The sequence below is a fragment of the Pleuronectes platessa genome, chromosome 16, assembly GCF_947347685.1.
Source record: "Pleuronectes platessa chromosome 16, fPlePla1.1, whole genome shotgun sequence".
NCBI lineage: Eukaryota > Metazoa > Chordata > Actinopteri > Pleuronectiformes > Pleuronectidae > Pleuronectes > Pleuronectes platessa.
This window is the reverse complement of record NC_070641.1, coordinates 2,874,819-2,946,907: the sequence shown is the minus strand read 5'-3', so window position 1 is coordinate 2,946,907 and position 72,089 is coordinate 2,874,819. Positions and strand designations below refer to the sequence as shown.

The 72,089-nt window shown below is 43.6% G+C and overlaps 2 protein-coding genes and 3 pseudogenes across 3 annotated transcripts in view; 4 read left to right on the top strand and 1 right to left on the bottom strand.

Moving 5' to 3' along the window:
• gps1 (G protein pathway suppressor 1) overlaps positions 1-11,879 on the top strand; it is an 18,777-nt gene extending 6,898 nt beyond the window's left edge. For both annotated transcript variants that reach the window (XM_053442680.1, XM_053442681.1), the window contains exons 9-14: positions 995-1,089; positions 1,174-1,279; positions 1,441-1,521; positions 1,921-2,058; positions 2,143-2,277; positions 11,456-11,879. In XM_053442680.1, the coding sequence (XP_053298655.1) occupies positions 995-1,089; positions 1,174-1,279; positions 1,441-1,521; positions 1,921-2,058; positions 2,143-2,277; positions 11,456-11,530 (630 nt within the window). In that variant the 3' untranslated portion in view covers positions 11,531-11,879. The remainder of the gene's footprint in view (positions 1-994; positions 1,090-1,173; positions 1,280-1,440; positions 1,522-1,920; positions 2,059-2,142; positions 2,278-11,455) is intronic.
• Positions 11,880-16,624: 4,745 nt separating this feature from the next.
• Positions 16,625-19,520, bottom strand: LOC128458345 (fructose-bisphosphate aldolase A-like; annotated as a pseudogene).
• Positions 19,521-47,596: 28,076 nt separating this feature from the next.
• LOC128458064 (uncharacterized) lies at positions 47,597-50,474 on the top strand (annotated as a pseudogene).
• Positions 50,475-61,658: 11,184 nt separating this feature from the next.
• On the top strand, positions 61,659-62,712 carry LOC128458344 (odorant receptor 131-2-like). Its single transcript, XM_053443133.1, has 2 exons — positions 61,659-61,808; positions 61,945-62,712. The coding sequence occupies exons 1-2, from the start codon at positions 61,659-61,661 to the stop codon at positions 62,710-62,712; spliced, it is 918 nt and encodes a 305-aa protein (XP_053299108.1).
• Positions 62,713-66,339: 3,627 nt separating this feature from the next.
• LOC128458343 (uncharacterized) lies at positions 66,340-68,120 on the top strand (annotated as a pseudogene).
• The last annotated feature ends 3,969 nt before the right edge of the window (positions 68,121-72,089 follow it).

Genomic DNA, 72,089 nt, shown 5'->3' with positions numbered 1-72,089 from the left:
CCAGATTTATCAGCTGGTCGAATGGAAATGAGCCAATATGAACATTATTTTACAGAATAAACAGTGTAGGTTTACATTTTATGTAAAAATCACTTTTTGTGTCTGTTTTTTATTTATCTATAGCCATCTGTTTTTAAATGTATGGTCAGACTGTAAAATATCAAACTTTAAATATATTTCTTTGTAGTAAGGTTTTGATAATGACATCCTAGGCATAGTTAACACATTCTTACTTAGATATCAGTATATGAAAAGGTTCACTCCCTATTAGTATCTTTATCGTACCCCAAAAACTCACATTTGCCTTGTTAAGATTTAGCTTTAGTTCAGTTGGGGTAGTTAATGTTAAGATGACTACACTGGTGTTGCAGTACAGGCGGGTGACATAAGCATTGTACAGTATGTGAGTGCATAGTGTACTGTAAATAGTTTTAAGATGCTTAGTGTAATGTGGATGTTCCACTTTGTTTGGAATTGCTTTTCCTGTGGATAATGTAATGTAATGTTTAAAGCAAGAGGATAGTTGGTCATGCACTGGAGATGTATCTGTGACTAGTCAGTGGAAAAGGCTTATTTAACTGAGGAAACGGCACAATTATTGTTCCTTTACATCTCACACTGTTTACACATAGTTGTTTCTATGTTTTTTATTTTATATTGTATTTATTTTATTTAACTCAGTTCATTTTGTATTATTGTGCACAACATGTTGTGTACCTTCATACGACCAATTTTCATCCTGAAATGCTACTGCTGTCAAACCAAGATAATATTCACTTACTAAAGTTCTTCAACACACTGTTAAAAACACTTTTGTGTGTGTGTGTGTGTGTGTGTGTGTGTGTGTGTGTGTGTGTGTGTGTGTGTGTGTGTGTGTGTGTGTGTGTGTGTGTGTGTGTGTGTGTGTGTGTGTGTGTGTGTGTGTGTGTGTGTGTGTGTGTGTGTGTGTGTGTGTGTGTGTGTGTGTGTGTGTGTGTGCGCGCCTGCCTTGCAGCTCCTCTCACCCAGTAATGTTGCCGTGTATGGGGGTTTGTGTGCTTTGGCCACGTTTGACAGACAGGAGCTCCAGCGCAACGTCATCTCCAGCAGGTAGGATCTGGCAGTTTAGTAGATGGCAACTTAAACATATTTCTGTGTATGTAATGAAAACAATGTTTTTCTTTCTTTCCTCAGCTCCTTTAAGTTATTTCTAGAGTTGGAACCTCAGATCCGTGACATCATCTTCAAGTTCTATGAGTCGAAGTACGCGTCTTGCCTGAAGCTGCTGGATGAAATGAAGGTTGGAGCAGAAAACTCTGTGTTGAGACTACACACGGTGTAGTTATGACACAACAAAGTGTCAATCGGTTTAGTCTGTACAGAGGTTTTGGGAGCACATCACATGGCAGTATATTTTGTGATAAAGCATATATTCAGTTGAGTGACTGATGTTTCCTCCAGGATAACCTCCTGCTGGACATGTACCTGGCCCCGCATGTCAAGACACTGTACAGCCAGATCAGGAACAGAGCCCTCATTCAGGTGAGACAGACTCTGACTTCCTACCTATAAAGCAGAGAGGAGATAACTTTAGTACATGAGAGGGGTAATCACATCCACATGGCTATATATCAGTATTATTATCATCTTTTAAAAAAGGATGATGCTTTTCATTCTTCTTTGATTTATGGTTTGTCTGATATCAAATATTCTACTACTGTTTACTAACATGTCAGGTGTGTGTGTACATAGTTTTTCTTACATTTTGCGTGGTCTTCACAACGTAAAAGGGCTTTCTGAGGGTTAAGACTTGGCTGTAGGGTTTAGAGTTAGACATTTATGTCTGATTGGTTATATTAGGGTAAAGGGCTAAGAAGGAATTCAATATGTCAGTGGATGTCATAACCACACAAAGACAAACATGCATGTGGATATTTTCAGTATTTCAGCCCCTACGTGTCAGCTGACATGACTAAGATGGCTCAGGCCTTCAACACCACAGTAGCAGCTCTGGAGGACGAGCTCACCCAGCTCATACTGGAGGGGCTAATCAATGCACGGATTGACTCCCACAGCAAGGTAAAGGACCCACAAATGAACAATTTTGAACTTAATCACTTCTCATATAAGACCCTATAAACCGGTGCTCTTTCATTTGGATAGATTCTGTACGCAAGGGACGTGGACCAGAGGAGCACCACGTTTGAGAAGTCACTGCACATGGGCAAAGAGTTCCAGAGACGAGCCAAAGCCATGATCCTCCGAGCTGCTGTGCTGCGCAACCAGATCCACGTCAAGGTATAAAAAAAAAAACAGGGCCACCAGTTTCCAAACTTCTCAGTTTTAGCGGCTCTAAAACTCTGGAGTAGTGTGGATGCCAAGTGTATCTGTAGAAGAGTTTATGTATTTTCCCCATAAAGACATAGTAGTGTGGATGTAATGTTAATGTAGTCTTATTTATAGATAGCTGATAAAGCTTTAAATAACTTTATTATATGAACTAATATTCCAGTTGACTTTTTAATGAAACCAAAAGACTATAAAGTGTGCAAGGTCAGACAATGGATGCCCTCTGGGATCTATCAGGACTACAAATCTGACCAAAAAACTGACCTACATATAGAATGATAGAGGAGTCACAGCAGAACCTTGTAACACAATCAGCATACGTCATTTAACCTACCAAGGCAATTACTAGGAAAATATTTTATCGGTTATTTAATATTTCACAATTCAAATGAAAAAAGCCTAAATTAATCCTAAAATACTGCATTCACACTCATTTTTTTATAGGATTTTCTAACATGGCTGCAACATATTCTGACCCTGAGTCATATTTGTGTATAGCGCTGGGGCCTAAAACATTGATTTGCTTAACGTCCGTCGACACATTGTAAGGAAGGTGGCTGCGCACTATTAAAGCATGGATTCACAAAAAGGGGAAAAAAAGGCTGTGATCATCTAAAGCAGTGTTTCACAAATTGGGGTAAGTGTACCCCTGGGGGTACCTGCAGGCACTACAAATATATAAAAAATTAGCATCCATTCAAAAATCCTTTAAAAATTGTTATTTCATAAATATTCAATGAACTATAAGTGTAAGTTCATGAACTGAATTTTATATTCCGTAGGCTGTTCAAATTCATTATTCTAAAAACCCTAAAGGCCTCTGTATGCTTCTCCGAGTCCGTTGCGGAAGGACGGAGCGGAAACAAACTAACCCTAACCCTTTTTGATTTATAGTTCTACGAGCCTTTTTGTTCCGAAAACAATTCACCGCTAGAACAGTAGATGGCGCAACGGAAGTCGAGCTTGGAGAAGCCTACCTCATGAGGAATATAGAAGAAGTCCACGCTGGTTTATTTACGTCCCCCCGGCTCCTCACACACAGTGAACGATGACAACAGAAAAAGGCTGTTGATGACGCGACAGTTTTGCTGAAATAAAGTGACACCCAGCGGGTCAAAATGCTTATGTTATCGTGTCTTAACGCAGCGGTTCCCCGGTCTTGTTTCCAAACTGCGTCGCTAATTCAACAGCTGCAACAGCTTGAAGCTACACGGAGGCAGCTAGCTTCCACACAAAGTCAGCACGGACAGCCGATACTAGCTACTACCAAGTGTTTGCTTCTAACCTGACGGTGTTTGAGAAACAGTGTCATGAGAGCCGTGGGATTAAAGTCAGTGGGTTTTTGCGCTGTTCCCACCGCAGTTAGCATGGTGGCTAGCCCGCTATCCCCGTTATCAAAGTTCGTTATAACCGTATGTGACCGTACACACATGCTGTAAGTGCTCTAACCAGCCACCGTCAGCCGGACAACGCCACTGGCTTAACACACTTGTCACATTAATCATAGAGTCGTAGTTGTGATTTAGGTTTATTGTGATTTAGGGAATGAAACAGGAAGTTAGAGGTCCGGAAATAATGATGTCCCAAAATGCTGGCGTTAGCTGACCAATCACAGCCAAGGCTATCCGTGGGCCGTCCGCCATTTCGACGTGTAGTCAGAAAAATGAGAGCTGCACGAAAAGCTCTCCGAGGAGCCGCGGAGAGGCCCAGAGAGGGCGTTCCACGTTGGAGAAGGCGGTCCTATCTGTCCGTGTCCGTCAAAACGGAGAAGCATACATTGGCCTTAAGTCTACCACATACCAGGATGGTTTGGCACACGCCACATGTCATCACTGCCACCTTGAAAACTCAAACAATGGAGTTGGGGTTGAAGCGTAGCAGCAATGCCGCTGCAAACACGCAGGGACAAGTGCCAAAGTATGTGAAACGAGCCGGCAATATTATGTCAGCTGTTTTAATGGGATTTACGTCTGCGAGTTGCCACCCACCCAAATAATCAATCAAATTTTATTTGTAAAGCCCATATTCACAAATCACAATTTGTCTCATAGGGCCTTAACATGGTGTGACATCCTCTGTCCTTAACCCTCAGCAAGAGTAAGGAAAAACTACTAAAACCCCCTTTTAACAGGGTAAAAATACGTAGAAACCTCAGAGAGATCCACATGTGAGGGATCCCTCTCCCAGGACGGCTAGAAGTGCAATAGTTAAGTGTAGGAAAACATCATCAAGATAAAGGTTTTAGCAGCATTGATGAGGGTAAACATTTTGAAGGACAACTTCAATACTATATATCAAGCAGTCCTACTGCAATCATCTGTGGTCAGCAGCCAGCAAGATCATGATCCATCATCAAGATCGGATCCACTATAGTCCACAGTCATGTCCGTTGCCCCCAGTTAGGATCCATCATCAGCTGCCACCTCGGTCGTGGTCCACCACCATTATCTCACCCCAACGCGACAAAGGATCTGTCATTCCCACTATGATCAGCCGGCACGACATAGAATCCACCATACTGGATCCACCACCGCGACCTCCAACATCCGATCCACAAATCGCATCCATGATGATGTGGCCACAGCTGTGGCCCTGGATCTGCGGGCGATAAGGCACAGGGACTCCGGGGAAGGGGTCAAGTCAGAAACATGTATATATGTGATATGGATTACTTTGACTTGATAAGGATGGAGAAGAGGAAGGAGAAGCTGGAAAGAGAAGCTCCGTGTTTCATGTGTCATAAATTCCCTCTGCACCATCAGGTGTTTTTGCCTTGTAATCAATCAATCAATCAATCAAATTTTATTTGTATAGCCCATATTCACAAATTACAATTCATCTCATAGGGCTTTAACAGGGTGTGACATCCTCTGTCCTTAACCCTCAGCAAGAGTAAGGAAAAACTACTAAAAACCCTTTTAACAGGGTAAAAATATGTAGAAACCTCAGAGAGAGCCACATGTGAGGGATCCCTCTCCCAGGACGGACAGAGGTGCAATAGATGCCACGTGCAGGAAAACATCATCAAGATTAAAGTCTTCAAGATTAAAGATTAAAGTCTCTAGCAGCATTTGATGAGGGTAGACATCCCGAAGGACAACCCCAACATGACATGCCAAGCCGTCCCGCTGCAATCACAGTCCATGGTCAGCAACCATCCAGACCACGATCCACCATCCAGACCAGACGCCACTCCAGTCCTCAGTCACCGTCCACCGCCGCCCACCAGGACCCATCACGAGCCACCACCGTGGTCCTGGTCCACCGCCCGTGCCCAATGCCAACGCGACACAGGGTCCGCCACCAGCACCATGATCAGCCCACATAACTCAGAATCCGCCACACTGGATCCAACACTGCGACCCCCGGTGCGCGATCCACAAACCGCAATCCATGGTGCGGCCACAGAGGCCCTGGATCTGCGGGTGATATAGCAAAGGGATTCCGGGGAAGGGGGATAGGGATGGAGAAGAGGAAGGAGAAGCTGGAAAGAGAAGCTCCGTGTGTCATGTGTCATAAAATAGAAAAAGTTACGTTCTTCTGCACTAATTAGCTCTAACTATAAGCTTTATCAAAAAGGAAGGTTTTGAGCCTACTCTTAAATGAAAAGATGGTGTCTGCCTCCCGAACTGAAAGTGGTAGATGATTCCACAGCCGAGGGGCTTGATGGCTGAAAGCTCTGGCTCCTACTCTACTTTTAGAGACTTTAGGGACGACAAGTAGGCTTGAATTCTGGGAGCGGAGTGCTCTAGTGGGTTTATAAGGTACCAACAGCTCTTTAAGGTAAAAAGGCGCTATATTATTAAGGGCCTTGAAGGGGAGGAGAAGAATTTTAAATTCTATTCTAGATTTAACTGTAATGCCAGTGTAGCGATGCTTATACTGGAGAAATGTGCTCTCTTCTCTTTGTTCTCGTGAGGACACGTGCTGCGGCATTTTGGACAAGCTGTAGAGTCTTTAACGACTTACTGCTGGAGCCTGATGATAATGAATTACAATAGTCCAGTCTCGATGTAACAAAGGCGTGGACTAGTTTTTCTGCATCTTTTTGTGAAAGGACATGTCTAATTTTTGAAATATTACGCAAGTGGAAAAAAGCGGTCCTAGAAATTTGTTTTAAGTGACTATTAAAGGATAAATCAGGATCGAAGATCACTCCCAAGTTCCTGACTGTTTCATTGGAAGCAAGGGCAATGTCGTCTAGCGCATCTATATCATTAGATAATGTATCTCTAAGGTGTTTGGGGCCAAGTATTATAACCTCTGTTTTGTCTGAGTTTAATAAGAGAAAATTGCGGGTCATTCAGGTTTTTATGTCCTTGAGACATGTTTGAAGTTTAGTTAATTGATTACTTTGTTCAGGGTTTATTGACAAATATAAATGGGTGTCATCCGCATAGCAGTGGAAATTTACAGAGTGTGTCCTGATAATGTTTCCTAGTGGAAGCATATATAATGAGAATAAATTGGGCCGAGCACAGAGCACTGTGGAACACCATGGTTAACTTTGGTGCGCACAGATGACTTATCATTAATTTGCACGAATTGGGAGCGATCAGAAAAATACGATTTAAACCAGTTAAGGGCGGTTCCATTAATGTTAATTAACTGTTTGAGTCTTTGTAATAAAATTTGATGGTCAATTGTGTAGAATGCTGCACTGAGATCTAACAGAACGAGGACAGACACAAGTCCCTGATCTGAGGCTATTAAAAGGTCATTAGTGACTTTTGCCAAGGCTGTGTCTGTACTATGATTGCCTCTAAACCCCGACTGAAAGTCTCTATATATATTATTTTCCTGGAGAAACTCACACAGCTGATTGGCTACAACTTTTTCTAAGATTTTAGACATGAAGGGGAGATTAGATATTGGCCTGTAATTAGCTAAAACCTCTGGGTCTAGAGTGGGTTTTTTGAGTAGGGGTTTGATGACAGCTATTTTAAAAGACTGTGGTACATAACCTGATGATAATGACAGATTGATAATGTTAAGTAACGAACTATCAATTAGGGGCAGAATTTCTTTAAGTAATTTTGTAGGAATGGGATCTGAAATACAGGTTGTTGGTTTAGAACCTGAGATTATTTTGGTAAACTGATCACAGGTGATCAGAGAGAAGCTGTCTAAGTAATGGGTAGGATTCTCAGCCGTTTCTGAGATCTCTGTTATTGGGAGGATATTAGTGCCAATTGAGGGCAGGAGATGGTTGATTTTATTTCTAATAGTTTGAATTTTATCATTAAAAAAGGTCATAAAGATATTGCTATTTAGGGATCGAGGAATACTGGGTTCGGTGGAGGTGTGACTCTCTGTCAGCCTGGCTACAGTGCTGAAGAGAAACCTGGGGTTGTTTCTATTCTCTTCTATTAGTTTTGAATAGTAGGCGGCTCTTGCTTTGTGGAGAGCCTTTTTATATTCTTTAACACTATTCTTCCAGTCTATTAGATTTTTAACATGGTTGCTGGAGCGCCACTTCCTTTCTAGTTTTCTTGATAATTGTTTTAACTCATTTGTCTGGGAATTATACCACGGAGCTAATTTACTATGTTTGACAGGCGATATTGAGTCTAATGTTAATCGTAATGAGTCTGCAGAGCTATCAACGAGGTGGTCGATCTCAATGGAGCTCAGGTTTTTAAAGAATTTGTTGTTTATATCTACTGCTAATATGGGTTTGACCGAATTGGAATTATTTCCTTAAATTTAGCTACAGCACTATCAGGTAGACATCTATAAAATGACATTTTTATTAGTGGCATATATTCAGTTCTTGAAAAATCAAAGGTTATTAAATTATGGTCTGATAGAACTGGATTGCGCGGAAGTACTGTTAAATGTTTAATTCCGACACCGTACGATAATACAAGGTCAAGTGTGTGGTTACAACAATGAGTAGGTTTGTGCACACACTGACTGAAACCAATAGTCTAGTATCGAAATAAATTTAACGCTAAGGCTATCTTTATTATTGTCATAAGGAATATTAAAGTCACCAACAATAATAATTTATTGGTCTTTAGGACTAAGCTTGATAAAAACTCAGGGAATTCCGTTAAAAACTCGGTATAAGCCGTCGGAGCACGGTAAACTACAGCAAATATGATTGGCTGTTGGTGTTTCCTGGATTGGCGTGGAAGACTAAGAACAAGACATTCAAATGAGTTATAGCTGAGTTTAGGTTTAGGATTAATTAATAGACTGGAGTTAAAAAAAGCAGCAACTCCACCTCCTCGCCCAAATTCTCTGGGCACGTGGGAATTTATATGACTGGGGAGATTAGATTCATTTAGACTGACATATTCATCAGGATGCAGCCACGTCTCAGTGAGGGACAATAAATTATGTTGTAATCAGAGACTAGTTCATTAACTAAAATAGCCTTAGTTGACAGTGATCTAATGATTAAAAGACCACATTTAAAAGTCTTAGTTTCCTGTGTTGTTTCAGAGGTTGTGTTAATTTGTATTCGATTTTTGTGTGGAGTTCTCGCTCTGTTGTTTAATTTGAATAATTTAATCGGACGTTGGACAGACACAATCTCTATGGGGTTGTGTGACTGATCCAAAGGGAGCGCAGAGAAGTGTTTAGCACTGCAGCTCTGCTTCCTGGTCCCAACTATGGGTTGTCATGTTATAGACTGAGTAATATTCCTAGATAAGTGAGCTGCTCCATCCCAAGTGGGATGAACGCCGTCTCTCCTAACAAGACCAGGTTTTCTCCTATGTAAGCATATCCCCAGAAAGATGGTCGAGACTTTAACTGATGTTTTCAGGTTTATTTGAGCCTTCCTTAAACAACACCGTAAGTAGATAATTATTTTTATGTGCACAAATCTTTATATTTGAGATAATTATTTATTTTTTAAGTCTTTAGTTATATTTATATCTTTATTTCCAAATAGTTCATGAGAGACCACTAAAAATGAGCAATGTTATGGACATAGATGACGTTTTTGAAAGTGTCTAGTTACAAAGTTTAATAAATCAGACACTAATGGCAGAGTACTGTGTATTACATCTTTCTTTCAACCAAAAATGCTTTGCGCTGGTTAGGGCAGTGATTTTCAACCTTTTTTGAGCAGCGGCATATTTTTTACATTTACAAAATCCTGGGGCACACCACCAACCAGAATTACACAAATAGACACTCTTAGGCCTCACACAGTACATATAATACATATACTTAGTAACATAGTTTCTAAATGTATTTATACCCATTCAGTGTGAAACCTGGGCCTGTTTAGATTAACACAAAACTGATATCCTGGCAGGAATGGAAGACAGACACACACGAAGCTCTTCCTCAACAGCTCTGTGTCTCTCTGTTTTTAGTTTTTATCGCAGTCAAGCTTGAAAAGCTCAGCTCACACAGATATAGTGAGCTGCTCCTGTAAAGTCATGTCCTTTCCAGCAACTGATGCTGAGCTGTATGGGTCCCTAACTCAGTTAAGGCATTCTGTGAAGGCTGAAGAGAATTAAATTGACTTCTCCTTAAGAGTTTTCAAATGTGTGCCTATCACCTCGCACATTGCAGCAGTGTTTACATTATGCCGTTTCTCAGTGAGTGGGAACATCTCAAGGTTGCCACGCTGCACATGTTGTTGCCAGAGCTGCACATTTAAACGGAATCCTTTTATTTTAACAGTGCTTGTAAGCAGGTTTTCATTTCGGACTTGCATCCGTTTGTTCAGTTCATTCAGATGATGAAATATAACAGCCAGGTATGCCAGCTTTGCACACCACTCATCAGTTGCAAGCAGCTTTAAGTAATCGGACCTCTCAATTGTCCGAAATTGTTGAGATTTTGAAATATGAAATGTAGTAGAAAAGGGAAAAATCAACCTACATCTTTTATTTATTAAAATTTTGCTCTTTATTTTGTTTTTAAAAGCAAAGCTTATTTTACTTGGAATGAGAAAAGAACCTACATTTATTATTATTTATATTATTTCATTATTAGAGTAACCTCCATATGGGAAAATTAATAATAAACATTGTTGAAATACTATTGAATTGTTATTTCTTTATTTTATTTGACAGTCCGTTTTTACTTCATACAGACATTTATCCAACTACTACAGTACTGAAGTAGTGAAGATTTTGTAAGGGACCGTAAGTGGCTGATTAGCAGTTCAGTTTTTTTTGTGTAATAATGCCTTGCAGCGCATACGTAGTTTAATGTCATTTGTTTGTACTTAAGTCAAGATGATTAAATAAATAATAATTACACAAGTTTTTAAAATATTTTATATAAATAATATATAAATCGAGTAATGAATGAAAAAAATATTGTTAGAATGAATCGATAAAAAACAATAGGTGCAGTCTTATTTGTGTATCTGTGTGCTTGAAATAGTCAGATGTCACTTTGTTTAGACCAGCGACTTTTAGTTATGTGGTGGGGGATCCTTATTGTTGTGGCAGCTGATCGCGGACTTTTATTTTCAACAAATCTGCTTGATACACAAAATGCCTATTCACATATTCTACATTTCTGATAAAGTTCTTCAATTCATTTGTCATTGCTGCTCCATTTGTCTATCAGACATTTTCTTGTGTATAAACATTGTAAACATTGACACACTTCTCAATTATGTTACAAATCGTTTCTTCTAATCTAAGTTGTAAATATGGTTATTTTGTTGATGTGTTCAGTTACACTTGGCATCTATTGCATTTCTGTCCGTCCTTGGAGAGGGATCCCTCACATGTGGCTCTCTAAAGTTTCTACGTTCTTTTCCCCTCTTAAGTTTTTTTTTTTTAGGGGGTAGTTTTACATTACTCCTGTTTGGGTTAAGTACAGGAGATGTCACACCTTGTTGAAACAAATTGTGATTTGTGAATATAGCCTATATAAATCAAATTTGATAAACTTACACCAGGCATAAACATCGCAGCAGTGTTGGGATTTACTACTAAAACGCATTAGTGTGGATGAAGCCTCAGTCTGCTCCACATGAATCCATATTATACCAAAAATACAAAAAACCCTGTCACTGTAAAAACCATATTGATGATAACTAATGATAAATACAGCATCTTTGAATAGAGAGTCTGTGACACAGTAAACACTAAATAACAAACAAATGTTTCAGTGCCTCACTCCTATCGTCTCTCTTCCACAGTCTCCACCCAGAGAAGGCAGCCAGGGTGAGCTGACACCAGCCAATAGCCAGACCAGGATGAGCACCAACATGTGAAGAGGATGTCCTCTTCATCGTCTGCACGCTGACTCTGCTGAATGAGAGGAATCACCCAAACAACAACCACCCCATCCTCAGTTTCTCAGCTGAAGACAGAAGCGACACAATATAAAGACTCTATAGTTCTCTGTTGATCTTTTGTCCCTGTATGAAGATACAGGGAATGAAACCTTTTGTTATTCTGATTTTGTGGAGGTTTTGGACGAGATGAAAATGTTCTTTGATGGAAGTGCAGCACTTGTGCTGCAGGTTTACTTGTAGGCTAAGCACTTTTTTCTGCTCACACACGATTGAGGCCTCATTAACACAAACAAGGATTTAAAATAAAAACGCCTGCCGAAACGTACACCTCTGTCGTTTTTACATGTCTCCATTGTCAGTTTTGCCAATTGCTGGAACTTAGTGATTTGGGACAAAAAGGAGGTGGGATGATGCCCCATTGTATCCACTGTATGTACAGTGGCTCTGTCAGACCTGTTAGGTACACTGTAAGCTTGAAACAGCATTTCATTCTCTGGTTTAAACACGGTGCGTTCAGTGCTGCTGCGAGTTTCCCACTTTAGCCCAAACTGCTTCTGTAGCAATCACCTCATCGTAACTGTTCGAGGTATTCTTTAAAGGGCCCATATTGTGTAAAATAAATTTTCTGGGCTTTTACTATCTTTAATTTCTTAAAGGGGGTCAGTCGAGACCCTCAAAGTATGAAAACAGTCCCATGCGGACCTTTCACTCTGTCCAGTCTAAGAAATATGATATGGAAACTTCTTGTTTCGTACTTCCTCCCCCGTATGAGTCATAAGGGATCGCACTCGTCTCTCAGCCCCACCCAGCTGGACCAGTCCAGCCTGCAAACCCACCACCCGCTCCCCACCACAACCCCTCCACACTGAATGCGACACCAAGCAGACATGTTGCTGAGCTAGCAGATTGTTAGTTACCACAGGCTAACCACAACAAACAACAATGAAGAAACACTGCAGTGTGGAGGGATGCAAAGAGGAGAATGTGTCCGTACATTACCTAAGAACGTTACTGTTCGAGACCAGCGCTTGCGCTTTATTTCTTTTGACGTGCTGTGTCACTATACTCGTTACGGAGTAAAGTAGACGTTACTCTGTATTGAAACTCCATTGGGAAACTCCGTACTGTAACTCAGGACATTACCCCTACATTGTCATGCTAAAACTTGAACAAACATGAGGAGGATGTAACTTACCGTTTAGAAACATCCTGTTGTAACTTACTGTGATTATGTGGCTGGTCTTCTATAGCTGCAAACATAACATGACTTTCAGCTGTGTTTACCAATTTGAATGCGCCATAATGAGACCGCCATAATGAGACCTCTCCTGGAACCGTCACCTTATCGTGGTGGAGAGGTTTGTGTGTCCCTGTGAACCTGAGGGCTGTGTTGTCTGGAGCCTTGTGCTCCTGGTAGGGTCTCTCATGGCAGAGTGGTCTCAGGTGAGGGGCCAGACTAAGAATGGTTCAAAAACCCTCAATGAATATCGACGGAAGAGGAGATGTGACCCGGCCCGGAGGAAGCCCGGGGCCCCTGTCTGGAGCTAGGCCCAGACGGAGGGCTCGATGGCGAGCGCCTGGTGGCCGGGTTTGCCACGGAGCCCGGTCGGGCACAGCCCGAACAAACTACGTGGCACCCCCCCTCTCTTCATCTCATGGGCCCACCACCTGTGGGAAGACCCGTTGGGGTCGGGTGCGCAGCCACATGGGTGGCAGCGAAGGTCAGGGGTCTCGACGGACCAGACCCGGGCGGCAGAAGCTGGCTCTGGGGACGTGGAATGTCACCTCGCTGTGGGGAAAGGAACCGGAGCTTGTGAGGGAGGTGGAGCGCTACCAGTTAGATCTGGTGGGGCTTACCTCCACGCACAGTCTCGGCTCTGGTACCGTACTCCTGGATAAGGGTTGGACTCTATTCTTCTCCGGAGTTGCCAAGGGCGTGAGGCGCCGGGCGGGTGTGGGGATACTCATAAATCCCCGGCTGAGCGCCGCGGTGTTGGAGTTTACCCCGGTAGACGAGAGGGTCGCCTCCCTGCGCCTAAGGGTTGTAGGGGGGAAAACTCTGACTGTTGTTTGTGCGTATGCACCAAACAGCAGCTCAGAGTACTCGGCCTTCTTGGAGACCCTGAATGGAGTCCTGCATGGGGCTCCAGTAGGGGACTCCGTAGTTCTGCTGGGTGACTTCAACGCCCACGTGGGCAACGATGGAGATACCTGGAGAGGCGTGGTGGGGAGGAACGGCCTCCCTGATCCGAACCCGAGCGGTCGTTTGTTATTGGACTTCTGTGCTAGTCATGGATTATCCATAACAAACACCATGTTCGAACATAAGGGTGCTCATAAGTGTACCTGGTACCAGAGTACCCTAGGCCGAAGATCAATGATCGATTTTGTGATCGTGTCATCTGATCTGAGGCCGCATGTTTTGGACACTCGGGTAAAGAGAGGGGCGGAACTGTCAACCGACCACCATCTGGTTGTGAGTTGGATCAGGGAATGGGGGAAATTTTCGGATAGACCTGGTAAGCCCAAACGAGTAGTGCGGGTGAACTGGGAACGTCTGGAGGAGGCCCCCGTCCTAGGTATCTTCAACTCACACCTCCGGCGGAGTTTTTCTGGCATTCCTGTGGAGGTTGGGGACATTGAGCCGGAGTGGGCAGTGTTCAAAGCCTCCATTGCTGAAGCTGCGGCGGCTAGCTGTGGCCTCAGGGTCTTAGGTTCCTCAAGGGGCGGTAACCCTCGGACACCGTGGTGGACACCGGTGGTCAGGGAAGCCGTCCGATTGAAGAAGGAGGCCTTCCGGGATATGATATCCTGGAGGACTCCTGACTCGGTTGCAGGGTACCGACAGGCCCGAAGGGCTGCAGCTGCTGCCGTGTCGGAGGCTAAGCAGCGGGTGTGGGAGAAGTTCGGAGAGGCCATGGAGAAGGACTTTCGGTCGGCACCAAAGTGTTTCTGGAAGACTATCCGGCACCTCAGGAGGGGGAAACGGGGAACCATCCAAGCTGTGTACAGTAAGGATGGGACTCTGTTGACCTCAACTGAGGAGGTCGTCGGACGTTGGAAGGAACACTTTGAGGAACTCCTGAATCCGAATAACACGCCCTCTATGTTGGAGGCAGAGCTCGAGGTTGATGGTGTTTCGTCGTCAATTTCCCTGGTGGAGGTCACTGAGGTAGTCAAACATCTCCGCAGTGGCAAAGCCCCAGGGATTGATGAGATCCAGCCAGAAATGCTAAAGGCTCTGGGTGTTGAGGGGCTGTCATGGTTGACACGCCTATTCAACATTGCGTGGGAGTCGGGTACAGTGCCAAAGGAGTGGCAAACCGGGGTGGTGGTTCCCCTGTTCAAAAAGGGGGACCAGAGAGTGTGTACCAATTATCGGGGTATCACACTTCTCAGCCTCCCTGGTAAAGTCTACTCCAAGGTGCTGGAAAGGAGGGTTCGGCCGATCGTCGAACCTCAGATTGAAGAGGAACAATGCGGTTTTCGCCCCGGACGTGGAACTACGGACCAGCTCTTCACTCTCGCAAGGATCCTGGAGGGGGCCTGGGAGTATGCCCATCCGGTCCACTTGTGTTTTGTGGATCTGGAGAAGGCGTATGACCGGGTCCCCCGGGAGAAACTGTGGGAGGTGCTGCGGGAGTATGGGGTAAGGGGGTCTCTCCTCAGGGCCATCCAATCTCTGTACTCCCAAAGCGAGAGCTGTGTTCGGGTCCTCGGCAGCCAGTCAGTTTCGTTCTCAGTGGGTGCTGGTCTCCGCCAGGGCTGCGCCTTGTCACCAATCCTGTTTGTGATATACATGGACAGGATATCGAGGCGTAGTCGTGGTGGGGAGGGGTTGCAGTTCGGTGGTCTGAGGATCTCGTCACTGCTTTTTGCGGATGATGTGGTCCTCATTGGATCATCGGCTTGTGACCTTCAGCACTCACTGGATCGGCTGGCGGCCGAGTGTGAAGCGGCTGGGATGAGGATCAGCACCGCTAAATCTGAGGCCATGACTCTTAGCAGGAAACCGATGGATTGCTTACTCCGGGTAGGAAATTAGTCCTTAGCCCAAGTGAAGGAGTTCAAGTACCTCGGGGTCTTGTTCGCGAGTGAGGGTACTATGGAGCGTGAGATTGGCCGGAGAATCGGAGCAGCGGGGGCGGTATTGCGTTCGCTTTACCGCACCGTTGTAACGAAAAGAGAGCTGAGCCGCAAGGCAAAGATCTCGATCTACCGGTCGATCTTCGTTCCTATCCTCACCTATGGTCATGAGGGCTGGGTGATGACCGAAAGGATGAGATCGCGGGTACAAGTGGCCGAGATGAGTTTTCTCAGAAGGGTGGCTGGCGTCTCCCTTAGGGATAGGGTGAGAAGCTCAGTCATCCGTGAGGGACTCGGATTAGAGCCGCTGCTCCTTTACTTAGAAAGGAGTCAGCTGAGGTGGTTCGGGCATCTGGTAAGGATGCCCACTGGGCGCCTCCCTTGGGAGGTGTTTCAGGCACGTCCAGTGGGGAGGAGACCTCGGGGAAGACCCAGGACTAGGTGGAGAGATTATATCTCAACACTGGCCTGGGAACGCCTCGGGATCCTCCCGTCAGAGCTGGTCAATGTGGCCCGGGAAAGGGAAGTCTTGGGCCCCCTGCTTGAGCTGCTCCCCCCGCGACCCGACCCCGGATAAGCGGATGACGATGAGATGAGAAATTTACTTAAAGGGACAGATACAAGTAATCAAACAATAACTGGTAAAATCGACGCAAAGACACCCAGTACATCTCAATCTCTTCCTGTCACCACGATACCAAACGTGCAGCCAAACTCACAACGCACTGGACATTCAACTGCACTTTGCACAGGGTGCCATGGCGCAAAAGAATAGGGCCCCATGTTTTCATTGACTAGTAATGTGCTTGCAGCATTCGTTGCAGGAATACAAGATTCTCTTTTTTTGAGAATGTAATTTTAATTTTCCACATTAATGATGTATTATACCTATTGAACCTATCCACTATTCATTAGCAGAGTTCATCTTACGACTCTACCCACCCGACCTGTGGATCAGCTGTGAGTCTGTGGATTTTACTGCAATCAGTGCATCCCTAGCAGGTACAGACTGAGATGGTGCTACATTAGAGAACACACTAAATTAAGAATGGTTAAGAGACACCGTCCTGCATTAGCTAAGTCTGTCTCAGCTCTCAGCAGTTAAACGGTTTGTATTTATATACCACTTTTCTAGTCTTGATGACCACTCAAAGCACTTTACAATACAGTTTTTTGCCGTTCGTCCATTCATACACACACATTAATGCAGTGCATATAGTGCATCTAAGGGCAGCACTTTATAGTTAGTCCTCAACTCCTCCTCCTCCTCCTCCTCCTCTTCCTCTTCATCTGCTTGATCTGTTGGATCTGTCAAACCTTCTCTTCACTCACCTTCTCGGTCACATACTGGCAGCGCTGCAGGTCATGTTCGCCGTCTGGGAGAATCTCAGGCTCCACAATGGGCACAATGCCATGCTGGGGGAGGGGGATCAAGCATTGGATTGGAGTGTATGTGTGTGTGTCTCACCATCTGACAGATGCTCGCATAGCGGGCCAGAACATTGGCGTTCTCCATGATAGCCAGCTGGGAAGGGGTGTTTTTGGTGATCTTTAACACACACCGCCACTTGGCGAAGTCAGCACCGTGCTTCTTGTACTCAGCACATCGCTGATAGAGCCTGTCCAGGCTTGAAGGAGAAATAGCACAAAGGGCAGGCCTCAGTGGTGACATTCATGAGGCAAGAAGCGAGATAGAGAGCAGACATCCGCCTGCAGACTGAAGTAGTTTCAATTGGTCACTACATGTTAGCATTGCATTTTAAAGGTAGAGAAACACTGGCGGCACATTGGTGCAGAGGTGAGCACTGACGCCTCACAGCTAGAGAGCTTTCTCTGAGGTTGACTTGAGACTCAACATTCTGCTGACAGTAAACCCAATCAGTAATCAATAACTTATGCTGAGGTCACGAATGTGCCAGAACAACAAAACAACTTGTGATGCCAGTGTTTGTCTTGCTTTCACTGTAGCGAGGAGGAGGCCTTTTGTACCTTGAGTAGTGGTCTCTCCATTAGTGTCGGCCAGGGTCAACCACGCCCTTGTCCACTTCGATGCCCACCACCATGCCCTTCTCTTTGACCAGCTCGGGGAAGGGCTTGCCGTCATCTGTCTTTTGGTACAGCGTCTCATGGAAGAAGATAACTCCGCCGATGCAGGGATTGACCTGGCTGTCAGCAGTGAAGAGGAGTTGACGGTAAAGCCGCCTGTTCTCATCTGTGTTCTCTACACTGATGCTTTGCCTGGATTAGCCGGGAAACAGGTTGAAGGTTTCAGATGGAGAAGCCACTTCACACAGAATAGTTAGCTACAATTAGGGTTGTTGCGGTGAGGAGACATTCATGTGGGTTCCTGTGATAATTTTCAGAAATCTAATAAAATTTTAAAAACAATAAAAAACAGCACATTCTCACAAATATAAATTAATAATATCTCCAAATAAATATGCCTAACCCTAGCAACAGCCTCCGTTGCAGATGCTTAGTTTACAGCAACACAGGAAACACTCTGACATCTTCACGTTTGTAGCTCAAATCAATGTCCTCTCTATATAACTACAGACCATACATACCATATTATAATCAGTGAGGTTCACAGGTCACTGTTATTTTGGGGGCCAGGGGCTAAACATTTTTGGAACTCCTTCATTAAACGACATTCACATTTACCAGCCTGGGAGGTTCTAACAAAAAATACTATCAAGTTGAATTGTGGGAAGTGTAGTTTATAGCTGCTTTCAGACATCCACCTAACTTTACAGATGTCTGACAGTTTCCACAGACTTTCCCCACCTGGCCCCCTCAGTATAAAGGCGACGGATACCAACATGAAACCAACATAAGGGGGGGTCCGACCCATCTTGGAACACGGACCTAGGAGTCTGACGCACGCATTGAAATTGAAAGGTGAGGGCCGGCGCGTGGCGGCTGAGGTGAGATTCCAGCCCCCAAGGGCTCCATGTGGTGACTGCGTACCCCCTAAACCACTTCGCGTACCCCCTACCCCAGTTTGGGAACCGATGTGGCAAACAGGGATGAACGATCGACACGATCAAAGGCTTTTTCCTGGTCAATGGAAATAATGCCAATATTAATAGTATATGTTGTAAACAAATCAAAAATGTCTCCCATTAAAAACTAATTGTCCTGCATTGACCTACCTGGTACACAATATATGTCAGCACCAATAAACACTTCCATAAAAACCTTGAATCTATTTGCTAAAACCTTAGATAAAACCTTATAGTCACTACATAAAAGAGAGACGGGTCTCTTCCTCAGCAGGGTTAGATCTCCTTTCTTTGGTAGGAGTGATATGACAGCCCGTCTGCAGGAGGCTGGAAGAAGCCCTTTCCCAAACGACTTCTCAGGACATCCATCAGATCCTGTCCCATAATGTTCCAGAAATGTTTTAAAAAATCTGCTGGTAATCCATCCAAACCTGGTGCCTTGCCTGCAGCTATCTGTGATACAGCAGTGGTCAGCTCCTCCAGAGTTATGTCGGCGCTCAGGGTGTCCCGCTCACCTGGACTCAGCTGTGGAAGGTCCTGCAGCAACTCGGCCACAGCTTCCCCGTCACACTCCTCTGCCCCAAACAGGTCGGTATAAAACTCCACCGCGTCATATCGGCTGGTTCTGATGTTATATTCCCATCCAGCAGCCGGAGACACACCATCTGCTTCCCCTGGGCCACGGATCTCTCCAGGTTAAAAAAGAATGTGGTAGGTGCGTCTATGTATTTTAATTTCTGGAAACGAGCTTGAACCAGAGCTCCTTTGGCCTTCTCCTGGAGAAAGGAGTTCAGTTGTTGTCTTTTAGCCTTTAATTTCTCCGTGTTGGTAGGTACGCTCTCCAGCTCCTTGATGTCTGCCTCTAGCTGCTCCATCGCTCTTTTAATGTTTCCTGTAGAGTATGCAGTGTACTGCTGGCAGAACACCTTAATTTGACCCTTGCCAACCTCCCACCACTGACTCAGGGAGGGAAACAAGTCTTTCTTGGAACACCAGTTGTTGTTCCCGTGCCCTACCTGCTCCCCCACGGCTAATAGCACCTGCTCCTACACTACACACAAACTACACTACACGAAAGAGGAAAAGAGGAAGAAAAGAAAAAGAAGAAGAAAAGAAGAAGAAAAAAAAGAAGAAAATAAAAGAAAAAGAAGAAGAGGAGAAGAACAAAAGAAAAAGAAGTAGAAAAGAAGAAGAAGAGAAGAACAAAAGAAAACAGAAGAAGAAGAAGAAGAAGAAGGGAAAAAGAGGAAGAAAAGAAAAACAAGAAGAAGAGAAGAAGAAGAAAAAAGAAAAAGAAGAAGAAAAAGAGGAAGAAAAGAAAAGAAAAAAAGAAGAAAAGAAAAATAAGAAGAAGTGAAGAACAAAAGAAAAAGAAGATGAAAAGAAAAAGAAGAAGTAGAAAAAGGGAAAAAGAGGAAGAAAAAGAAGAAGAAGAGAAGAAGAAAAAAAAGAAGAAAAGAAAAAGAAGAAGAAGAGAAGAACAACAGGAAAAAGAAGAAGAAAAAGAAGAAGAACCCTAACCCTAAACTCAACACATTGACCCTTTAAGTTGGGACTGTAGTACTGGGTAAAACTAAATGGGATCAATCACAACTTCCCAGCTAGGCGTCTTTTGCAAGGATCATAGGATGCAAGTGGAAGGTTAAATAACTCTGTCTGAATCTCATCTCATCTCATTTTCGTCCGCTTATCCGGGGTCGGGTCGCGGGGGGAGCAGCTCAAGCAGGGGGCCCCAGACTTCCCTTTCCCGGGCCACATTGACCAACTCTGACGGGGGGATCCCGAGGCGTTCCCAGGCCAGTGTTGAGATATAATCTCTCCACCTAGTCCTGGGTCTTCCCCGAGGTCTCCTCCCCACTGGACGTGCCTGAAACACCTCCCAAGGAAGGCGCCCAGTGGGCATCCTTACCAGATGCCCGAACCACCTCAGCTGACTCCTTTCTAAGTAAAGGAGCAGCGGCTCTAATCCGAGTTCCTCACGGATGGCTGAGCTTCTCACCCTATCCCTAAGGGAGACGCCAGCCACCCTTCTGAGAAAACTCATCTCGGCCGCTTGTACCCGCGATCTCGTCCTTTCGGTCATCACCCAGCCCTCATGACCATAGGTGAGGATAGGAACGAAGATCGACCGGTAGATCGAGAGCTTTGCCTTGCGGCTCAGCTCTCTTTTCGTTACAACGGTGCGGTAAAGCGAACGCAATACCGCCCCCGCTGCTCCGATTCTCCGGCCAATCTCACGCTCCATAGTACCCTCACTCACGAACAAGACCCTGAGGTACTTGAACTCCTTCACTTGGGCTAAGGACTCATTTCCTACCCGGAGTAAGCAATCCATCGGTTTCCTGCTAAGAGTCATGGCCTCAGATTTAGCGGTGCTGATCCTCATCCCAGCCGCTTCACACTCGGCCGCCAGCCGATCCAGTGAGTGCTAAAGGTCACAGGCCGATGATCCAATGAGGACCACGTCATCTGCAAAAAGCAGTGACGAGATCCTCAGACCACCGAACTGCAACCCCTCCCCACCACGACTACGCCTCGATATCCTGTCCATGTATATCACAAACAGGATTGTTGACAAGGCGCAGCCCTGGCGGAGACCAGCTCCCACTGAGAACGAAACTGACTGGCTGCCGAGGACGCGAACACAGCTCTCGCTTTGGGAGTACAGGGATTGGATGGCCCTGAGGATAGACCCCCTTACCCCATACTCCCGCAGCACCTCCCACAGTTTCTCCCGGGGGACCCGGTCATACGCCTTCTCCAGATCCACAAAACACATGTAGACCGGATGGGCATACTCCCAGGCCCCCTCCAGGATCCTTGCAAGAGTGAAGAGCTGGTCCGTAGTTCCACGTCCGGGGCGAAAACCGCATTGTTCCTCTTCAATCTGAGGTTCGACGATCGGCCGAACCCTCCTTTCCAGCACCTTGGAGTAGACTTTACCAGGGAGGCTGAGAAGTGTGATACCCCGGTAATTGGCACACACTCTCTGGTCCCCCTTTTTGAACAGGGGAACCACCACCCCGGTTTGCCACTCCTTTGGCACTGTACCCGACTCCCACGCGATGTTGAATAGGCGTGTCAACCATGACAGCCCCTCAACACCCAGAGCCTTTAGCATTTCTGGCTGGATCTCATCAATCCCTGGGGCTTTGCCACTGCGGAGATGTTTGACTACCTCAGTGACCTCCACCAGGGAAATTGACGACGAAACACCATCAACCTCGAGCTCTGCCTCCAACATAGAGGGCGTGTTATTCGGATTCAGGAGTTCCTCAAAGTGTTCCTTCCAACGTCCGACGACCTCCTCAGTTGAGGTCAACAGAGTCCCATCCTTACTGTACACAGCTTGGATGGTTCCCCGTTTCCCCCTCCTGAGGTGCCGGATAGTCTTCCAGAAACACTTTGGTGCCGACCGAAAGTCCTTCTCCATGGCCTCTCCGAACTTCTCCCACACCCGCTGCTTAGCCTCCGACACGGCAGCAGCTGCAGCCCTTCGGGCCTGTCGGTACCCTGCAACCGAGTCAGGAGTCCTCCAGGATATCATATCCCGGAAGGCCTCCTTCTTCAATCGGACGGCTTCCCTGACCACCGGTGTCCACCACGGTGTCCGAGGGTTACCGCCCCTTGAGGAGCCTAAGACCCTGAGGCCACAGCTAGCCGCCGCAGCTTCAGCAATGGAGGCTTTGAACACCGCCCACTCCGGCTCAATGCCCCCAACCTCCACAGGAATGCCAGAAAAACTCCGCCGGAGGTGTGAGTTGAAGATACCTAGGACGGGGGCCTCCTCCAGACGTTCCCAGTTCACCCGCACTACTCGTTTGGGCTTACCAGGTCTATCCGGAAATTTCCCCCATTCCCTGATCCAACTCACAACCAGATGGTGGTCGGTTGACAGTTCCGCCCCTCTCTTTACCCGAGTGTCCAAAACATGCGGCCTCAGATCAGATGACATGATCACAAAATCGATCATTGATCTTCGGCCTAGGGTACTCTGGTACCAGGTACACTTATGAGCACCCTTATGTTCGAACATGGTGTTTGTTATGGATAATCCATGACTAGCACAGAAGTCCAATAACAAACGACCGCTCGGGTTCGGATCAGGGAGGCCGTTCCTCCCCACCACGCCTCTCCAGGTATCTCCATCGTTGCCCACGTGGGCGTTGAAGTCACCCAACAGAACTATGGAGTCCCCTACTGGAGCCCCATACAGGACTCCATTCAGGGTCTCCAAGAAGGCCGAGTACTCTGAACTGCTGTTTGGTGCATACGCACAAACAACAGTCAGAGTTTTCCCCCCTACAACCCTTAGGCGCAGGGAGGCGACCCTCTCGTCTACCGGGTTAAACTCCAACACCAACTCTGTCTGAATGACAATGTTAATTAGTGGGCCAATAAACTGAGCGTGGGGCAGGAAAGCAGAATGAGCTATACATGATGGTTATTGGTACCTTTTTGGTTAATGCAAGATCACGGTATTGATCTTACTTTTATGGAAGAGGATAAAAGTTAGGTCCAAAAATCAGAGGACTATCTTAATATTGTAAATTAACCTTTATTGAAATTTTAATCAACCGCTAGGCGGAGCAAACACGTCACAGAAACTTCCATCAGCAAGTGCAATGTGATAAAGGAGAGAGAGCGAGAGAGAGAGGTGTTAAACTTTAACCTAAACCTGAATCTGATCTAAACCTGAACCCTAAAGTAACCAAACACTAAACTAAAGCTGAAACTACTGAGCTATTGTACATCTTGTGAAAGAGAAGCAGATTATATCAGATTATTCTCCTTTCTGCTCCTTTTCATTCAGGATAAGAGGTTTTGTGTTGGTGAATGAATTAAATCCACTGATAAATAATCAAAATAAATGTATTGATCTGCTGTCAGGCTGTTTATATAGAGACATATTGATCAGATGTGGAGTTTCATTACGAGCACAAGCTTTTTCTTATAAGTATAAAGTATATCCCATAAATGTGTTAAATGGAATTCTAACAGATCCTTTGGATGACGTGTTGTTCACACTGTTTTGTCACCATGACAATGACAACAGCCTTGTGCACAGCTCCATGAAGAGATGATGGCTTCAACATCTGCTGGACAGATGTAAGAGCAGCGTGTTCATGAACATGGCGTCACAGTCACATGTTACACTGACACACGTGTGTTGAGGATCATAAAATGTTAGGTGATGACCTCTGCATACAGTGAGAACTTGAGACTGTCAGGAACTGACTCTGTCAAACTTTTCTTATCCTGAAGTCACAAAGAACTGAGATGGCCTTGAAAATGAAGTGAAACCATCATGTCTCCACAAAATAAGACAACTGTTCAACACAACAGGCCCAAAATGTCCGCTGTCTGCAGGACATCATCTCTCAGACACTTTCTGTCACTTGTCTCTGCTGTAAACCTCCCATCATCAATTATTTCCCAGCATGGTGCTGTTCCCAGAGATATTTTACAGTCTCCCTCTTGTGGTTGTTCTGAGGTGGTGGTTGAGAACATACAACAATCTTCATCTACGTTATGTATGAAACGTCACCGGGTCTTTTTTCAATTAAATATTGTAAAATATTTATTTAACAGTTTCCTCGGAGACTTAAAGATGCTCTGCTCTTCATCGACTCTTCTTCATACTGTAAATGTGACAGTCACTGTTCGTCTGGTTGTTTTCATTATGTCAAACTGGGGATTTTGTTCTTTTACCTGCACCAAGGACGAAATGTTTCCACCTGTTTATTTGCAAGAGGAAAGAAAACCAGATTCATGATTCCAGTGAGGTCGGTAGAAGGATGTTTATTGTGCATTAAAGCAGAGACAAGTAGAAATAGAACTTTTCTCTCTGAGATATTTTTCTTCTCGTTACATCTGGTTTGTCAGAGATGAAAAGATCCATGTGTTTGACTTATGGACTGATGATAAGGGCTTTGACTGGGATCTTCTGCTTTTATACGACACCGCCACCTGTGGGTCAAAAAGTAGAAAAGCAACCACTGCTCTGCACCTGATTCAGAAATTAAAACATTCCATTTTTAAGTCCAGAGTTTTGATATTTTTTGTCAAAAACAAAACTCAAATTTTAAACTCAAAGTGATTTCAATGTGTGGAACTAAATCAATTTGTGACGTGAAACCAGGAACTTTAAGATCATAAGCAAACATATACACAGAATGTGCTTATACACACATGGAGACATACTGAGGGACAAAGGTGGAAAATAATAGCTTTAAATACACTGTATGTGACTCTTTATAGAGGGTTTATATATTCTGCTTGTGTTGTGTCATCTCAATAAACACATTCTTCATGTGAATAAACACAATCGGGGCAGGAAGGTTGCTGGTTTGAATCCGGTTCAGAGTCTTCCTGTGTGGAGTCTGCATGTTCTCCCCATGATTTCTCCAGGTGCTCCGGCTTCATCTCACAAACACATGCAGATTAGGGGTTGTGTAAATTGGAAGCAACACACAAGCTGCTGCTGCTTCAGTCTCTGGATCCTCAGGACACAGCTCAGCCTCCGTCACACTGTCCCCTTCACCCTCACCTTCACAAAGACAACTTCACCCTCCATCTGTTGAGAGAAGAGGACATCAGTGTTTACAGAGGCTCACTTCATCAGCTGTGAGCCAGTGATGCAGCACATCCAGTAGAAAGAGCAGCAGGGACTTCAGTCCTGTTCAGAGGTTAGCAGCTTCCTCTCTGCTTCATGTTCACGTGTTGGAATGAACACGCTATTGGCCGATTGTTGTCTCTCTGTGTTTCTGTCCAATCCTGATGTCTGTCCTCATTCTCCTCTCATAGCTTCACTGAGGAAACACTGAGGCCTGAACTACGAAGTCACTTTAACATGTCCAGGAGATCTTTCTGAGATCCAGTTCAACTTAACCTGACAAACACAGTTAGGCTAAGTGGTCACATGACGCTGGTTATCAACTCGTTAAGTTAACTCAGGTTTTTCTCAACGAGATCTGAGCGAGCACATTAAAGGGGATGGGTTTACTGCGTGTGACCAATCACAGATTTGGACAGTTTGACTGACAACAACAGAGCGTCATATTTCACAACCAGGATCAAACTGTTCTATAATAAAAATCAGAGGAAATTTAACACGATCCAGAATAAAAGAAACTCAGTCACAGCTGCTAAATGCAGGAAGAACAGCTGGTAAAACATCTGGGATACTTTCAATGTGTGAGTTACAGCGCCCCCTGGCGGCAGTTGGTAAACATATATCACGTGACCACGACATGATAACATGTGTGAACGAGATAAATAACTCCAGGCCATGAGTTCTGAATCTGTTGTTTACTAACAAGAAGAGTGGAAGAGAAGATTCTTGATGAGAAATGTTTGAATCCCAGGATGTGGCCTGCTTGGTAGCACAGACCCTGGTTCTGTACTGTGATACTGACTGTGTTAAGTAAAATAATTATGAAAGCAGCGTGGACTGACTCCAACCATCTACTGACCTTACAGTCTCCAATCCACAGCCTGGACTCAAGCAGCTTATTCACTGCTGAGTCCTGTTGTAGGCTGTTTTAGTTCAGATCCAGTTCTCTCAGATGAGAGGGGTTTGGCCTCAGAGCTGAAGCCAAAGAAATATGAATATTTGAATGTGTCCTCCTGTTGGTGTGGATCGTCATCATGTCAACACAGACTCTCAACATGCGGCTGACCTCAGTCCAGTCTCTGTGACCTGAAGATAAATATCAGATCAGACATGTTGGACCATGTTTCATTCATCAGCTTCTTCTCTTTGTGTTTGGTCACTGAGCAGCTTTGTGAAATTAAACACTGTTTAAAGTAGGGATGGCTCCTGAGAGTCACTTCCTGTTTGTTTCTATACTTATCTATTGTCCAACGTGTTTCAATAAGAATGTGTCTTATTTTGAAAACCTGAGGAGGACGAGTGCTTGGCCTCAGTCCACATGTTATTTACTGACACTTTCTTAGTGATCAGGAGCAGGTGAGTGCAGGTGAATGGAGTTGATGAGGTCGACGTGACTGACAGGCTGGTTGAGTGACAGATGACTGAGGGACAGTGAGCACAGCAGAACTGAGACAATTTAAATAATGACCCAATAAGAAAGAAAGTCTGAAAAGTGAACAAGGATTTAAGAACCCCAGAGTCTCCAGTTTACAGTTTGGACTCTCCAGTCCAGAACACAGCAGCTTCACTTCTGAATCCTGCAGCCCGTTTCCACTCAGATCCAGTTCTCTCAGATGTGAGATGTCTGACTTCAGAGCTGAGGGCACGACTTCTCAGTGAGTCTCTGAGTTCACAACGACCGAGTCTGTAATTAAAGAAAATATCAAATCTGTCAGAATTTAATAAGAAAACACAACATTCATACAAAATGTGATCATTTGACCCTCACCCTGGTAAATACCCATCTTTGTTAAAAACGCCTCAAGAGAATACTTTCAAATTTGGTACAAGCGTTCATTCAGACTAACAGAGGAACTCATTCGATTCAGGTGGTCAGAGGTCAAAGGTCAAGGTCACACAACATGTTCATGGCCTGTTGAACATGATATCTCAAGTCTGTCTTTAAGGGATTTCTTAACAATTTGACTCAAAAATAAACTGATTAGATTTCAATCAATCAATGAATCAATCAAATTTTATTTGTATAGCCTATATTCACAAATCACAATTTGTCTCATCAGGCTTTAACATGGTTGACATCATCTGTCCTTAACCCTCAACAAGAGTAAGTTATTATTATTAGAATCCTTTAATAGTCCCACAGTGGGAAAATTTGAGGGTTTACAGCAGCAGCGCACATACAGTGCAACAAGAGCAAAAGAAAGAGCAAAACAACCTCGTAAGAAACAAAAACAACAATGAGCAAAAAAGTAAATAGTAAATAAGTAAATAAATAGTAAGTAGTAGAACAACTAAATAATACAATTAAATAATTAAATAATTAAATAAAATAATTAAATAAATTGCACAAATTGCACGAATTGTGTTGTGTGTTCAATGGGATCACAGCTGGTTGTACAGTCTGACAGCAGCAGGAAGGAAGGACCTGCGGTACCTCTCCTCACACACCGGGATATATGTCCCCTTTAAGTTTGAATTAAAGGACAAATCAGGATCGAAGATCCAAGTTCCTGACTGTTTCATTGGAAGCAAGGGCAATGTTGTGCAGTGCAGCTATATCATTAGATAATGTATCTCTAAGGTGTTTAGGGCCAAGTATTATAACCTCTGTTTTATCTGAGTTTAATAAGAGAAAATTGCGGGTCTTCCAGGTTTTTATGTCCTTGAGACATGCTTGAAGTTTAGTTAATTGATTACTTTGTTGTAGACAAGTATAACTGGGTGTCATCCACATAGCGGAGGAAATTTACCGAGTGTCCTGATAATGTTTCCTTGTGGATGCATATTTAATGAGAATAAAATTGGGCCGAGCACAGAGCCCTGTGGAACACCATGGTTAACTTTGGTTCGCACAGATGACTCATCATTCATTTGCACGAATTGGAAGCGATCAGAAAAATAAGGTTTAAGGTTTCTAACCTGTATCTGTAACCTGAGATTATTTAGGTTCTAAATAATCTCAGGGGTTGTTTTTGTTTTCTTCTATTAGTTTTGAATAGTAGGCATCTCTTGCTTTGTGGAGAGCCTTTTTATATCCTTTAACACTACTCTTCCAGTCTCTGAGATTTTCAACACGGTTGCTGGAGCGCCACTTCATTCCTAGTTTTCTTGATACTTGTTTTAACTCATGTGTCTTGGAATTATACCACTGAGCTAATTTACTATGTTTTCCATGTTTTTTTACTGAGTCTGAAGTGCTATAGTAGAGATGGTCAATCTCACACACACACACACACACCTAAACTAAACTTTCAATTGCACATTGGGTTTTACGGATTTTGTTTAGAGCTAATTAAAAAAAGTGACAGGTTAAGAAAATACTTTTTCAGGGTTTCTGCAAGTTTCATTACGTTACATTTCTTAAAACTTTGTTATGTACGACAGATATGAAGGAATATCAGAGTCAGCATTTTTTGCACTTCTCCGAAAGAAGAAGAAAAAACAACTTTTTAAGATGCTGTTTTCTTACAAAGGGGCCGTTTGCTCTAACTCTGCAAATGTTTCAGTTTTAACTGTGATATTGATAAATTCGAGTGGACTGTCATACCGTCTGTGGACTCTCACCTCTGGTCTACAGGTCCATAGTCAGTTCTCCCTGAAGACGCACAGCAAACTGGACACTGTGGTGAAAAACAACAATGTGATCGTTCCCCTCGCTCAAGGCCTCATGACGGGGCTCGTAGGTACATTTTCTGAAACTTTCCATGTGAAGTTAAGCTCGGGAATTTTGGGAAGTATGAAAAGAAAAAAGAAAACTACGCAAATTAAACGCTGAGCAATAAAAACATCATTCAAAACTCCATTTTAAAGATGTATGGAATGCAGCACACTCTGCACGTTGAATTTCAACCCTCCACTGTGCATTCTTCCATCACATTCACAGATAATTCCCAGCATCCAATAGCCCTGCTGTAGTGTGCAGGACTAGTCAGGTAAGTTTCGATCATGTTCCCGGGGAAAATATATTAACATGCTGTTTGAGGATTGTTCATCTGTTCATCCAGCCTATTTCTATTCATTTATCCATCAATTGTAAAATATTTTCACAGACGATTCCAATTGTTTGGCTTACTATTTATATCTCTGGCATTGCATTTGTGTTTTTTTACAAACTTTTTCTAATCTTATTCTACAGAACAATGCCAAGTGCACTATCTCATGTGTGGAGACATTTCACCCCAGCCAATGTAGAAGGAAAGGCTGTGTACATTTGCAAATACTGTGCAAAGACCTATGTTAAGAATGACACAAAGATGCAGAAGTCAAGTGCCCAAAGTTTCCTCAGGTCTCAAATCAGCCTATGACAAAACAAAATGTTTTTTATTTATATCTTTATATGACAAGGTAAATACAGTTTCAAATTACCCACAACGTTTCCAGTTTATTCCCATTAACTCCCGTGGAAAGTTTCCAACTTTGAATATTCCTGGAATTTTGCAACACTAGGGGCTCGCCATCAAATACGTGATTAACGCAGACTTCATTGCGGAGGAGGGAGACAGGCCGAAGGTACCGATCGTCTCCAGGAAATGTTCTAACTCTTGCAGCATGCTTATCTGACGTCCAGGCAAAACCCGGTCACATAAAGTACAAATCTTAAGGGCTTTATCAGAAACTTAAAGATCCTTTTGTGAACAGTTCAAATATATTCATTTCAGCCAATGATTATTTTATTTCACGTCTTTATTTAACTGTGATTGTGACAGATGGACGTCCTCATGACCGCGTGGCAGAGGTGGCGGCGGAGGCCAGAGAGAAAACCATTGAGATCTTCGAGGTGGGGAAGGCCAGGGTCCTTCCCCTGATTCTGTCATGCCCTCTGCCTCATCTACCCCCTAGTCTCTCTCTCTCTCTCTATCTCTCTGCATGTGGAATCTAATTGCAGATGAGGACCTGGTGTGCTGGAGTTGGTGTCTTGACTACACAGCTGCTGTTGATCACCCAGCTCCTTTATAAGCTCCAGCCCTGCTCTCAGGCTCTGCATGACTATAGACTAAGTTGACGTTAGTACTGCCAGCACTGCCAGCGCCGATCTTAAGTAAGATATTGGAAGATTCTGGATTTCCTGTTTTTGCTGTGTCCTAACTTTCTCTGTCTCCCTGCGCAGGCTCAGTGGCTTTTTAAGTTTAATGTGAGTGTGATGTTCACATTAATGGAGTAAAACCCTCAACCTTCAGTTTTCAAATACCCCATTAAACTCTAATGGGGGTAAAGCTCATATAACACTTTGAACCTATGAGATGAGAAATTCCTGATAAATCCCTCTTTTCACCTTAAGTACAAACATGAAGTTAGGGTTTATATTCCAGGGTCGACTTATTTAACTCTGATCCTGGATCTGAGCTCATGGTCTCTGCTGCAAGTGTTGATCTTTGTCTGGAGTCAGATCACGGCTGTGAACACGTCTGTGAGAATTCACCAGGCTCCTACAACTGTATGTGTCTGCGTGGATACACACTGAAGGCCGACCGGAAGACGTGCAGGTGACACACACACACACACACACACACGCGTACACAAAATAGAATTCAGTTTGATTGGTTTCACAATATATAAACCAAACTAAATTGCCATCAGACAAACCGAGGCTCAGGATTCTCCGAGAGTCTAAAGCTTCATCTTTGTTCCATAGTTTCATCTGATCTGTTGGTTTTAATTTCACGTTGTAATTTTGGGACTAAAGAACTTTGTCTGACAAACGTACGTCCTGTCGTCATCACCTACGTGGGCGGAGTCTACCTATACTTGACTCTGATTGGTTTGTAGACAGGCGTTTTATTTAACGCACATTTAATGATAATTATCCTGATACACAGATACACATGTAGAGGCTAAAATAAATGTATAATATTTAAAATGGATAAAGACACAACATTTTAACTAGAACTTCAGTAGAGCCACAGACCATCCTGTATATCGGCCCAACTCTTATAATCTGCATTATTTTACACATACATTTAACACCATAAATTTGTTGTTTCTTATTGTCAAGACTCAAAACTTCCTTAGTAATGAACCAAAATGTTGAAATAGCTCGCTGATTTCTCTGCTGCTTCATGAAGCTGAGTGAGTTTTTGCTATGTTCCTTCTCACAATAAAATAATCAGCCAGACGCGTTTACATCCGTCAAATGTTACCTGCTACCTATGAAATCCTGGAATATCTTGCGTTCTGTTACATCCTCATAGACGCTTACAGACCTGCTCAGACTCTTACAACAAAACAAGTTTTATTCAGTTACTTGTTGGGGGTGAGATCAGATGTGAGAAAAACTGGAGCATAGACACAAACACACACACGCTTGTTTTTCCGCTGCTCGCTCTGCTGCTTATGCCCTCGCTGCTTTCCTCTCCTCAGTGATCGACTTCTTGTAATCACAAAACCAGACTGATCAGAAACACTTGAACAAACTTCGGTGTGATAAGAACGACCTGAAATGACAGAAACCATCTTTACAAACATTTGACAACTACTTTGATGTTTTTAGTTTGGTCCATGTCCCATCTGCGAATATGGAGGAGGTGGCATTTATGAACAATACTGCAGCCAGACGCCAAGAGGCGATCCAGATGTTTAGGCTTAATTTCTGGGAGCTGTTTTTTTTACCAAGTCATTGGCTGTTATCTGGCACATGATTGTGGCATCACCATTTCTCAAACGTCAGTCACTGTGTGCACAGGAAACTTGCAGCAGTGCACAAGGTTCAACACAGCAGTGTTGTTCCAAATCAATCATGGTCTTTTTGCATTCACAGGAAATTACCCTAATGACATGTAACCATAACAATTCACCGCCTGCTTTTCTCACTTCTCTTGAAAATGAGCATTTTACTTTGTTGTGTGTTTTCTTCTCCACCAGTTTACGACTCATCTGCCATTTTCACAAATTCATTAACAGCATTAATAAGAAGTTGATAGGCTCTGATCAAAGTGTAAAATGGACAATGTGTTCAGACTCACACTCACTCACTTTAAATCATTGTGTGTGTTTGTCATTTAGCCATTGACCTGTGCGCTGAGGGGAAACATGACTGAACAAATCTGTGTCAGGCGCACTCGCTGACATGATAGAATGTTTTCCAAACCCTCAAACAGCTGATAAATAAACAAGATTCTTTTAATCCTGCAGCCGTGTTGTCGGAGTTTAACATGTTGAAAACAAGCGTAATAATAACAGTACAAATCCCTGCACAGTAACACAACACAATACTCATGAGCTTGTACTTTACATAGTTTTTGTGTGAAGCAGGTGTAACTTTGTGTTATCAAACTGTGTCTGCAGACATGGACCTGTGCAGCACTCCTGGATCTTAACTGCTATGTTTGTCCAGATGCGCAGCTGCTGCAGGAGGACGGCAAGAGCTGCGGCAGTGAGTCCACTCTCTCTTCATCACCTGCAGCATGTGAGAATGTTAGGAGTCTGTCAAAGCCCGGGACAGCTCGGTCTCAGACGGGGAGGGAGGTCCTGTGGGTCCTACAGGACCATGAAGGAACACTGCAGGAGACAGTGATCACTGGGAAGACCCACCACACACAGACACATTACAAACTACACATGCCACCAAAAGAAGTTAACAAATAAAGCTTGATAGAATGAAAGTTGACATCAGGCCTGAACATCTACCAAACAGAATTAAGTTCGATGACAGTTTACTCCTCACACACTTTAGTATTTTCTACAAACGCTTTAGCGATCAGGACAAAAAACTCATTTTACGACTCACAAAGTGAGACAGAAGTAGTAGAATATAAACGTTTCCATAATTAAGACCTAACTAAATGTTGTTTGAAGGAGCACGTGATATTTTAACGTGCTTAAGCCTTTTGTTTTTAATTCAAAAATCTGAATTCTAGACCATTTTCAGAAATGAAGACCCTGGAAAAATGGAACTGGATTTAACAGGTATGAACCAGAGTATATGTTGAGAGGCGAGCGATCACTGTTTTCACTCTGCTGCTGAGCTCAGACTGAAGATGAGCTTCACTGAATGGAAAAACCATCAAGAGCTCAGGTTAAGATAGAGAGGTACAGAGGTTATTTTTCCAGGAGCTGAAGTGAAGATGGATGAGGATAATAACCTGAATCTCATACTGATGTTAAAGCGGTTTGTTCTGCGAGGAACAAAGAAGAACAATCTTTTGTAGACTTCGCTTTTCCTCTGGGGAGGCCCAGTGAAGCCTGCCTGTGACCCAGTGACTTCCTGTGGAGATTCGTGGAAGCTCCTGCTGGAGTCACCTGGAAGACGACAGCCGTTAGCAGGACAACTGCGATAGCAACTAGAAACAGAAACAACCATCCAAAAGTTTCCAAATGTTACAGCTTTTAATATATAAAATACTGGGTCAATATCTGTTTTAATATAATGGCAGCAGCATTTATGAAAGAGGCATTTCTATGGAGTATTATGGTCGCTCATTTTCTTTTTTGACATTCAACATTTGTCTTAATTTGGCAAAAGACTGATTGATCAGATCAAACACTGTATATTTTACTTAAACGTGTAAAAACTCGGCCTCTTTTTAAAAATGAAAGAGCTGATGCAGGCAGGGTAATTTAATATCTTGTTCTTTGGCTCCATCTATTGGTAAAGGTGCAACATGACAGTTGGGAGATTAACTATATATTCATAGATGAACCTTATTCCACATATAAACGAGAAAAGAGCAATTCAGACGTTTTAAGCTTTGTTTCCAATTATTTAACTTTTCAGTTGGTCCCAAGAACATTCAGGCTTAATATTGATTTACCCCTGAAATACATGTTTAAATTGCAGCAGTTTTTCCTCATAAGTGACCAATAACTGAGGCATCGAGACAGATGTGGTGAAGTGAAGGTAAAATAGTTAAAGTGACTAATGATCATATCATAAAGTGAAACTAGACCAGGTGAACATACGGTGACGTGCATCCATGTGGATGATGGTACTGACGTGTGTGTGCAGATGAGAGTCAGGGGGAGATCGAGGTGAAGGACCCGTGTGCTTGTGAGAGTCTGGTGGAGTTCCAGCAGGTGGCCATGAGCAGCCTGGAACAGCTCACACAGAAACATATCCTTTAGAAAACATCTTGAAACAAATACCTGTTCTGATATTAGAGAGTAAAAGGAAGTTTGTGACCATGTGAAACTAGAAGAATCTTCTCATTAGATTTTTTGTAATGATGTGTGAAGGAAAAGCACATGACATAGAGGCATTTGAGTAGTGGTCATTAAGAAAAATAAGAGAAAAGCCAGATATCAATGTATTACACTGTCCATTGAAAACAAATTCAATGGAGATGAATACAAATCAGGAAACAGTGAAATTCATCCAACTGGTCAGAAACTGGATCGATCTAAACCAGTTAGATGATATATTTCTTTGACTCAATGTCAGCGATGAGTTTGAAAGATAAGATGAGACATTTATCTCATAGCTTGTCATAAGGATTCACTTTTCTGGTATAAATGCCCAAAAAAATCATTTGTTAACTTTTTGCCTTTAAAAGACGACAACAATCTACAATTCAAAATAAATGTTTGTATAAAATAGATGAATATTATCAACACTATGCAACTTTTATTGACCAACAGCGCCCCCTGCAGACACGTGGTGATTGACTGTTTGGCTCTGTGTTCGATTGAAGACACATGATGTGTCACACTCACTGAAATATTACCCATCGTCCTCTGCTTCCTGAACCTGGAGAGCTGCAGCTGTAGTCAGTCCACCAAACTATGAACAGAATTCTTCACGTTTAACATTTTCCTGTTGAATATTGGAGATAAACTCTCATAGGAGATGGAAGCCACTCACCAGAGTTACAGAGAACAGACGTTCAGGGAGTGAAGGAGGAAACCTTCCCCTTGTTCACACTCACTCATCAGACTCACTTTAACCAAGCTGCTGGTTTCAGGTAGATAAAGTTGCATAGTGTTGATTTAAATGCACATTTGTGCCAACCTACAGTTTCCATGTGTCATCCAATAATCTGAGATATCTTCCAGACATCTAATCGTACATCATCAGATACAAACAGGACCATAGACGTGTTGGTATCTTTGTGAACTTGATGTAATCGATGTAGATATTAGATTGAAACATAAAAAGAAAACCATGAGCAGCGGTTTTCAACAGTCAAGAACCCTCCATCTGTTTCTGTTAGTTCCCTATTTATACTTGATCTGTTTTGTATGTTTGTTAAATATGATGTATTTATAGCATTTTTTTTTTTTTTACCAACAGTAGACTAGCGATTAAAGAAGTCGGGGTTGGGGGGGTTGCTTTCCAGGTAGAAAAGTCATTTTTAAATCCTATATTTGATCACCTGTTATGTTTTGTATATTTTCTAGTAACTTTACTTTTTTATGTTTTTGTGTGAATCATTGTAATAAAGCACAGAATACATTTAAATAGTGAAATATTTTGCAGCTGAGTTTGTTTCCCCCCCAGGGTTTATAAGTTCCACCTTTTTAATGCCTTATGATATTTCCTTGTTGCCTGCTCTCAGTATGAAATACTGTCTGTATCAAACTACACACACAAGACAACAGTTGAAAACTCCCTCCCAGGAGACTGAGGCCTGTCATCCATGAACCTGGAGGTTGGTGGTTCAACTCCGACTCCTTGGGCAAGACACTCGACAAGTTTACGTAGAACCAATATTCTGATATTAACCAGATGAAGACATTAGTCTGAATAAGACACTGACAAGTAAACAGCATTTTGTGACATCAACAGACAACAGTTACAAACCGATGACGACATATGACCTGAGTTTTAGTGTAAACAAGTACAAGAAGTAACGTTATAACGTAAACAGGAATATGAATTATTTATTCTGGTAGCAACTCATATAAACACCATAAATGGAATAATATCTTATATGCCAAAAAAGATCAACAGTCAAATTATTGTAGTTTAAACATAGTCAACAGACTTTTCACTAAACTACAAAAGCAGTTCCTCTGGGATCCTGGTGTTTGAAGAGCAGCTCCGTGGGGATCACTTCCTGCTTCCAGACACCGAGCGTCGTTACTGACGATGACCTTAAACACATGTTCTCCACAGACTGTGACGCGAGACATGTTGGTTCCGACACAAGTAACATAAGGATTTTGCCGGAAGTGATGATCAAATTTCTGTTTGCATTTCTGATGAATCTGAAGATTAAAATCATGACTATAAATCATCTATAATTTTTTACTAACCACTTCAAAATGGCAGATAATATTGGACCCAGGTGCAATCATTATTGCAAACGATCATTATTTTTTATAACCTTTGTTTAAAAAAATTACTTATATGGTTTGTAAAACTGTTGAAGGATAATTTTTCACTAACTTATCATTTTATTTTAAATGAAAAAAACTGAGGACGAAAGAAAGGATCTTAAATTAGCTGTAAATGTTTCAAAGATGCACTTTGTTGTGGAGTCAGAAATGATGTAAAACTTTTTTACTCATCACACACAAACTCTGACCTGCTCGAAAGTGTCTGTGATATGTTTTGCAGCCCCTCAGATGAGTAAGAAACAACAGCGTCCTTCCAGCTGATGTGACCAAAGAGCACGTCCACTGAGAGCGGCTTGTTGCTTCAGAACACCTCGTTAATGTCCCTGGATGGGCTCATCTCCACTGAGCAGCTTGTTTATCTATTTATTACAAAAGCTATTTAGGCAAATGATCATCCTAATGATCACAGATAAGAAAACAGCTCCACTTTAATGATGATGAGAAATTCTCGGAAGACACATCTGATAAATCGCTTTAATGGTGTGTGTGTGCTTAACAAGCTGCCCCAGTGTGCATGACCTTTACCATGAGGGCCTAACAAGCTCTGATGAGAAGGAGGCTCTACGTCCTGCAGCACACAGAGGGTTAAATGTCAGCAGATCCCAGAGGTTGTTCCTGTGGAAACAAAGTTGTGAAAACAGAAAGTTTACCGGAGAAACTACATTATCAGGACACACTCTGTAAATTTACACTGCTATGCGGATGATACCCAGTTATGCTTGTCAATAAAACCTGAACAAAGTATTCAATTAACTAAACTTCAACAATGTCTCAAGGACATAAAAACCTTGATGACCCGCAATTTTCCCTTATTAAACTCAGATAAAACGGATGTTATAATACTTGGCCCTAAACACCTTAGAGATACATTATCTAATGATATAGCTGCGCTAGATGCCATTGCCCTTGCTTCCAATGAAACAGTCAGGAACTTAGGAGTGATCTTCGATCCTGATTTGTCCTTTAATTCACACTTAAAACCAATTTCTAGGACCGCCTTTTTCCACTTGCGTAATATCTCAAAACTCAGACATGTTCTTTCGCAACAAGATGCAGAAAAACTAGTCCACGCCTTTGTTACATCGAGACTGGACTATTGTAATTCATTATTATCAGGCTCTAGCAGTATGTCGTTAAAAACTCTACAGCTTGTCCAAAATGCCGCAGCATGTGTCCTGACGAGAACCAAGAAAAGAGACCACATTTCTCCAGTATTAGCATCACTACACTGGCTTCCAGTTAAATCTAGAATAGAATTTAAAATTCTCCTCCTCACCTTCAAGGCCCTTAATAATATGACGCCTTTTTACCTTAAAGAGCTGTTAATACCTTATCAACCCACTAGAGCACTCCGCTCCCAGAATTCAGGCTTACTTGTCGTCCCTAAAGTCTCTAAAAGTAGAGTAGGAGCCAGAGCTTTTAGCCACCAAGCTCCTCTGCTGTGGAATAATCTACCACTTTCAGTTCGGGAGGCAGACACCATCTGTTGGTTTAAGAGTAGGCTCAAACCCTTCCTTTTTGATAAAGCTTAGAGTTAGAGCTAATTCGTGCGGCAGAACGTAACTTGCTCTATTTTCTAAAATAAGAAGCGTTTAGTCTTAAACGGCATAGAGGTATTGATGGCTGATCTACTGAATGGGCCACATGGTTTTCATCGTACTGTTATACAAACCAGGAGCCAATCAGATTTACCTTGAGCCTAAGTGTAGCCTCAAGTTCGGCCTGTATCATTGTATCATTGATTACAAGGCAAAACCCCTGATGACGCTAAGACGCAAAGGGAATTTATGACACATGACACACGGAGCTTCTCTTTGTAGCTTCTCCTTCCTCTTCTCCATCCCTATCCCCCTTCCCCCGGAATCCCTTTAGATCCAGGGCCTCTGTGGCCGCACCATGGATCACGATTTGTGGATCGCACATCAGATGTCGCAATGGTGGATCCAGTATGGCGGATTCTATATCGTGTGGGCTGATCATAGTGGTAATGGCGGATCCTGTGTTGCGCACCGATCCCAGAACCCAATCTCCACTCCCTCCCTCCTGTAGCCGACGCTGACCACCCACCACTACGACACATGTATTGTTGTGATATGAATTACTTTGATGTCATAATGACTTGAGAAGAGGAAGGAGAAGCTGGAAAGAGAAGCTCCGTGTGTCATGTGTCCCCCGACCTTCTAGACCAGGGGTGTCCAAACCTTTTTTGCCGAGGGCCACATGCAGACAAATATAGGAAGGACTGGGCCACTCATTAGACGTGAGGATACTGCCTCATGTCTAATCAAATCAAATTAAATCAAAGTTTATTGTCACATGCACCAATGACACCGTCATCGGAGCAGTGAAATTCTTATGACATGGCAGGCAAACATCTACGCAGTAGGCGACTTTACAAAATGAAGCAGCAGTTTACAGGCTGAAGGAGTGGGGAATATTAAATAAAATAATATGAATATATATATAACATATAACATAGTCAAATAAATTCAAATGAAGCAACAGTTTTCAGGGTGAAGAAGTGGGGAATATTAAATAAGATAAGTATATGTGAAGTAAGTGTATTTGTAGGATTCGGGGAGCAGAATGTACATGGTTACTGTTCAGAGGATAGAAAAAACCCCACATGCTATCTAACATAACATATAATATCACATCGTAACATATAACGTAGTCAAGTGAAGCAGTAGTTTACAGGGTGAATGGAATATTAAATTTAATAATATGAATATATGTATACATACAGTGCCTTGCATAAGTATTCACCCCCCTTGTACTTTTCTACATTTTGTCATGGTATAACCACAGATTAACATTTATTTCATCGTGATTTTATGTAATGGACCAAAACAAAATAGTCCATAATTTGGAAGTGGGGGAAAATATTAAATGGATTTCAAAATTATTTACAAATAAAAATCTGAAAAGTCTTGAGTGCATATGTATTCACCCCCTTTACTTTGAAACCCCTAAAAACAATCTGGTGCGACCAATTGCCTTCACAAGTCACATTTGCAAGTCACATACTTAGTAAATAGGGTCCACATGTCTGCAATTTAATCTCAGTATAAATACACCTGTTCTGTGAAGGACTCAGAGTTTGTTATAGATCATTTCTGAACAAACAGCATCATGAAGACCAAGGAGCTCACCAAACAGGTCAGGGATAAAGTTGTGGAGAAGTATGAAGCAGGGTTAGGTTATAAAAAAATATCCAGAGCTTTGAACATCTCACGGAGCACCATAAAATCCATCATCAGAAAATGGAAAGAATATGGCACAACCGCAAACCTACCAAGACAAGGCCGTCCACCCAACCTGAAAAGCCGGACAAGGAGAACATTTATCAGAGGAGCAACCAAGAGGCTCATTGTTACTCTGGAGGAGCAGCAGAGATCCACAGCTGAGGTGGGAGAATCTGTCCACAGGACAACTATTAGTAGTCTACTCCACAAATCTGGCCTTTATGGAAGGAGGGTGGCAAGAAGAAAGCCGTTGTTGAAAGGGAACCATAATAAATCCCATTTGGAGTTTGCCACGTGGGAGTCACAGCCAGCTTGTGGAAGAAGGTGCTCTGGTCAGATGAGACTAAAATTGAACTTTTTGGCCTCAATGCAAAACGCTATGTGTGGCGGAATCCCAACACTGCCCATCGCCCTGAGCACACCATCCAAACAGTGAAACATGGTGGTGGTAGCATTATGCTGTGGGGATGCTTCTCTTCAGCAGGTACAGGGAAACTGGTCAGAATAGAGGGAAAGATGGATGGAGCTAAATACAGGGAAATCCTTGAAGAAAATCTGATGCAGTCTGCAAAAGACTTGAGACTGGGACGGAGGTTCCTCTTCCAGCAGGACAATGACCCTAAACATACAGCCAGAGCTACAAAGGAATGGTTTGGATCAAAGCTTTTTCATGTCTTAAAATGGTCCAGCCAAGGCACAGACCTAAATCCAATTGAGAATCTATGGCAAGACTTGAAAATTTAGGTTCACAGACAGTCGCCATCCAATCTGACTGAGCTTCAGCTTTTTTGCCAAGAAGAATGGATAAACATTTCCATCTCTAGATGTGCAAAGCTGGTAGAGACATACACCAAAAGACTTGCAGCTGTAATTGCAGCGAAAGGGGGTTCTACCAAGTATTGAGCAAGGGGGGTGAATACTTATGCACCTAACAGACGACAACTTTTTGTTCTCATTATTGTTTGTGTCACAATAAAATATATTTTGCACCTCCAAAGTACTATGCATGTTGTGTTGATCAAATGGGAAAAAGTTTATTTAAGTCTATTTGAATTCCAGTTAGTAACAGTACATAATGGGGAAAAGTCCAAGGGGGGTGAATACTTATGCAAGGCACTGTATAACATAGTCAAGTCAAAGTCAAAGTCAAATGAAGCAGCAGTTTACAGGGTGAAGGAGTGGGTAATATTAAATTAAATTAAATAATATGCACATAGGTATTACATAGGCAGATAAAAGTCCAAATGAAGCAGAAGTTTACAGGGTGAAGAAGTGGGGAATATTAAATAAAATGAATATATGTGGAGTAAGTGTATTTGTATGAGTGTGGGAGCAGAATGTACATGGTGACTGTTAAGGGGGTCAGTGTTGATTGTTCAGAAGCCTGATGGCTTGCTCGGATGCTCCGGTAACGTCTGCCAGACGGCAACAGTGTGAGAAGTCCACAGCCTGGATGGCTGTGGTCCTTGATGATCTTCCGTGCTTTTCTCAGACATCTTGTATTGTAGATGAGTTGCACGGAAGGGAGATGGCAGCCGATGATGCGCTCCACTGTCTTCACCACCCTCTGCAGGGCCTTGCGATCAGCAGCGGAGCAGCTACCAAACCAGGCAGTAGTGCAGCTTGAGAGGATGCTCTCAATGGTGCACCTGTAGAAGTTTGTTAAAGTTTTTGCAGCCATGCCAAACTTCTTGAGTCTCCTCAGGAAGTATAAACGCTTTTGTGAAGTTTTGACCACAGAGTCCGCTTGTTTGGACCAGGTCAGGTCATCCGTGATGAACACACCGAGGAACTTGAATTCGGAGACTCTCTCCACTACAGCTCCATCAATGTGTAACGGGCCGTGACCCCCCCCCCTCTGCAGCTTCCTGAAGTCCACGATCATCTCCTTGGTCTTGCAAACGTTGAGAGACAGGTTGTTCTCTTGGCCCCATGTTTCCAAGCCTCTAACCTCATCTCTGTAGGCGGTCTCGTCGTTGTTGAAGATGAGACCCAGGATGGTGGTGTCGTCTGCAAACTTACGGATGATGTTTGAACCGTGTGTTGCCACACAGTCCTGTGTGTACAGGGAGTACAGAAGGGGACTGAGCACGCAGCCCTGAGGGGCCCCGGTGCTCAGGGTCAGTGAGGAGGAGGTGTGGTTACCGATTCTCACCACCTGGGGTCTGCTCGTCAGGAAGTCCAAGATCCAGTTACACAGGGGGGTTTAAGACCCAGGCTTCTGAGCTTGGGGATGAGTTTGGCAGGCACAATTGTGTTAAACGCGGAGCTGTAGTCCACGAACAGCATCTTCACATATGTGTTGGCCTTTTCCAGGTGGGAGAGGGTGGTGTGTGTTGTCAGGGCGATGGCATCGTCCGTCGATCGGTTGGGGCGGTATGCAAATTGGAAGGGGTCAAGGGTGTCAGGAAGGGTGGAGCATATGTGGGTTTTGACCAGCCGCTCGAAGCACTTCATGATGGTGGAGGTCAGTGCTACAGGGCGGTAGTCGTTTAAGCAGGTGATGGTTGATTTCTTAGGTATGGGGATGATGGTGGCCTGCTTGAAGCAGGTGGGGGACTGTTTACAGTTGTAGGGAGAGGTTGAATATGGAGGTGAAGACCTCCGCTAGCTGGTCGGCGCACCCCCTGAGGACGCGGCCTGGAACTCCATCGGGCCCAGATGACTTTCGAGGCTTCACTCTTTGAAGCCCTCGCCTCACGTCAGCCACGTTCAGGGACAGAGTGCAGTCATCGTCTCGGTCCTCAGCCAGTCTCGCGGATGGAAGGATGTTGGCTGCCTCAAACCGTGCATAGAAGGTGTTGAGGTCATCAGGTAGGGAGGCAGCATGCTGATCATCACTGCTACTTCTCCCTTTATAGCCAGTGATGTGTCGCAGGCCACCCCACACACGCCGGGGGTCAGAGCTGAGGTAGTTGGATTCCAGCTTGTCCCTGAAGTCTCTTTTACCATCTCTGATGGCCCTCCGCAGGTCACATCTGGACTTCCTCAACGCCTCCGGGTCACCAGATTTATGGGCAGAGGACCGTGCTCTGAGCTTAGCATGGACATTACCATTTACCCAGGGCTTTTGGTTTGGGAAAGTCCTGACACTGACCCTAGGGACAACATCATCTATGCATTTGGAGATATATGAAGAGACAGTATCTGTGTATTCGTTAATGTCCCCATCAGCTGCAACACAGAACATCTGCCAATCTGTTCTTCAAAGCAGTCCTGGAGAGTGCTAATGGATTCAGCACTCCAGCGTTGAACTGCCCGAAAAACCGTTTTGTCCTGCTTTAGGCGTTGTCTGTAGGTTGGAACTAGCATAATGGAAGCGTGATCCGACTTCCCGAAAGCGGGGCAGGGGAGGGGTTTGTAGCTGTTCCGAATTTGCGAGTAACAATGGTCAAGAGTCTGATCACCCCGAGTGGGAAAGTTAATATGCTGATGATATTTAGGCAGAACTTTTCTCATATTAGCCCTATTAAAGTCACCAACAACAGAGACTGCCTCAGGGTGTGCATCCTCAAGTCCATTAATAACGCTGTACAGATCGTCTAACGCGCACGTTTTGTCTGCCTGCGGTGGAATGTAAACAGCTGTGATGATGACGGAGCTGAATTCACGGGGAAGGTAAAAAGGGCGCACTTTTATCGTTAGCAGCTCCAGGTCTGGTGAACAGCGTGTAGAAAGCACAACAACATCCGAGCCCCAGCGAGAGTTAATCATAAAGCTCACCCCGCCACCTTTGCTCTTACCTGACTCGGAGGTCCTGTCCTGCCAGTAGATGGAAAAACCGGCCGGAGTAACGGCGGAGTCAGGCACCATGGGATCCAGCCATGTTTCCGTGAATGCCAGCACACAGCAGTTCGCGATGTCCCGCTGGAAGTTAATCCGTGCGTGCAGCTCCTCCATTTTATTGTCCAAGGATTGAACATTCGCGAGTAGAATGCTCGGCAGCGGGGGATTGCAGCATCTCATCCGAGATCTGCACAGGATACCGGCGCGCTTCCCTCGCTTCTTTCTCCTCCGTCGGCGTATTGGTAAACAAACCGGCGGCAGGACAAAGGAGCCGCAGCAAGCACTCCGGTAAGTTGAGAAAAACTCAAGCGACGAACGTATTTCCAAAAGTGCCAGTCGATCATACTGTATGAGCGACAGTGCAGTGTGTACAAAAAAACAAACAAGAAAACACGTAATAAACATAAAACAGCGTAGTGCTTGCGGAGCCATTGTCAGTGCGACCTTTCTCTACGGCGCACTACCCATGGCAAAATCAATCAAATGCAGGAATATTATGTTCATGTTGGAACCGCCGCCTGGACAGGGTCTCATGAGTGATGACCGGGGCGGACTGTTGTCAGAACGCCTTAAGCGCAGTGTCGCTAGCGGCCTGAGGGACAGCTGGCCGGTCAGGAGTGAGTTTGGCGCCACCTACTGTTTAAACTAAGAAGTGCAATACAGTGGGCCATAGTCAATTATACTTATATATACACTCCTGATCAAAATCTTAAGACCAGTTAAAAAATTGCATGAATTTGCATTTTGCACTGTTGAATCTTAGGAAGGTTCTAAGTAGAGTTTCAAAATGCAAAAAGAAGAAATGGGAACAAGAGCCCAAAAGTTGTGAGCAGGCAATTTATTGAAAACAACAATTTAACTGAAGTAGGCTGTTCATCAGCTGATCAAAAGTTTAAGACAAAAAAAAAAAAAAACCTCCTAAAACAGAAATTAAAGAGTCAAAAACTGACTCAGTAATGAGTAGCTCCACCATTATTGTTGATCACTTCAAAAATTCGTTTTGGCATGCTTGATGCAAGTGTTTCCAAAAGGCTAGTGCGAATGAATAGATGGCTTCACGAAGGGCATCCACTCTCTGGAACTGAAGTGAATTTTTGTAAACTTCCCTTGCCCTCCATCCCCAAATGTTCTGAATTGGATTAAGATCAGTGGAACACGCAGGATGGTCCAAAAGAGTGATGTTATTCTCCTGGAAAAAAGTCTTGGTCAGACGGGCATTGTGAATTGGAGCGTTGTCCTGCTGAAAAACCCAGTCGTTACCACACAGACGAGGGCCCTCAGTCATGAGGGATGCCCGCTGCAACATCTCCACATAGCCAGCTGCTGTTTGACGCCCCTGCACAACCTGGAGCTCCATTGTTCCATTGAAGGAAAAAGCACCCCAGATCATGATGGCGCCCCCTCCACTGTGCCGCGTAGAAAACATCTCAGGTGGCATCTCCTTGTCATGCCAGTAACGTTGGAAGCCATCAGGACCATCAAGGTAACATTTTTTCTCCTCAGAGAATAAAACTTTCTTCCACCTTTGAATATCCCATGTTTGGTGCTCCCTTGCAAAGTCTAAACGGGCAATTTTGTGGCGTTGAAGGAGACGTGGCCTTTGAAGACGTTTCTTGTTTTTGAAGCCCTTCCTTCGCAGATGCCGTCTGATGGTTATTGGGCTGCAGTCAGCACCAGTAACGGCCTTAATTTGGGACGAGGATCGTCCCGTGTCTTGACGGACAGCCATTCGTATCCTCCGGCTCAGCGCCGGTGAGATTTTTTTGGGTCTACCACTTGATTTTTTTGTTCCATAACCCTGAGGATCTTTTAAGAAATGCAAAATGACTGTCTTACTGCGACCAACCTCAGCAGCGATGGCACGTTGTGAGAGGCCTTGTTTATGCAGTTCAACAATCCTACCACGTTCAAAGACGGTGAGCTTTTTTGCCTTTGCCATCAAGAGATCTTCACAGTGTGATTACTTGACAGGAAATGAAATGGAATCCAAATTTTTGCACAGATTTTGGCTTTTAAAGGCTGTGGTCTTAAACTTTTGATCAGCTGATGAACAGCCTATTTGAGTTAAATTGTTGTTTTCAATAAATTGCCTGCTCAAAACTTTTGGTCTCTTGCTCCCATTTCTTCTTTTTGCATTTTGAAGCTCTACTTAGAACCTTCCTAAGATCCAACAGTGCAAAATGCAAATTCATGCAATTTTTTAACTGGTCTTAAGATTTTGATCAGGAGTGTATATGGATGGCGGGCCGCAGTTGGCCCGCGGGCCGTAGTTTGGACAGTCTTGTTCTAGACCTATAGCAGCATAACTAAGAGCAGGTCTAAGACAAGCCTGGAACAGCTCTAACAATAAGCTTTATCAAAAAGGAAGGTTTTAAGCTTACTCTTAAACGTACAGATGGTGTCTGCTTCCCGAACTGAAAGTGAGAGATTATTACACAGGAGAGGGGCTTGATGGCTGAAAGCTCTGGCTCCAATTCTACTTTCAGAGACTTTAGGGACGACAAGTAAGCCTGAATTCTGGGTGCGGAGTGCTCTAGTGGGTTGATAAGGTACTAACAGCTCTTTAAGGTTAAATGGCGCCACATTATTAAGGACCTTGAAGGTGTGGAGGAGAATTTTAAATTCTATCCTAGATTTAACCGGAAGCCAGTGTAGCGATGCTAATACTTGAGAAATGTGGTCTCTTTTCTTGGTTCTCGTCAGGACACGTGCTGCGGCATTTAGGACAAGCTGTAGAGTCTTTAACTCTTCAGTTTCAATGAACATAGAAACTCTCATTGTGAGAGAGAGTGCTGACGTCATTACGGTAAGCATGCTGGGTCATTTCCTGTTTTCTTGCTGCTGGCGGTGGTCGCTCTCTGTATTAGCTCCTACGCTAAAGACAGCTGTTTCTCTGTAGCACTACGGCTAAAATCACCGGTCTGTAGTTAAACACCCACACATAACAACCCATACTCTATCTTGCTTAGTGATTCTGTGTTCTGTTTGAGCTCACCCTCATAGCTCTATAGCAGCGATGTCTTCTCTCTCTCCCTGTTGCTCCACTGCTCTCTCTTGCTCCGAGTGTCTTATGTCTACTTACTCCTCTGCCTCCCTTAACAGTAGAGGTACTTGTAATAAATGTAGTGTGTTGGTAGCGATGGAGGCGAGGCTCAGCTTAGAAACTCCTTTAGCTGTAGTTAGCCGGCTACCGCTAGCCGCGGAGCCACCTAGCTTAGCACGTAGCCTAGCCTTAACTAGCATCCCCCTGACTAGTCCCGTGCAGCAGGGAGCCCAGGGCAGCTGGGTGACGGTCCGGAGGGGGCATAGTGCTAGTCTTAAAAAGCCCACGATTAAAGAGCCACCAGCTCACGTTTCAAATAGATTCTCTACACTCAGCGAGGCACCCGCTGATAAATAAACTCTGATTATTGGCGACTCGGTTCTGAGAAACGTCAGGTTAACGACACCAGCGACCATAGTTAATTGTATACCAGGGGCCAGAGCCGGCGACATCGCATCTAAACTAAAGCTGCTGGCTAAAACTGAACGAAAATACAATAAAATCGTAATTCACGTAGGCAGTAATGACTCCCGGCTTCGCATGTCGGAGGTCACTAAAGTGGATGTTGAGTCGTTGTGTGCTTTCGCAAAAACGATGTCAGACACAGTCGTTTTCTCTGGCCCGCTCCCTAATACAACAGGTGATGACATGTTTAGCCTCATGTTGTCTTTTAACCGCTGGCTGTCGAGGTGGTGTCCTGTAAACGGCGTGGGCTTTGTAGATAATTGGCTAACTTTTTTGAGAAAACCTGGTCTTGTTATGATAGACGGCGTTCATCCCACTTGGGATGGAGCAGCTCTCTTATCTAGGAATATTACTAAGTCTATAACATGACAACCCATAGTTGGGACCAGGAAGCAGAGCTGCAGTGCTAAACACTTCTCTGCGCTCCCTCTGGATCAGTCACAAAACCCCATAGAGATTGTGTCTGTCCACCGTCCGAATAAATTATTGAAATTAAACGATAACAGAGCGAGAACTCCACACAAAAATCTAATACAAATTAAAACAACCTCTGAAACAACACAGGGAACTAAAACTTTTAAATGTGGTCTTTTAAACATTAGATCACTGTCATCAAAAGCTATTTTAGTTAATGAAATAGTCTCCGATTACAACATAGATTTATTATCCCTCACTGAGACGTGGCTGCATCCTGATGAATATGTCAGTCTAAATGAATCTACTCCCCCCAGTCATATAAATTCACAGGTTCCCAGAGAATTTGGACGAGGAGGTGGAGTTGCTGCTATTTTTAACTCCAGCCTATCAATTAATCCTAAACCTAAACTCAGCTACAAATCATTTGAATGTCTGGTTCTTAGTCTTCCACGCCAATCCAGGAAACACCAACAGCCAATCATATTTGCTGTAGTTTACCGTGCTCCCAGGGCTTATACTGAATTTTTAACGAAATTCCCTGAGTTTTTATCAAACTTAGTCCTAAAGACCGATAAAATTATTATTGTTGGTGACTTTAATATACATGTTGACAATAAGAATCAATACTAGACTCAATTGGTTTCAGTCAGTGTGTACACCAACCTACTCATTGTTGTAACCACACACTTGACCTTATATTATCGTACGGTGTCGGAATTGAACATTTAACAGTACTTCCGCGCAATCCGGCTCTATCAGACAATAATTTAATAACCTTCGATTTTTCAATAACTAAATATATGCCACTAATAAAAAACTCATTTTCTAGATGTCTACCTGATAGTGCTGTAGCTAAATTTAAGGAAATAATTCCAATTACATTTAAACCCGTATTATTCGTAGATATGAAGAACAAATTCTTTAAAAACCAGAGCTCCATTGAGATCGACCACCTTGTCGATAGCTCTGCAGACTCATTACGATTAACATTAGATTCAATAGCCCCTCTAAAGAAGAAAAATGTGAAACATAGTAAATTAGCTCCGTGGTATAATTCCCAGACAAATGAGTTAAAACAATTATCAAGAAAACTAGAAAGGAAGTGGCGTTCCAGCAACCATGTTGAAAACCTCATAGACTGGAAGAATAGTGTTAAAGAATATAAAAAGGCTCTCCACAAAGCTACTATTCAAAACTAATAGAAGAGAATAAAAACAACCCCAGGTTTCTCTTCAGCACTGTAGCCAGGTTGACAGAGAGTCCCACCTCCACCGAACCCAGTATTCCTCGATCCTTAAATAGCAATATCTTTATGACCATTTTTAATGATACAATTCTAACTATTAGAAATCAAATCAACCATCTCCTGCCCTCAATTGGCACTAATACCCTCCCAACAACAGAGATCTCAGAAACGGCTGAGAATCCTTCCCATTACTTAGACAGCTTCTTTCTGATCACCTTTGATCAGCTTACCAAAATAATCTCAGGTTCTAAACCAACAACCTGTATCTTAGATCCCATTCCTACAAAATTACTTAAAGAAATTATGCCCCTAATTGATAGTTCGTTACTTAATACAATCAATCTGTCATTATCATCAGGTTATGTACCACAGTCTTTTAAAATAGCAGTAATCAATTCCCTTCTCAAAAAAACCACTCTTGACCCAGAGGTTTTAGCCAATTATAGACCAATATCTAATCTCCCCTTCATGTCTAAAATCTTAGAAAAAGTGGTAGCCAATCAGCTGTGTGAGTTTCTCCAGGAAAATAATATATATGAAACTTTAAGTCGGGGTTTAGAGCCAATCACAGTACAGAGACAGCCTTGGCAAATCACAATAATGACCTTTTAATAGCCTCAGAACAGGGACTTGTGTCTGTCCTCGTTCTGTTAGATCTCAGTGCAGCATTCGACACAATTGACCATCAAATTCTATTACAAAGACTCAAACAGTTAACAGTTATACTTATCTATAAAACCTGAACAAAGTAATCAATTAACTAAACTTCGAGAATGTCTCAAGGACATAAAAACCTGGATGACCTGCAATTTTCTCTTATTAAACTCAGACAAAACAGAGGTTATAATACTTGGCCCCAAACACCTTAGAGATACATTATCTAATGATATAGCTGCGCTAGACGACATTGCCCTTGCTTCCAACAAAACAGTCAGGAACTTGGGAGTGATCTTCGATCCTGATTTATCCTTTAATAGTCACTTAAAACAAATTTCTAGAACCGCCTTTTTCCACTTGCGTAATATCTCAAAAATCAGACATGTCTTTTTGCAAAAAGATGCAGAAAAACTAGTCCATGCCTTTGTTACATCGAGACTGGACTATTGTAATTCATTATTATCAGGCTCCAGCAGTAAGTCGTTAAAGACTCCACAGCTTGTCAAAAATGCCGCAGCACGCGTCCTGACGAGAACAAAGAAAAGAGAACACATTTCTCCAGTATTAGCATCGCTACACTGGCTTCCAGTTAAATCTAGAATAGAATTTAAAATTCTCCTCCTCACTTTCAAGGCCCATAATAATATAGCGCCTTTTTACCTTAAAGAGCTGTTAGTACCTTATAAACCCACTAGAGCACTCCGCTCCCAGAATTTAGGCCTACTTGTCGTCCCCAAAGTCTCTAAAAGTAGAGTAGGAGCCAGAGCTTTTAGCCATCAAGCTCCTCTGCTGTGGAATAAACTACCACTTTCAGTTCGGGAGGCAGACACCATCTGTTCGTTTAAGAGTAGGCTCAAAACCTTCCTTTTTGATAAAGCTTATAGTTATAGCTAATTAGTGCGGCAGAACGTTACTTGTTCTATTTTATGACACATGACACACAGAGCTTCTTTTTCCAGCTTCTCCTTCCTCTTCTCCATCCCTATCCCCCTTCCCCGGAATCCCTTTGCTTTATCACCCGCAGATCCAGGGCCTCTGTGGCCGCACCATGGATTGCGGTTTGTTGATCGCGCACCGGGGGTCGTGGTGGTGGACCCAGTGTGGCGGATTCTGTGTTGTGTGGGCTGATCGTGGTGGTGGTGGCGGACCCTGTGTCGCGTTGGCATCGGGTACGGGCATTGGACTAGGACCGCGGCGGCGGCTTGTGGTGGATGGCAGTGGACGGTGACTGAGGACTGGAGTGGCGTTCTGGTCTGGATGGTGGATCGTGGTCCTGCTGGTTGCTGACCATGGACTGTGATCGCAACGGGACTGCTTGGCATGTCATGTTGGGGTTGTCCTTCGGGATGTTTATCCTCATCAAATGCTGCTAGAGACTTTAATCTTTAATCTTGAAGACTTTAATCTTGATGATGTTTTCCTGCACGTGGCATCTATTGCGCTTCTGTCCGTCCTGGGAGAGGGATCCCTCACATGTGGCTCTCTCTGAGGTTTCTACTTATTTTTACCCTGTTAAAAGGGTTTTATTAGTTTTTCCTTACTCTTGCTGAGGGTTAAGGACAGAGGTTGTCACACCCTGTTAAAGCCCTATGAGACGAATTGTAATTTGTGAATATGGGCTATACAAATAAAATTTTATTCAGTGAGTGTGTCCTGATAATGTTTCCTAGTGGACAGTGGTGGGAAGTAGAGAAGTAGAAATACTTTGTTACTGTACTTAAGTAGATTTTTCACATATCTGTACTTTACTTGAGTATTTATTTTCCTGACGACTTTTTACTTTTACTCGCTACATTAGAACACACATTTCTGTACTTTCTACTTCGTATATTCTCAAACTTGGCTTTGTTACTTGAGCAGCGGAGGTTTGTTCTACGCGTGCCTCTACTGCCTCACTTCTAATGCACTAATATTGCCAAAATCAATCAAATGCAGGTAAATTATGTTTGATAATTGAACATGTTTGAAGAAAAAAAGCCTCCATCATAGCTCTCCATTAGTAGATTTTCATTTTATTTTATACTAAAAGGTTTGTAACAATTCGCCATGTTTAAGACCACAGGGGAAAATTACTAGGGGAGAGCGGGGTATTTCACAAAAATGTGTATTTTGCATGTAAAAGTAAATTTTCTTGCTTGGAACTTAATCTACTATTGTGTCAAAACAAATTAATTCAGGAAGAAAAACTTATATCATACATGTTGATGAATTTCCAACATATAAAACCATGTGATTGATGCTAATTGAAGATTAGCCTGAATTGCTAAAAGATGTTGTTTTATCTAAAATATTGGCTGTGGGGTAAAGTGAGACAAATGCTGTGGGGTAAAGTGAGACATGAAGCACAAGTTAAGTTTAGTCTTAAACATATTTTAGTGTAATTAAATATGTTTATGACATTAACATTTTTTATTTTTAATGTCATAAACATTGTAGAAAAGCCATCATGCCAAGAAACTACACCAGGAAGACAACATGGGGCCAAACACCCCTCGCAGAGATGGAGAGTGCAGCCACTGAGGTCATGCAAGGAAAGAAGTCCTTAAGAAAAGCTGGAAGGGATAAAAATAATGACAAGACAACCCTCAAAAGATTCATAAAGAAAATAGAGAAAGGGGAAGTAAAATCTGTAGCCTGGGGTGCAGTTGCTGAGGCAAAGAGAATATTCCCAGATGAGATGGAGGAGGAGCTTGCCAAACACTTGAAACAACTAGCTGACCAGTTCCATGGCCTTGCTCCAGTTAAGTGCCCTGAACTGGCATTTGAATACACAGAGAAAAACAATGTCCTCGCCAATAGGACAGAGAAACAATGTGCAGGTAAGCTAGGGTGTGCAAGAGATCACATGAATCATAATAATCATAAATGTGCTTAATTGACCAATCCCCATGATTCTGTTACTAGTCCGATATTAGTTTTGGAATGTGTGGTTGTCAATCTAGCTGTCAGGATTTGAACTATTACAACATGTGTTGTTATGGTGGTTCTAAAGGGGCAAAAGTAAGTGGATCACTTTACCCCCTTTATTTCTCTGGTCTGTCTCACTTTACCCCTTAGCCTAGAGGGGAGCAAATGTAAAAAATGTAAAAAAATTCTCACATTACCCCACTCTCCCCTACGCTATTATTTTTAAGGAGCAGGGGTGGACCTGTCCTGCTATTTTTTATAATAAACGAATGATCACTGTTTGGATCGATAACCTCCTCATCGGTCTCACCACACATGAAATAATATATATATAAACGAAATAAACCCAGACAGGTTGCGTACAATAATCTGTATTACACAAAACACCATCACCCCCACATACCACCTGGGCTTGTGCCCGCAAACAAAGGCGGACACGTGAACATAAACACACTATTTACACATATCCCATACATCAATATTCCCCCCCCCCCCAGGTTCATAACATAATCCCCAAGCAACGACCCAAACTAAAAGTATGCAGGTGTGGCGTGGTGAGTTGACGCAAACCATCAGAACAATGTCCACGCTATCCTCACCACCTTCCAAGTGCCCAGAAAATGTTCAGTCTTTGCGGTAATCCATTAAGTGTCTCCCAGGCAATAATCCCGTTTCGTCGAGAAAATCCCATGTTGGTTTTAAGCCATCGCAGTTCCCTCGAACCTCTGGTAGCTCCGCCGGCCCTCACAAACAAAAAAACAACTGTTTACAAAAGAGAAACTATCATATTATGTGTGCCTAGATCTTGTTTCCCTTTGCTGATTTATCATAAGAGGCATTGAGTATCATTCCTGATAATGATGAAAGGTCCATGTTTAGTGATATTTACAGAATTTTTTAGTGCTTACACTGTGGTCTATTAGTGTTCTTCGGTAGACGCAAGAGGCACTTGTTTATTCTTTTGTGTTGATTCTTTGTTGTCCCTAGAAGTTCAGATGCACTAATCCAATACTATTTGCACCTCAGCATCTGAGGGGTAACAGTATCTTATTTACACAGGGGAGCTGTCTAAATAATGGGTAGGATTCTCAGCCGTTTCTGAGATTTCTGATCTTGGTCGGGTATTAGTGCCAATTGAGGGCAGGAGATGGTTGATTTTATTTCGAATAGTTCGAATTTCATTATTAAAAAAGGTCATACAGATATTGCTATTTTGGGATCGAGGATAATACAGGTTTAAATGTAATCGGAATTTATTTCCTTAAATTTAGCTACAGCACTATCAGGTAGCCTCTCCTGGAACCGTCACCTTATCGTGGTGGAGAGGTTTGCGTGTCCCTGTGAACCTGAGGGCTGTGTTGTCTGGAGCCTTGTGCTCCTGGTAGGGTCTCTCATGGCAGAGTGGTCTCAGGTGAGGGGCCAGACTAAGAATGGTTCAAAAAGCCTCAATGAATATCGACGGAAGAGGAGATGTGACCCGGCCCGGAGGAAGCCCGGGGCCCCCGTCTGGAGCTAGGCCCAGACGGAGGGCTCGATGGCGAGCGCCTGGTGGCCGGGTTTGCCACGGAGCCCGGTCGGGCACAGCCCGAAGAAACTACGTGGCTACCCCCCTCTCTTCATCTCATGGGCCCACCACCTGTGGGAAGACCCGTTGGGGTCGGGTGCGCAGCCACATGGGTGGCAGCGAAGGTCAGGGGTCTCGACGGACCAGACCCGGGCGGCAGAAGCTGGCTCTGGGGACGTGGAACGTCACCTCGCTGTGGGGAAAGGAGCCGGAGCTTGTGAGGGAGGTGGAGCGCTACCAGTTAGATCTGGTGGGGCTTACCTCCACGCACAGTCTCGGCTCTGGTACCGTACTCCTGGATAAGGGTTGGACTCTATTCTTCTCCGGAGTTGCCAAGGGCGTGAGGCGCCGGGCGGGTGTGGGGATACTCATAAATCCCCGGCTGAGCGCCGCGGTGTTGGAGTTTACCCCGGTAGACGAGAGGGTCGCCTCCCTGCGCCTAAGGGTTGTAGGGGGGAAAACTCTGACTGTTGTTTGTGCGTATGCACCAAACAGCAGCTCAGAGTACTCGGCCTTCTTGGAGACCCTGAATGGAGTCCTGCATGGGGCTCCAGTAGGGGACTCCGTAGTTCTGCTGGGTGACTTCAACGCCCACGTGGGCAACGATGGAGATACCTGGAGAGGCGTGGTGGGGAGGAACGGCCTCCCTGATCTGAACCCGAGCGGTCGTTTGTTATTGGACTTCTGTGCTAGTCATGGATTATCCATAACAAACACCATGTTCGAACATAAGGGTGCTCATAAGTGTACCTGGTACCAGAGTACCCTAGGCCGAAGATCAATGATCGATTTTGTGATCGTGTCATCTGATCTGAGGCCGCATGTTTTGGACACTCGGGTAAAGAGAGGGGCGGAACTGTCAACCGACCACCATCTGGTTGTGAGTTGGATCAGGGAATGGGGGAAATTTCCGGATAGACCTGGTAAGCCCAAACGAGTAGTGCGGGTGAACTGGGAACGTCTGGAGGAGGCCCCCGTCCTAGGTATCTTCAACTCACACCTCCGGCGGAGTTTTTCTGGCATTCCTGTGGAGGTTGGGGACATTGAGCCGGAGTGGGCAGTGTTCAAAGCCTCCATTGCTGAAGCTGCGGCGGCTAGCTGTGGCCTCAGGGTCTTAGGTTCCTCAAGGGGCGGTAACCCTCGGACACCGTGGTGGACACCGGTGGTCAGGGAAGCCGTCCGATTGAAGAAGGAGGCCTTCCGGGATATGATAGCCTGGAGGACTCCTGACTCGGTTGCAGGGTACCGACAGGCCCGAAGGGCTGCAGCTGCTGCCGTGTCGGAGGCTAAGCAGCGGGTGTGGGAGAAGTTCGGAGAGGTCATGGAGAAGGACTTTCGGTCGGCACCAAAGTGTTTCTGGAAGACTATCCGGCACCTCAGGAGGGGGAAACGGGGAACCATCCAAGCTGTGTACAGCAAGGATGGGACTCTGTTGACCTCAACTGAGGAGGTCGTCGGACGTTGGAAGGAACACTTTGAGGAACTCCTGAATCCGAATAACACGCCCTCTATGTTGGAGGCAGAGCTCGAGGTTGATGGTGTTTCGTCGTCAATTTCCCTGGTGGAGGTCACTGAGGTAGTCAAACATCTCCGCAGTGGCAAAGCCCCAGGGATTGATGAGATCCAGCCAGAAATGCTAAAGGCTCTGGGTGTTGAGGGGCTGTCATGGTTGACACGCCTATTCAACATCGCGTGGGAGTCGGGTACAGTGCCAAAGGAGTGGCAAACCGGGGTGGTGGTTCCCCTGTTCAAAAAGGGGGACCAGAGAGTGTGTACCAATTATCGGGGTATCACACTCCTCAGCCTCCCTGGTAAAGTCTACTCCAAGGTGCTGAAAAGGAGGGTTCGGCCGATCGTCGAACCTCAGATTGAAGAGGAACAATGCGGTTTTCGCCCCGGACGTGGAACTACGGACCAGCTCTTCACTCTCGCAAGGATCCTGGAGGGGGCCTGGGAGTATGCCCATCCGGTCCACTTGTGTTTTGTGGATCTGGAGAAGGCGTATGACCGGGTCCCCCGGGAGAAACTGTGGGAGGTGCTGCGGGAGTATGGGGTAAGGGGGTCTCTCCTCAGGGCCATCCAATCTCTGTACTCCCAAAGCGAGAGCTGTGTTCGGGTCCTCGGCAGCCAGTCAGTTTCGTTCTCAGTGGGTGCTGGTCTCCGCCAGGGCTGCGCCTTGTCACCAATCCTGTTTGTGATATACATGGACAGGATATCGAGGCGTAGTCGTGGTGGGGAGGGGTTGCAGTTCGGTGGTCTGAGGATCTCGTCACTGCTTTTTGCGGATGATGTGGTCCTCATTGGATCATCGGCTTGTGACCTTCAGCACTCACTGGATCGGCTGGCGGCCGAGTGTGAAGCGGCTGGGATGAGGATCAGCACCGCTAAATCTGAGGCCATGACTCTTAGCAGGAAACCGATGGATTGCTTACTCCGGGTAGGAAATGAGTCCTTAGCCCAAGTGAAGGAGTTCAAGTACCTCGGGGTCTTGTTCGCGAGTGAGGGTACTATGGAGCGTGAGATTGGCCGGAGAATCGGAGCAGCGGGGGCGGTATTGCGTTCGCTTTACCGCACCGTTGTAACGAAAAGAGAGCTGAGCCGCAAGGCAAAGCTCTCGATCTACCGGTCGATCTTCGTTCCTATCCTCACCTATGGTCATGAGGGCTGGGTGATGACCGAAAGGACGAGATCGCGGGTACAAGCGGCCGAGATGAGTTTTCTCAGAAGGGTGGCTGGCGTCTCCCTTAGGGATAGGGTGAGAAGCTCAGTCATCCGTGAGGGACTCGGATTAGAGCCGCTGCTCCTTTACTTAGAAAGGAGTCAGCTGAGGTGGTTCGGGCATCTGGTAAGGATGCCCACTGGGCGCCTCCCTTGGGAGGTGTTTCAGGCACGTCCAGTGGGGAGGAGACCTCGGGGAAGACCCAGGACTAGGTGGAGAGATTATATCTCAACACTGGCCTGGGAACGCCTCGGGATCCCCCCGTCAGAGCTGGTCAATGTGGCCCGGGAAAGGGAAGTCTGGGGCCCCCTGCTTGAGCTGCTCCCCCCGCGACCCGACCCCGGATAAGCGGATGACGATGAGATGAGATGAGACTATCAGGTAGACATCTAGAAAATTTGTTTTTTATTAGTGGTATATTTACAGATAATGAAAAATCTAAGGTTATTAAATTATGGTCTGATAGAATTGGATTGCGCGGAAGTATTGTTAAATGTTTATAATATAAGGTCAAGTGTGTGGTTACAACAATGAGTAGGTTGGTGTACACACTGACTGAAACCAATTGAGTCTAGTATTGAACTAAATGCTACGCTACGGCAATCTTTCTTATTGTCAACATGTATATTAAAGTCACCAACAATAATAATTTTATCGGTCTTTAGGAGTAGGTTTGATAAAAACTCAGGGACTTCCGTAAAAAATTCAGCATAAGCCCCCGGAGCACGGTAAACTACAGCAAGTATGATTGGCTGTTGGTGTTTCCTGGATTGGCGTGGAAGACTAAGAACAAGACATTCAAATGAATTGTAGCTGAGTTTGGTTTAGGATTAATTGATAGACTGGAATTAAAAATAGCAGCAACTCCACCTCCTCGGCCGAATCCTCGGGAAACGTGTGAATTTATATGACTGGGGGGAGTAGATTCATTTAGACTGACATATTCATCAGGATGCAGCCACGTCTCAGTGAGGAACAATAAATCAATGTTGTAATCTGAGTATCACTATATCAGTATATTATGGGACATGACTGGGGTTGCAAAATTCCGGGAATATTCAAAATTGGAAACTTTCCATGGGATTAACTGGCATATACGGGAATATATGGGAAAATATTTTACAATTGATAGATAAATGAATAGAAATAGGCTAGATCAGAGGTCTTCAACAGGGGTCCGTGACCCCTAGGGGGTCCGCGGAGGTACTGCAGGGGGGTCGCGAAATGTTTGGTTGATTAGAATTTTTTTAATGTAAAAAAAAAAAGATTTATTTTCTAACCAATTTTTTTTCACAAATTTAAATGTCCAGACTGAGGTCTGGAGTGGCGTCTGGTCTGGATGGTGGATCGTGGTCCTACTGGTGGCCAGGGGTGGACTGGGACAAAAATTCAGCCCTGGCATTGTCTGTCCAGACCAGCCCACTACGTTATCAGCGGACACCACATAGAAGTCCACAAATCTCGTGGCGTCTTCTCTCATGCATACTACTGTTACCACCTATCTCAAAGATGGCAACAAGAAGGGAGGCCACACACAAACCTCTCAAGCCAAAAGTAAATTTATTTAACTCCAAATCAAGATAGCTCTAACTACGTAGTGGGATGTGTAAAATATGTTACGCGTCAGTGGTGTTAACAGTGTTTGGATGTGTGACAATAAGGTGTGATGTATGTTGTAAGGTGCAGAAGCAAAGAAAAACAAAGGCTGAGGGCCCCATGCCCCTGGAAGCAGCCTTTAGATCTGCAGCTGAAGCCCAGCCCAAAAGGGCAGGCCCAGGGTGACGCCCCTGCCAGCTCAACCTGTGTCTGGAAAACAACTCCTCAGGCTCTCACATGTCAAGTGGTCGACCTGAGAAGGACATGGAAACATTATAATGTCTGAAAAATAAAGAAAATGTTTTCCTCTGTCCTGCACCTAGAGTTGAGAACTTTTTGGATGTGTGTTTCTTTTAAAACCTTTTGAAAATTATTATAATTATGAAGTATGAATTTATACATTAAAAAATACATGATAAACTTACCAAATTCTAACAGTGGTCCCAAATGTCCACATATAAAACAGAGGGAGAACGACTCCTCAAATATATCACAACAACCTGTAATGGAGAATAATTTATCATTTAGTGTACATGATCACACCATTAAGGATCAACACATAAGCACAATAAAACTTGTGTGATAATAACAATAATATTAAATATTTCTCACCTTATCAGTGGAACATTTACACACAAATTATACCTATTAAATAGTTATCACCTCAGTAAACAATAAATTAATTGAAAGATTACAATAAATTCAATGGCAAATATTTTAAATTAAACTAATTATTCCCTATAGGTTTACTTGTATTCTGTTTTCAATACAGCTTGATTCTGCATCTCTATTTACAGCTCAGCTATGGCAACAGTAAACAACGTTAGCAGCTCTTAGCTAGCTTAGCTAAATCATCTGAACAATAATAACCCATAATATCACATTTCGGCATATTAAAACAAAATCAAAAACGTTTTCTACTTTGTTTTGGACATGTCTAAAAAATGTAGCCTAGCCAGCCCCAGTCCAACGTTACTTACCATGTCTGCCTCCACTTGCTCATCATTGTCGAGTCCTCCTCGCTCGTCTCCCGGCGCACCTGCTGCTGCTGGGCTGGTGAACCCGGCACCAAACAGGTCCGCCAGTTTGGCACATTTAGCAGCCTCCACCTCCAGAGACTTCAGCTTTTTTCCCCGATGCTTCTCAGCGCCACCCGGGCGTTTTTAACTCTTATTATCCATTTTAAGTTTCTGTCTCAGCAGCAGCCCGTCCCGCGACTCCCCCCCGCCAATGGAATGAGGTCCCGCCCCACCCTGGTTTGTGTTGTGATTGAAAGCACTGTCAGGGCTCTCTGAGCCTGTCAGCCCATGATTGATTGACAATGACAAACAATAGACCAATAATATGTGTCGATGCTGGCAACACACTGCTAGCCCTCTGTAGCCAATTGGCCGGCCCAATTGGAGGGAATTTAGAGAGGAAGAAGAGAAAAAAAAAATGGAAAAAAAAACATAGCGGACCAGACCGGCCCACATTGGGTCAACGGCCCACCGGGACGATGCCCGGTATGCCAGATGGCCAGTCCACCCCTGCTGGTGGCTGACCATGGACTGTGATTGCAGCGGGACTGCTTTGCATGTCATGTTGGGGTTGTCCTTCGGGATGTTTACCCTCATCAATGCTGCTAAAAACTTTAATCTGGATGATGTTTTCCTACACGTGGCATCTATTGCACTTCTGTCCGTCCTGGGAGAGGGATCCCTCACATGTGGCTCTCTCTGAGGTTTCTACGTATTTTTACCCTGTTAAAAGGGTTTTTAGTAGTTTTTCCTTACTCTTGCTGAGGGTTAAGGACAGAGGATGTCACACCCTGTTAAAGCCCTATGAGACGATTTGTAATTTGTGAATATGGGCTTACAAATAAAATGTTATTGATTGATTGATTGATGAACAATCCTCAATCAGCATTCCAGCAACAACCCCCCCCCTACTGCCACTCACTTTTTACTTAACAATAAACAACAACTCTAATCCTAAACTACCAGGACCCATCCAGTGCTTTGTGTTTGATTCGCTGGGGAAGTACGATTTCACATAAATACACATACACAAATATATTGAACATCTTTGTGCGCAGCTGTTCACCTGCCACACACACACTCACACACACACAAAATTCCTTGGATGATTGCTGACCACACAACATAAAACCTCGGCGTGTTTCTGAAGCACCAGTGTTGGTGATGTTATGCAGCAACTGAGGTGAGTTCTGTTTCCACTGTTGGAAACTGATGTATTTAATTTATGAAAAATAATGTCATGTTATTCCTTTTTCATGTTCCTCTGATAGCTGTGAACTGTACTGTACGCTGTCCTGTTTCTGAAGATGTGCTTACACAGGCTAGTTTGTGGTTTTACTGGTGTATTTCCGTTAGTTTAACGTTGAATCTTTCCTCTTCTTTTGAATGATATTGTATATTTCAAGTTCCTGATCACGACCAAGTCTCCTCAGACTCCTCAAACCTCTGATGTAAACTATTGGAAAAAGCTAAAATGACTGAAAGCGCAGATTCTGTTTAAAAATACCATGTTTACATTTTATAACGAGTACACTTAATGTTCATTTTAGTTCATTACTGCAATATTAATTAATAAGGGTGATAAATAAATGAACGTTCTCAACTTTTATTTTACAAAAACAGTTCCTTCAGATGATTTAGTAGTTTAAAGGTGAGACGCTTCATTCATTAACGTGTTTTTTTATGTATTCGTCAGTTTTATATTTTGGCATATTTTGCTTCCATGTTTTCTTTCAGACAAATGTAACATTTAGACATTTAGATATTTGTTTGACACAATTGATCATCTTTATATATGTTTTTACTGAGATTTTTTTTCATTTATTCACAGTCTTATTTATACAGTATATTATTCTTACAACCATGGGGAAATGTAGATATTTAAGAGCTGCTCACTGTATTTTTGTATTAATTGAGTGATAAAAAGAGCTTCACAAAATATCCATTGTCAAGACCTTTGACTCAAAAAAGGCAAATAAGATTTTATAAGAAATAAGAATTTTGAACAAACTTTAAAGAAATATATATAACAGTTAAGTTTCATTGTGAAACCTGTTTGTTAAAAATGAATCTATTTACTTAATATTGAGCCTTGTGTTGAATTTGGATAGATAATTACTTTCCGAAAAAAATGTAAGAGTCTTCATTGTGATACCATTGAAATATCATGTTGCGGATCTGACTCACTGTCATAATGTGATTCTCTAACAGGACATAATAATGATTTAAGTTTGGAATATTGTATTAAATCATTTAATTATGAATGTTTTTAGAATGTACAGCACTTGTTTTTAAATAGAAATACATCCAACTTAAACAGTTAAACTGCCCTTAGTTTAACAAACATGATGTTTTTACTATGATACTGACAGAAATATATTCTGTGACCTTTCCTTGTCAATAACACTCTATTGTAAAAACTATAATGTTTTCTCTGTCATCAGATCTTCAGACGTCAAGAGATGAACTCGTCATCCACCAACGTGACCGTGGTCATCGAGTACAGAGACTCCTTCACCAAAGCTGTGGCCAAGAATGTGATTGTTGTGGTTCTCAGCATCTCCATCAACTACATCAATGCAGGTCTCATTCACACCTTCTGCAAACACCAGGTGTGATAATCCTTTCACGAGTATGAATAGAAAAATCTTTCAATGAATCGTCTGCAACTCTGGTTACACGCACAGTAATATTTTTTCATTTTAAATCATTTACTTGATAAAAACTTATTTATTTGATCCCTTCCAGATCTTCTACACGAATCCTCGCTACATCCTTTTCATTCACCTGGTCGTCAATGACATGATCCAAATGACGCTGACCGTAACCCTGTTCGTTATCAGCTACACCATCTACAAATTCAACGTCTCCATCTGCTGCACCTTCATCCTGATTGCTCTGTTTACCACTGAAAACACCCCTCTGAACCTGGCCTGCATGGCGGTCGAGTGCTACGTCGCCATCAGCCTCCCTCTTCGCCACATGCAGATCTGCACCGTCAGGAGGACTTTGATGCTAATTGGTTTAATCTGGGCGACCAGCATGTTGTCAGTTCTTCCTGATCTTTTCATCACCTTGGCCACAGAGCCACTGGACTTCTTCCACTCCAGAGTGTTCTGCCTCAGGGAAACTGCCTTTCGAAATCCCCACATCCTCAAGAAAAGGGACACCACCTATATTATTTATCTCTTCATAGTTTGGCTCATCATCTTTTACACCTACTTCAGAATAATGTTCACTGCTAAAACAGCTAGCAAAGACGCTAAGAAAGCCAGAAACACAATTCTCCTCCACGGGTTTCAAGTCCTGTTGTGTATGGCCACGTACGTAGAGGCACTGTTAAAACAGGCTCTCCGGCAATGGTTTCCTAAGAATTACACTGACTGCCTCTTTGCTACTTATATCATAGTCCAGATTCTGCCCCGGTCCATCAGTCCAATCATCTACGGCGTACGAGACAAAACTTTCAGGGGGTATCTGAAGAGGTATCTGATTTGCAGAGTGAAGCCACAGTAAGAATCAGGAGGTCGCGGATGATTTCACAACCAAGAATTACAGGCTCGCAGCTCTTCGCCTTCACATCCATCCATATGCATGATATATGTAGTAAAAACCTAATTAATAAAAAGTATTTTATCACATTACACTGCATGAAAAGAAGAGTTTGTGTCGGTACGTGTCGCAGGAAATTTTGGGAGAATTCTCGGTTAACGGCTGTTCACAGGAATCTGCAGGCACAACATAAAACTGTCAGGAATTGAGGCGGGTTTACCAAATTCTGGCAGTTTTACAAGCCTTGGAATGTAAGGAGGTGACCCCCCTGCTCCTAAGCCTAGGGGAGGCTTTCACATGCAAATGACAATGATCTGAGCTTTACAAATGCAAATCAGGATTGTTTCCCTCAGTGCAGATAACACCTTTTTCTAAAAGATACCAACTTAACTTTCAGGCGTGAGTACACCAGGCTTAAAATAAATATAAAACCTGGTAGGGGAGTATTGACATACACCAAACACCAAACACATAACACATACACATATTGACATACACCAAACACATAATACATACTCATATTGATATACCACATATATTCCTTATACCTTTTACTCATAGTCAACACTTTATATCACACATCCCAGCTCCCTGATTCAGTTCGCACAGAGACAGTGAGTAGACCTTGGCCCACAATCTCTCCCAGATAGCACACTAACGCAGCTGCACTGATACAGCAACATTATCACCTCTGGTAACCACGACAACGGAGTGCACGTACGACATCTTCATCACGAGTCATTCCAAGAGGATGAGGCACTGTCCCTTCTAGATGCAGCGGCCTCCATCTAGTTTTGACCAATCCAAGACGAACCCCAGTCATGCCCAATATAACAATATATAATCTATGTGCGCACTCTGTTTAAGCGTCTTTCTTCCTGTGCAGCCTCCTGCGTAGAACTAGAGACCCATGCATGTTCAATTGCTGGACACCGCGTTTTCCTGACCTGTGACCTCTGAATAAACTTGCTTAACTTCAACTTGAGAACGACGACTCCTCTCCTTTGATTTCCACCCGCAACAGGAGAGTGGAGTAATGTGGGACATTTTCTACATTTGCTCCCCTCTAGGCGAGCTTAAATGATATATCAGTAAAATGTACACATTTCCAATTAATTCAGGATGTTTTCTAGCAATGGAAATGATCAGATGTCTTCAGGACAAAGGGCAGTGAAAATATGATTGTTTTAAAAAAAGTGGTCTTGTGTCCCACTTTACCGCAGAGCATTTGTCCCACTTTACCCCGAAGCCACAATTTTTGAAAAACAACATCTTTTAGCAATGCAGGCTAATCTTCAGCTAGCATCATTCACATGGTTTTATATGTTGGAAGTTCACCAACATATACGATATAAGTTTTTCTACCTGATTCAATTTGTTTTGACACCACAGTTGATTAAGTTCAAAGCAAGAACATTTACTTTAACATGCAAAATACAAATTTTTGTGAAAAAACATACTTTCCACAGCACCAGCACCAACTTCTCCTTCATGGCAAGGGGGGAATGGGAGGCGCTTGAAAACATAATAGTCACATGACCACAAATGTGTTCCGTTGCCTAGATACAGGGGGTGTTTCACATCACCCGATGTCCCACATCACCCCGCTCTCCCATATACCATGAGCAAAGGTCAATGCTATGAAAAAAATTATTATATAGTGCACTTTATTTCAACATTTTATTATAGTACTAAACAATGAGGCTCAGTAAATCTGTTTTCCTGGACAGGAGTGACAACTGTTGGGATTTTTAATCTTAGCTTCTCTGGGTGGATGTGAGTGAAGATGTTTATGGAAACAGAACTCTAAACAAATGAAAGAAGGGTGGGGGCAGGAGCCGCTTGGGCCAGATAGAAGGCCTTCATACAAATTATATATTTTTCTTCCTAGTGTTTAATCTTGAAATAAACTGGAAATGTGTGTGCGTCACAACGCTGGTCAGTCTCACACCTTTCTTGCTAAAAGGTCTGATAAGTTCTGGGGAACAGACAGAGGGGTGTTGTTTTGGTTTCGAGGATCTGAATGTTTATACAAACAGAACATACAGCCGATAAGAGCAGGAACACAATATTCCTCACTCCAATGAACAAACAACGCAGACCCAGAATATGTTAGCCGAGTCAAGGCTAGTTTATGAAACACAACATTGAACTAGGGAAGGTAGGGAGAGTTGCCCAGCAACTATCAGAGTAGGAGCATGACTGGGAGTGGCTCCTAGTCACTTCCTGGATTCCAGTGCCAAGAGGCGTGGGACTAGGCCTGTGCACCAACAAGGGAGAACCAAATTGATTTGCGGTGATACCACTTCATTATTTTAACTTATCACATTATACCTGCTGTTATAATTATTACAAACGCCTTCTGTTCGGCGCGATTATTGTGGTCCCCGTGCTAACTGATTTAACCAAGGCTGTGCATGAATGCCCATATCTATGCCTGTTATGCTTTCATTGCTTCTAAATAAATACTTGAATTAGAACAGACCGAGTTTTTTTTCATATTTGGGATAAACGAACACGCCGACAGACACCATATATAAAGTTTGAGCCTGTGTGGTGCTGTTTGTCTCCAGGTTCGAGTACATTACCTGAGGTAAGTACCGCCTGCTGTACACACCCCCTGGCAGCTGATATTTCATCACCGGGGCAGAACTAAGATGGTTTGTTGCAGATGTGTCTTTTCACCTACAGATGCCTGTTTGTTTGTGTTTTTATTCTTGTGGTTTATTTCTTCGTGTTTCTTTTCCTTCCTGCTGACAGATGTTGACACGGGTCGATGTAACTCACATGAATGATAAGAAGAGAATACAGTTTAATGAGTGAACCCGGCTTTATAAAGGTTTGGAAAGTGCTTGGTTATTATTAATCAGAACTTGACTGGTTTACACAGTCTGCTCTTTATTAAAACACCACAACGACAGATGCAACTGCAGTTTGAAACCACTGTATTTTAGGTTTTCCTAAAGTCTATGGTAATCTTGTTCAGCAGAGTTCTCTGCATGCTGCTGCTAAGTCGCACTCTCTGTATATCTACGGACTTCTTTATTGCTTGGCTTTTCTCTATCAGAGCCTCCTCTGCTTCCTCCCACCTGCCTGTGTCTATGTGCGTAGAGAACAATACAGATGACTCTCCCTGTGACTCACAATATATAACTACACTACAAAGGAGTTTTGAAATAACTTCCCCTTTTCCCCTGAGATAATGTTCATGAGGATCTGAAAGGTTCAGAGCCGGATCATTTGGATGAAGTGAATTTCAAAGAGTAAAGACAGGGCCCATCCTACATTTTCACTGGAATTATTGAGCAAAATAATTTCAAACTGTTTACATGTGAATCGACATAGCTGTTATTTTTGTGCATGACGCTGATTTGCATATCGACTGAATATTAGTTTTTGTTTATGCTGCTCTCTCCGGCAGGTGAGACTTTTACAAATTTAAATAAAGGGACAAATACACTGTATTTATAATGTTATTGTATTCATGCATTTAATGTATTTATATACATATGTTAGGGTCATATAATTTGGAATGGAAAATATTTACTTATAAGTAATGAATATTCATCTCTTCTTTTCAGACGTCAAGAGATGAACTCGTCATCCGCAAACGTGACCGTGTTCATCAAGTACATAGTCTCCTTCACCAAAGCTGTGGACAAGAATGTGATTGTTGTGGTCATCAACTACATCACTGCAGGTCTCATTCACACCTACTGCAAACACCAGGTGTGATCATCCTTTCACGTGTATAAATATAAATCATTCAATGAATCATTGGCAGTTCTGGTTACACGCATAGTAAGACATTTTCATTTTAAATCTAAAAGGATCTAGTAATCATCCCTTTTCCCAAAGACACCCCATAGATAGCATTTCATGTGACATTGGACATGTGTGTGCTGCTGTGAAAAGGAAACAGATTGTGTAATCTGCAATAGATGTTTACAATGTTTTGCTTTGGACGAAATTAGATGAGTCATGATAAGAGACGATCCCGAAGTATTGTCTGTGACTTTGTCCTCACTTCCATCCACAAAGCCCCGGAGATTTCCAACTAAAACATGGCTTCTCTGTTTTAGAAAAGTGTGGAGGTCAGATATAAAGGTAAAAACAGGAATCGTGTTATTTCTGTACGCCAGCTAAACTGTACAGCAACATTAATCTGGAAATGGCCTATTCTTCTGGTTTTCTGACTATATTTCATTCTAAGTAGCTCCAATAATAATAAGTCCAATAAAACCTGCTGTACAAGTTTTGGACATTAGTATCGCGGTTTTGTTATTCTTTGTTTTTTCAATAGTAACAAAGTGCTGATACCAATATCGGTTAAGTGTGTTACTAAGACCTCCAGAGTTTGCAAAGGTCTTCAAACCACATCCTCCTTCACATGTTGTTTCCTATCATCTTCGAGATCTTCTACACGAATCCTCGCTACATCCTTTTCATTCACCTGGTCGTCAATGATATGATCCAAATGACGCTGAACATCACCCTGTCAGTTATCAGCTACACCATCTACAAACTCAGCGACTCCGACTGCTGCACATTCATCCTGATGACTCTGCTCACCATTGAAAACCCCCCCTTGAACCTGGCCTGCAGGGCGGTTGAGTGCTCCATCGCCATCAGCCTCCCTCTGCAGATCTGCACCGTCAGGAGGACTTTGATGCTGATAGGTTCAATCTGGGCGACCAGCATGTTGTCAGTTCTTCCTGATCTTTTCATCACCTTGGCCACAGAGCCACTGGACTTCTTCCACTCCAGAGTGTTTAGTCTGCGGCAAACTGCCTTCCCAAGTCTACTCATTACCAAGAAGAGGGATATCACATACACAGTGTTTCTAGTCTTAGTTTGGCTCATTATCTTTTATACTTACTTCCGAATCCTGTTCACTGCAAAAAGAGCAAGCAAAAAGGCCAGAGAGCCAGAAACACAATCCTCCTCCATGGATTTCAACTGCTGCTTTGTATGACCACATATGTAGCCCCTAAGTTATTAAATGTGTTGCTGCAATGGTTCCCTTAGACTTATAGAGACTTCCTCTGAGCTTATTATATTATTGTGTAGGTCCTGCAACGATCCATCAGTCCAATCATCTATGGCATACGAGACATTACTTTCAGGAGGTATCTGAAGAGGTATCTGTTGTGTAAAGTTAGTGCAACCAACTACACACAGGAACTGCAAGTCTGGTCAAAACATGATGAATTCAAACATTTTTGTTACCTCTGCAAAAGAGATCATGTTTTTTGATTGTTTATTTGCATGTTTGAAACTCACACATATTTATATAACTGATCTCTTTGAGTGTGAGTCATTTGCTGTAGCCTGATTGGAACAAAGGGCCTCAGAGGTACGAGCTCTTCTAGCCTAGCTACTGCAAGGAGGTGGAAGGATGTGATATGTGTACGGACTGATCCCATTCAGTTTCTTTAATCAATGACATGTATAACAAATATAAAGTTGTACTATCCTAAATAAAAAAAGGTCTAAGACCAGTAGAATCAATGACAAGACATGACAAGGTGTGCTCGCCATCTTTTTGCTGTTGACCAGGCCCTTTTTATGTTTGACAATTTGGAGGGAGAGGCAAAGGAGGAGATTAAGTCTTGCCCTAGTGCGGAGCGGCGAGTCCCAGTCCAGGTTCTTGCCATCTTAAAGGAGATATATGGTTGTGCTCAGTCGTATGTGACCTTACAGCAGGCTTTCTTTTCTCAACGCCAACTCGAAGGAGAGACGTTGCAGGAGTTTTCCCTAGCTCTCATGGCCTCAATTGCACGGTTTAAGCAGTGTGCACCTGATGGGATTTCTAATTCAGATGTCCTCCTCAGGGATCAGTTTGTGGAGCATGTTCTTTATAGATCCCTTCGCCGGGAACTCAAGCAACTAGTCAGATGCCAGCCTTCTGTCACCTTGTTGGAGCTTCGTGGTGAGGCAATTAGGTGGGAGAGGGAAGGTCTTCCAGGGGGCGATAGGGGGCGTAGCTCCTCCTTGCCATCAGCTTATGGTCTCCAATATGGAGTACATGGTCGCTTTTAACCCGCCCCTCATGTTACTTCTCCGGGGCAAGGGTTGAGTGAGTTGATGGACCTTATAAAGTGTCAACAGGAGCAGCTTAACCAGCTCACCCAGACAGTAGCCTCTCTAAAGGCTTCTTGCTCTTAAGTTCAGACTTTTCGTGGTGGTCCTTTAATCTGTAGAAGGTGCTAAGAGCCTGGACATTTTGCTCGGGAGTGTGAGGGTGAGCGGGCTCCGTTTTGACGCCTTGCTAATTCAGTAGCTGGGTCGAACCCACGCACCACAGTACTGTCCCATTTCTCCCGCCAATTGGAAAACTGAAGCCCACTGAGCTGTAGAGTCACATCACAGTTGGGGTGTCTACAGGCTCACAGGGAAGTGTAACTGCTGACTTAATTGCTGCATGTCCAAACATTAATGTCCTGATTGGAGGAGTCACTGCTTTATGCTTGGTGAACACTGGTTCCATGGTGTCCACAGTTACTGAAAGCTTCTTTCTGGAGCAGTTTGCACCTTGGGGCCACAATTGCCTTCGGTCTTGTCACTGGCTACAGCTCCGAGCACCGAATGGTCTAGCAATTCCAAATATAGGCTACTTGGAGCTTGATGTGGAACTAAATGGCAAGGTGATGCCCGTTGTGGGATTCTTGCTGTGAAAAAAAAAACCTGGTTTCGTGTCTTCAGTGCCTGGCATCTTGGGGATGAACATGATATGCAAATGCTATCGAGAGCTCTTCGCCGAATTCGGGCCCTCTCTTTTTGATTCACCCTAGTCGTCACAGGTGCCTGGTCCTGTTATTGCGGCCTTGCAGCAATGCCATCGGTCTGCCGCCCAGGCTCCAGGGGGCCACATTGGCATTGTGAGAGTCCAAGGCAATCAAGCAGTGAATATACATGGAGGAGTGAGGGAACCGGTTGCTGGTATCTGTCCAGAACAGTTCACTTGACAAAGAGCTCTGTTTGAGCAACCTGAGTCCTTAGCATCTGGGTTGCTAGTTTCACCATGCCTTATATAGGTTGTCCGGGGTACAGTGTACGTTCCAGTAGTCAGTGTTGGGACAACCGAAATTCACCTTTCATAAGGACTAGTCAGGGCGTCCTGAACGCTGCTCAGGTTGTCAGCCTGCCTCCAGGTGTAACTGAGGAGAGGTCAACCTTAGAAACTGTCTCTTCCCATACAGTTTCCTCCTCAGTATCAGATTGTAACAGTCTGGCAATTAAGGTTGTATTTGTCAGGCTAAATTCTGTAAGTGTTTTCTGTTTAACTGGTAGATCTCTAATGTTTATGTTTGAGTTGTTTTCATGTTTGCACTCTGTGTTTCTGTTTCCTACTTTATTTTGTAGTCTCTGTTCCTTGTGTGTTGTTTCTGTCTTCACTTCCTGTCGGTGATTGTCTTCCCCAGTCCTCATGTGTTACACCTGTGTTTAATTGCCCCTGCCTTCCCTCTGTGTATATAAGCCTCTGTCCTCCCCTTTGGTGGGTGAGATTCGCCTAAAACGTCTGTCTGAGGAATACCCAAATTAAATTGAAAGCTGTTCTTGAACCATTTGGAGTACATGCATGATCTTGGTCTCTTTTGAAAGGTAACATTCAGAATCACTCTAAGTGCTACTGGAATTGAGTAATAGCAGTTGGCCCACAGTGAAGTAGAAGGTTTTTATTTCTGCCTGAATATTTTTTAATAAACAGATGCCTGCAGATGACTCTAGCTGGGACTTATGAGCTGGAAAACACAATGGGACCCTAGCGTGAAGCCTTGACTAGCCCAAGTTCAAATTTGATGACACTAAAAATGTATATTTGACAGACTCCAAAGGACCCTTTGTAACCACAGTAACCAACCAGGCTAAAAAGGCAAATTTTACACTGAAAATCATATTTTTATACAAAGGAGACAAAACCGGTCAAATTGACTAAAATGTATACAAATAAACAATTTAGCAACAAGTAGCAGTCACGGCGGGGACTAAAACACGGGCGCACAATGCTCTGGGACCAGCTGGACACTGTTGAGCAGTGATTTGCGTGGTGTCTCCTTTTTTTCCCCCCTTCAAACAGCACATCATTATTATGGAAATTTCTTTGGCTAAACGATACGCCAGTCATCAGAACAATCGGTTGCAATTGGCTCAGCCTTTATACGTCAGAAGAGGGGGCAGGCTCTTTCGATTATGTGGACAGCCCATGACAGCCCATGCCAGCTCCGATTGGGTCAAGTTTAGATTGACAGCTCACTTGAACCAATAGGAGCTGCTACCCACCATTTGGAGATCTTTATTTACATGCAAACAGAAATTACGAGTGAGAGTACGTCACAGTTTATACGGAGGAGGTGGCTGCGCTGACATTACGCAACAGCGGACAGTGGCTATTCTCTGATGTAATAGTGTTACGACCCTGAGTGTCTATATGTGTTACTGTCTATATGTGTTACTGTTCTGTTCCTCCTCTTTGAGTGTGTGTGTGTGTGTGGGTGCCTGATTGCTAGCAGGTTGGACCTGCTGATTGGCGTGAGCCGCCTGACTGCTGCTCCAGGATTGGCCAGAGCGAAGAGAGGAGCTTACTTGAACCACTGACTGACTGCAGTCTTCCTCTCTCCACCAATTCTCCCACAACCAACTAGGACCAGTGTCGGGCTGAATTATTGTTTTGTTTGCGAATGGATGAAAATAGAAAACTGTGTGTGGTAGCCCTGTAGGAGGGAGAAGCCATTTTCTTTTACCCTTTTCTCCTGTGTTTCCTGGTTTAGTAGTTAGGTAAGCTTTTGTCTTTTTGTTAACATTTTTGGTTTGTAGCAGGAAGGTAGGGAGATAGCTTGTTTTTGTTTGTTGTTTTGGCCTGTTCTCCCTCTGAAGTGTAAATAAAAAGCTACCCGTAAACTAAAATTGTGGTGACACTGGCCTGCTTGGGAGTGGGAAAAAGTGGGAGACGCACCACATGTTATGTCTCTGGTTTCCCCTAGACCAGGGGCGTAACAATAGTGTGTTTTGGACTGATTATGTTACTGGATTGGATCGTCTGGACCTTTGGCAATGTACCACTACCATTTTTGTTGGAATGTTATCGCTCTGTGGATTAATATGAAGCTTCTTAGGTGAGTCGCGTCGACTTTGTTATCGTCTTTTTTCTATTTCTGGTCTGTCTGTGACGTTGATTGTACCGGCTGTGGTGATCGGATCTTGAAATGGTTTACATCAGTGGAATCAGAAGATTCTTAGCTTTAGTACCTAGCTGTACGACGCAGTTCTGTATATAACAATGTTTGACGCTGATCAGTAAAACAGCGCACCTGGTAGGCGCACTCGGGCGGATGCCCTTG

Bases quoted from the DNA above. Each gene is read 5' to 3' on its own strand.
- LOC128458344 (XM_053443133.1), top strand. From the start codon at position 61,659: ATGAACTCGTCATCCACCAACGTGACCGTGGTCATCGAGTACAGAGAC. The intron at 61,809-61,944 runs GTGTGATAATCC...GATCCCTTCCAG, and splicing joins ACACCTTCTGCAAACACCAG to ATCTTCTACACGAATCCTCG.